General features: G+C 42.4%; 2 protein-coding genes across 2 annotated transcripts; one reads left to right on the top strand and one right to left on the bottom strand.

Moving 5' to 3' along the window:
- The first annotated feature begins 10997 nt into the window (after positions 1-10997).
- Positions 10998-13463, top strand: LOC134458255 (uncharacterized). Its single transcript, XM_063210466.1, has one exon. It carries the CDS (start codon positions 10998-11000, stop codon positions 13461-13463), a length of 2466 nt encoding a protein of 821 aa, XP_063066536.1.
- Positions 13464-37357: 23894 nt separating this feature from the next.
- LOC134458249 (GTPase IMAP family member 8-like) lies at positions 37358-63916 on the bottom strand. Its single transcript, XM_063210453.1, has 6 exons — positions 63622-63916; positions 62151-62822; positions 56699-57403; positions 53997-54698; positions 38811-39152; positions 37358-38094 (listed from the first exon to the last, which is right to left on the bottom strand). The coding sequence occupies exons 1-6, from the start codon at positions 63653-63655 to the stop codon at positions 37358-37360; spliced, it is 3192 nt and encodes a 1063-aa protein (XP_063066523.1). The 5' UTR covers positions 63656-63916.
- Positions 63917-72089: the final 8173 nt, after the last annotated feature.

The raw sequence follows: 72089 nt of genomic DNA, 5'->3' as shown, positions 1-72089 counted from the left end.
AGCTTTCATATGAGTGACTTCTGAAGCCAAGTGATTAATTGAAAGTCAGGTTATTAGCTGTTATTCCAAACAGATGGATAGGCGACAACTCTTTTGGAGGCGAGTGTACAAATCCTTGGTGTTAGTGAGTGTAGGTGGACAGAATCTGGAGAAATGTAAGCTATAGCGTTAAGTTCTGCCAGAAAGGCGAGACGGTATATCTCTCGTCATTGATTAATTATCCAATCTTTACTCTCGGCGTGGGGTTTCCCCGCTACGTCACGCATTTGCCTCTTCCTGTAGCCAATAGGATGTCTGTGCGTTTCTTTAAATATCCTCTGTCTGCTTCCGCTCTTCCCAGAGTACGCCGATGCAGACGTCTGTTCTAGCTCGCTACCCTCTTAAAAGCAAACTTCCAACTCCATCCGCTGCTTGCCCTCATGTCAGGTGGCGCAGACTCACCCCGAGACGACAAGTCATCGTCTCAGCACGAAGACGGCTTCGTGCCTCCATCCCAGCCGGCCCTTCGGAAGAGTGCCCGCCTGGTGCGTCCTGAAACTGGCTGGTCCTCTCTGCCATCCGAAAACATCTCGGCGGCCCACACCGTCTGCCTGGTCCATGTTCACTACGTTTTGTAGCGCCTATCTCCTCTCCCCCCTCCCGGCGCAGGTCTCCACTATTTGCGCCTTTATAGTCTTTTGCTTCGACACTCGCCATCTCCAACCCGCCTATATCCACAAATTAATAGCCGGTGTCCAATTCTACGCTAGGATTAACAAACCTGACACTCTGAGTTTTTTCTCTAACCCGTCCATCAAGCTTTTACTGAAGGGTATCGCTAAATACTGTCCCACCTCCCCCGACTCTCGTCTCCCCATCACCCTTCCTATTCTTCACCAGTTGGTATCTGGGTAGATGACGTGACGTGTACATTTTGATGTCGCAGGCTCTTAAAATTAAGTAAATTCATGCTTTCAAAATTGTCAATGCTCTAAATGATTAAACTAATGTCGTTGTTGTGAAAAAGTAATGTGTAATAAATCCAGAGCTTAAAAAACTAGAAATGCACCCAGAGTGTGCAGACCTCCGCCAAGGACGTTCAGTTTGTCTTTAGACACATAGGCAGGGCTGTAGTGGTCAAATTAGAGGTGGGTAAACTATGAATTTTTTGATCAGACAGACCGCAACGCGACGCAACACGACGCGACACAACACAGCAGAAAGCAACACAGGGTGTCGCGAATCTGTATGGCTGCCCTGGCCATATTCCATGACGTTATCAGTTAAAGTCATATTAAATCAATGACAGTCAACAAATGTGTTTGTAGTTTGTAGTGTGTTTCAACAGTAAAGAAAAGTATGTGTAGAGTAAGAACTATCTACAGTAGATATGGTGTGTGTGTCTGTGTGTCTGTGTGTGTGTGTGTGTGTGTGTGTGTGTGTGTGTGTGTGTGTGTGTGTGTGTGTGTGTGTGTGTGTGTGTGTGTCTCCTCTCGCACTACCTGTTTCTTCATCTCCTATTTCAGGGGTGCCCAACCTTTTTTTAACCGATATACTTTTGAAGTTGATGGTTGGCCGTGATCTACCAAGTCAAATCTAAGGATGTCAGTATGAAAATTTAAGATCACCATTTATTAATCAGCATTATTATGAACAAAATGTTTTTAGTAGGCTACTATGGCCTTATCTTTTCAGTGTGTTTTTAAAGTGTGTTGAATAGCCTATGTTTGCAGCACTGATAGTATGCAGACATAATTTCAGTCCTACACAAGTCCTAAACAACTGAAACCATTTCAAAAAATGATCAAGATTTGGTATATAAAAGGAATATGATATGTAGGCACATAGGCCCTATTTCTAAAATATGATGAAGCATTATCAAATGCCTTCAGTGGTACAAATTAAAAAGGGCTCAGAAATTCACCATTTGTTATGGGTAAATAGTAGGCTAGTTAAGTTCAATGTACTGAGAGAGAGAGAGAGAGAGAGAGAGAGAGAGAGAGAGAGAGAGAGAGAGAGAGAGAGAGAGAGAGAGAGAGAGAGAGAGAGAGAGAGAGAGAGACTTGACTTTCAAACTTCATTTATTGCACATTCTTTCTTAAGATTCTTTACAATAGACAAGTAGTTAAAACATGATTAAAAAAGCAGCCAAAAATAAATAAATAAATAAATAAATATACATGAGTCTGTGTGTCACAATTAATCAGGCTGCAGGTTCTCTAACAGGCTGTTGAAAGTGAGTATGCCATGCTCAAGATAGCAAACAGCACTTTTGTAACACCATATCTTCTCAAAAGACCCAAGATCATTCATTTCACTATAAAAATGAAAATCAACAAGAATTCTTGATTTCACCAATGTGTTAAACACTGTTACAATATTGTACCCTGAGTCAAACTCTACTTTGTTTCGCCTACTTACATAAATGGCCATTTTGGATTGTCCAAGTAAAAAGTTCAACAAAAGACATTTAGACTTGCGTTTTTGACAATATTTGAACCCAAAAATAAAGCTTTCCATTGAAAGGTTTTCATTGAAACCAGTAAACAACAAACAGAGGTTCTAGCCTCTCACATTGCATGAAAGCATGAAAAATGGTCTCCCTCAATGTACAAAAGGGGCACTGCTCACTTACACTTGGATTTAAAACTGAAATGAAAGCATTAACAGCCACTGCCCCATGCAACACCCTCCATTGTAGGTCCCCATATTTCTTTGGTAATGGTGACTTGTGAAAGACCCTCCATTGCGGTTTAACCTCCTCAGTCATTTGAAAAACAGCACGCCAAGGTGTGTCTATTCTCTTGTCAAGGTGTTTTTTGTTCAGAACCACAACACACAGTTTATACAACGCCTTACCAGACGCAAGGTTGCACCCAAGGAAAGACAAAGGTTCAGACTTAAGTAAAACACCAGAACACTCATCCAGATTTACATTGAGAGTAAAATTAGGAAAAACATCAGAGTCATTTGGAGACATCACACCCATAGAAAAATCATTAAGCAACCTTTTTTCTTCTTCTGTAAACAACCCCTCCCACTTCCCAAGGAGATGTTCTATAACTCTGGTTGACCTTACTCCTAGTTGGTTGGCCAATGGATCAGCATTCTGAAGTAAGGGACCTGCTAGGTTGAGCAAGCCATTCAGAGTGAGAACTTTAGCCTCACAGAGAATTCTTGTAAGGGCAGGAAAAGACTGTTCGCGTGAAAGGTCCAAGATGGAGCCATAGATCAAAGGCTCCTGTAGAAACCAAAAAAGAGAGGTAGAACTCACAGCCCTCCCGATCTTGAAAAGAGTCCATACTTTAAAAAGGTTCCGATAAAAAATGGGAAATCTGTTCAGGTTTAGGCACTTGGGGTCCATCCAGAAAAGAGTCTTGTCTAGACCCAGTCCTTCAAAGGTGCGAAGAATGGCGCAAGTTACAGCTTCCCAGCTGCTACTTACAGTCCCACAAAGCAGTCTCTGTATGAATTGTAGACGGAAGGCAGCCGTCCTGCTCTGTAGATGAATCAACCCATGTCCCCCCTCTTCTCTAGGTAAAAACAAAACACTCTGGGGCACCCAATGTAGGCTGTCCCAAAAAAAATCAACCAGAACAGACTGAATTTTTGAAAGTACATTAACAGGAGGGTCTATGCAGGCCAGCCGGTGCCAGAGGGATGAAGCTACTAGGTTGTTGATTATAAGCACTCTGCCTCTATAGGACAGTTTACTCTTTAAAAAGTTCCATCTACTAAGACGGCCCTTCACTTTCTCAAGAACGCCTTCAAAGTTTTTCTGCATAAATTCATCATTCCCAATAAAAACCCCCAGGTACTTAAGACCATCTCTGCACCAGTGTAGGTCATCAGGCAATCTTGGTGAACCATTCTTCCAATCCCCCATCAATAAAGCAACACTCTTACCCCAATTGACATTATTAGAGGACAGCATTTTAAAATCTTTAAACAATTGTAACATGACATTCACATCTCTCTGACTTTTAATAAGAATTGCCACATCATCAGCATAAGCTGATAATTTAAACTTGAAAGTACAGTTTGGAAGCATTACACCTTCAATTTCATGTCTTAATCTAATCAGAAGTGGCTCAATTGCCAAGGAATATAACATACCAGACAAGGGACATCCTTGTCTAATACCTCTGAACACTTTAAACGGGGCACACAAGTCACCATTAACCTTTAGTAAGCTTTCAATGTCACGATACAGGACTTTCACGTAATTAATAAAATCAGAATTAAAACCAAATGCAGCCAGGACATTCCATAAGTAATTATGTTCAATTCTGTCAAAGGCCTTCTGATTATCTATTGAGACAAGGCCAAAATCTAAGTTTAGACGCCTTCCAACATCCACAATATCTCTGATGAAGCAAATGTTGTCATAAATCAACCTACCAGGCACACAGTAGCTCTGATCAGGATGGATGACTTCTCCCACAACTTTACTAAGTCTATTGGCCAGAACCTTTGAGAGTATTTTATATTCCACACATAGAACAGAGACAGGTCTCCATGACTTTATGTCATTCAGGTCCCCTTTTTTAGGCAACAGCGTTACCACAGCTCTACGGCAGCTGTGAGGCAACCAACCATTGGTTAGGCTGTCACTCCAGCAACTCTGCGCCTACCTCAGGCCAGAAAACTTTGTAGAATGCAACCGGTAGACCATCAATCCCCGGAGCCCTTCCACTCTCCATGCTTTGGAGGGCTATGAACACTTCCTCCAGGGTTAGCACCCCTCCGAGGATTGTATTTGCCGAGCTGGATATCTGGGGTAAATTGTTCAAGAAAACATTCTCAGGAGCCTGCTCATAAGAGATCTCACTCGTATAGAGATTCTCAAAAAACAATCGCGCTCTTCTACGAATGTCAGTTTGAGAATACAGAAGAGTGCCATCTTCTGACCGCAAAGACTGCATCAGTTTTTTTTGGCCATTTTTCTTCTCTAAATTAAAAAAGAATTTGGTGGGTGCATCCATAAGTTCAATAGATTGAAAACGTGACCTGACCAGAGCTCCTTGAGCTTTAACTCCTAATAACTCAGCCAACAAGTTTTTTTTAGTTTTCAGCTTCTCCATAACATTGCCATTTGTATCACCTTGAAGATTCAGAATCTCATTCTCTAAGGCGGCCATACGTTTTGAGATGTCCCTCGTGACATTGAAGCTATACTGCTGAGACAATATTTTTATTTGCACCTTAGCAAAATCCCACCACTGCTGTATTGACTTAAAAGCAGGTTTTTGAGTTTTAAACTGATCCCAAAAAAATCTAAAGACATCTCTAAAATGATTGTCTTGCAATAAACTGGTATTAAAATGCCAGTACGCACTCTTAGGTTTAGAAGTACTTATAAATATTTTACACGTTATCATACAATGATCAGAAAACCCTACTGGTACAATATTACAACTCCTAAAGAAATTAAATTGGTGTTTGAACCCATAAAATCTATCCAACCTCGCCAAGGACAGCATATTATTGTATGCATGTACCCAAGTATACTGTTTTTGATTTAAATGGAAATTCCTCCAAACATCTACAATGTTGTGCACCTTTAACACTTCAATTAACTTTCTACGAGAAGGCATATGTGGCTCTATGTGATTGCGATCCAAAGCAGTCTCTGTGCAATTAAAATCCCCTCCAGTCACCAACACGTCTTCAACATTGCAGGTTTTAAGGACATCATCCAGAGTTTGGAGAAATAGCATGCGTTCTATTGCATTGGTTGGGGCATACACACACACAAACACAAATGTTTTGCTATCATAATTGGCTCTTACTTTTAAAAGTCTGCCTTTAATTATTTCATCATAGTCATAAGAGCAGGGTATAAAGTTAGGGCTAAACAGGATGCCAACACCCCCACTATTTGAGGTATTGTGACTTAAAACTGTCACACCAGGAAATTCGCTCGCCCAGTCATCACTATTCCTCGTATCTGTGTGAGTTTCTTGGACAAAAGCCACATCCACTCTTTTTTGTTTAAAAGTTTCAAACACAATTGCTCTCTTATTCCGTTCCCTTGCTCCATTTAAATTTATAGAAGCAATTAGAACTTCACACATAAGGAAGTATAAAATAAAGAGCTTAAGATACATAATGATCATGACAGAGGAAAGATTAAGGTTGACTAAAGGTTTCCGTTTCACGCAATTTGCCAAGTATCTTTTTTAAGCGCCAAATCTCCCTATCTTCAAATCCACCTTCTGACATAAACTGTGTCGTTTTATCAATGAATTGTTCCACATCCGGGAAAAAATGATCAATCATAACATTCCTGGCATGCTTAGTTTTACTCAAAAATGCCTTTATGTCTTCAAGATTGTAACTCTGTTGAGAGTAGCCGCTCTTAGGTAAACTGCAGGTAACACTACAGTCCGACGCATAATCGCTCTCACTCTCAGCGTCATATTCAGCTGGAGGGCTGGTATTCTTTTTCTTCGGTTTTTCTTTAGAGCCTGGGTGAGCCCTTGGGCCTCATTTATAAAACTTTGCGGAAGGAATGCGCCAAAAGATGGCGCACGCACGAAACTCAGGATGTGCGTGCGCAAGAAAATATTCAGATTTATAAAGCATGGCGCACGCACGTTCCACGTCGATTTCCCTTTATAAATCCCAACTGACTCTGAAGTTGCGGCAAATGTGCGCACCTGTGGACACACCCATAATTATCTATGAATATTCAGTGAAACGCCCAAAATGAATATTTATATCTGTGGACGGCGTGCGGAAAGCAGACGAGATAGCCTATTTACCACATGTGGAGCAAACCGTTTTATTAGATAGGCCTAGAGAACGTTGGGCAAAGTGGAGCGGTTAAGTTTGGGAAGTCGTAGGCTACAAAAATAAAACCTTGAATTGCAGCATGTGGATGGTTATGTTGACAAAAATCACGCTATACCAGAAGTAAAAAATAAATAAAATAAGGATGGCATGGACATGAACCTGCCACAACAAAGGGAAAAATAGCTGCGTCAAGGAAACATCTCACATGGCATGTCCCCATGTGAAATTCACCGGTAGAAAATCTATTCGCTGTCTCATCGCACCTCATATGCACCGGGTTTAAACTTTTTTCAACAATTGCCGTTGGTCACTGCGCGCAGCTGTCTGCTTTCAGTTCAAAGCGACGCCCCAACTGTCGATCGAAATATCCACAGACAGCATGACATATGGGCATTTTCTAGTCTGTATTTATTAAATGTGTGTATTATAAACGTACATTATCAGTGTATAAGACCAGCTGTCAAATGCACACCTCTGCTTTGATGACGAATAACCGCATGGAAAAGAAATGACATGCAACAAGAGAAACGAAGCTGTCCATTATGGCACTTGCGCTTTCCTGTATGGCTGAGAAAATCAACCATTACAGATGCACTTGGGACTCGAGCAGATGATTCTGCAACTGGCTTAAATGTTGACGTAATTCCTTGCAGACTCGGAACACTTTATAGCCTACCGATACGATTATAGCCCGATACTGGAAAGGTCCGTGGTTATTGTTAATATAATGTAGGGTATTTCCAAATATAACGTAGGCCTATCCTAAACGTACAATTTGAAGCGTCTATTACATGCATGTGGCTATGGATAGGCCAGGTAAGCCTACTTATTATTTCCCACCATTAGGCCTACCAAACAACAAACAACCGCGTTTCCGTTGCGAACTGGATTAACTAATGTTAAAGTGGCTATCGTGACACGTGACCTTTGATTTTTTTCTTCAACCAATTTCGGGTCGTTCTTCCAGCTACCTCCCGAGGTCGCGCTTTCCGCGTTTGGTCTTTTGTTTAGGGCGTACGCATGGGTAAAACTTTGCGTGGAGCTGCGCATGTTTACCGCCAAGTTCTTTTTCTATAAATACCAAACCTTGCGGTGAACTTGGCGTGCGCAGTCTTTTGTGCGTACGCACCCGTTATAAATGAGGCCCCTTTTCTTTGTCGGAATTTTAAAGACAGTTTCAGTTTCCATGGGAGTGGTAGGATCCCCAATAACGTCGTTAATGATTTGATCCATCAGATCAATATTACCCTGCGCAGCAGCTGCGGGCATTTCCAAATCAGGACTATGAGCCACTGAGCCACCATCTTCTGGTGTCTCAGTCGGAGGGGGCATCCCTGCCTCTCCGTTCACATCACCCGCACCTTCTCCCTCCCCACTCCCTCCCTCCCCAGGTGCTTCATCATTGCCAGTGTTAGGTGTTTCATGAGATTGTTCACGGGGGGCGCCCTCTTTGGAATTCGCATTATCCGTTTTTGCCTTGTCCGGACAATTACACGCCAGGTGTCCCAGCTGTCCACAACCAAAGCACTTCATGTTATTAGTAGTGGCATAAATCATGTAATTGAAGTCATCAACCTTAACATTCAGGGAAAGTTCAAGTTCGCCCTTGTCCTTCAAAATTATATAAGCGAACCTTCGGAATGAAACGACATGCTTCAATAGCGGAGATTTGGTTGCCAACGGTATCATTTTCGGGGGGGATACAACTTTTCCGTAACGTGATAGAGCCTCGGTGAGCACATCATTGCTGATAAAGGGGGGCACATTAGAAAGCATTACTTTTTTCGACGGGCTTGACAAAGGTAGAACGGGGGAAAAAACCTCCTCAACCACTACACCCGACTCCACCATTTCATTGACTAACTCAACAGATGCAAGGAACAACACCGCTGCACTGTTCATGCGTGACGCGGACAAAACATTATCATGGCCAATTTTGCGACCCACGGCCAGACTGATCTCCTCCACTGAAGAAGGAGAATCAATCTTAATGCCATGCTTCCTTGTAAGAAAACCCAAACGCTCCCCAGGTGTATTTCGCGCAGCCATACTTCCAAAAGGAAGCAGACACCTAGCGCGTCCACTTCAATACACTCCTAGTTGCAGTAGATTAACAAACTACATACACAATTTAAAGATAGAAAAGATTGAAAAGGGACAGAAGTCTTGGTATGGCGACCAAACTTTCGACACTCACTCACACACGCTCCAGCTCCTCCCACTCGCACAGCACACGCGCAGAGAGAGAGAGAGAGAGAGAGAGAGAGAGAGAGAGAGAGAGAGAGAACTCATTGGATTGGTTAACACCCCTGTTAAGAGTGAGGTTTTTTTCAGCTCTCTGGGACAGTAGCACAGCAAAGGCTTTTGTTTGAGTTTGTTTGGCCAATCGTTTTTTCCACAACTGGAGCAAGAAACCGCACAAATTGAAGTGAATTATAGGCCTATGTCAACTACTAACATTTCCCTTACACGCGGCACGCGATGTAAACGCAGTTCTCTTTCTAATATTTCGTTCGGTCTCTCACATATGGGGAATAGCACTGTTATTACCCAACTACGAAGCACCAATGACACCACGTCTGTCGCAGACAGACCAATCACAGCTGTGATACGGAGGGCCCCCCCTCCCAATAAATACGCATGTATCACGCTGGATAGTCATTCTACGCACTCTTCCCCGTGAAGACTACTTACCACCGAACGATGGCTACTTCTAGCAAGTCAACGATTCCTCGGGCATGCGAGGGCTTAACCCCTCGCCTCTGCCCCACCAGGTGCGGATCAATGATTTCGGCCAGGGATCCGCACTCCATGTGCATCACGTGCATGGGACCAAAGCACGCCCAGCGTGCTCTAGCTGACCCCGACTGCTGCCCCCACTGCTCCGGCATGCAGACGAAGGTCCTCGAACGTCGCCTGCGGGTGGCGTCGACGTCCCAGGACGATCCTAGCCTAGCTAACGCTGGAGCTAGCAACGAGGCGAGCCGAAACGGCTCTGAGGCGAGCGCGAGCGCAGCGCCTCCCTCATCGGAGGACAAGTCAGCAACGGCGTTGGCTCCGAAAATGTCCTGGGGCGACGTAATGGATGTGGAGACTCCTTTACCCCCACTCTTTGAGGACCAGCTCCTCCGAGAGGCGGTGGAGGACTTCGAGGAGGAGGACGAAGAGAGCCTTTCCCCTCTTCTCCAGGACATCGAGGAAGACGACGAGGATGCTATCCTCCCGTCGGCTCAGGTTAGCAGACCACCAAGCGCAGCCAGCGTGGCGGGACTGCCCAACGACTTTGGATTGATTGAGCTCTGTCGCAGAGCGGCAACCAAGCTCGTGATCGACTGGCCGGCTCCCGAAGACGAAGCGGGCGCATCCCGCGATCTCTTCGACGGGAAGAGGCTACCCCCACGGGTCACCCCAGCTAAACAACTGCTCCCTGCGGTACCAGCCTGCATGGCGGAGATGAAAAGATACTGGGATAAACCCTTTTCCCACCGTGTTCCCGTCAAGGGTTTCACACAAGTGGACGTGCACGGAATGGATGGTTTGGGGCTCTCACTCCCCCCAACAGTGGAGCCTTCCGTGGCGAATCATTTAAACCCGAGTCGGAGGACTCCATCCACCGCCAACCTTTCCCTCCCCGGGAAAGCAGAACGTTTTTCTGCCTCCATTCTGCAGAAAATTTACAAGTCATCGGGCCTCGGGGTCAGAGCCCTCAATGCTACCTCGCTCCTAACCGCCTACCAGGCTGAGCTGATGGACGAGATGGGAAAGCAACTCGATGCAGGAACCCCAAACCCAGTGGTGTGGGAGGAGATATGCTACATTACGGACCTGAACCTCCGTACATTCCGTGGTGCTATTCAAAGTTGTGGCCGAGCCATGGGCCTCGCAGTTGTGGGAGAAAGGGCACTGCGGTTAAATCTTTCTAGCCTAACCGACAAGGAGAAAGCCGACCTCCTCGATGCCCCCATCGATCCGAAGGCATTATTCGGTCCAGCGATCGCAGCCATGCGTGACAAATGCGACGCACGTAAGAAGGAGGGTGAAGCTTTCGACGTGTGCCTTCCTCGCAGACCCGCGCCACAAGCAGCACCGGGGACCCGCACTCCTGCCCCACCACCCCAACCACCTCAACCGAGGACCTTCCAGCAAGCGGCCAGGGCCCCAAGGCAGCAGCAGGGCGAGCAACCAGCGAACCCTCAGCCAAGGGCACAGGGCCCTAGGTCATGGTCGAGAAACGCCTTCTCCTCGGCAAGTTCCAGGCCCCGGCAAAACAACCCCCATGGGCCCAAGAAGAGGCGCGACACTTAGGCTGTAGCCTACACACAGCGGGGAAAACATCCAGCTCCAAGGGCTCCCTGGCATACACCCCCCGCAACGACGAGTCACCCCCTCCTGTCAAACGGAGGAGGCTACAGTCGTCAAACATCTGTGTTCCTTGTGCATCGGACAGTTACACACCGTTGCACCAAGCACACACACACACAAATTACACCGCACCTCAGCCTCTCAAGAGAGACAGCTGCAGGGCTCATGTTTCAAAAATAAAATGTTTTGTCACGGCCAAATACCCCCCGTCTCACAAACATTGTGTCCCAAAAATAAAATGTCATTGTGCCTCGGCCAAATTCCCCCCGTCGCACAATCATTTAGACCAAACACTCATTTGTCTTCCCCAGCCCCTCACGGAGTCCCGCTGGGTAAGGCCAGTTTTTCACAAAACAATAAAACCCAAGAAAAACCCTCTGTCGGCCCCTCTGGTGCACTCCCAGAGTCCTCCACCAGAGGGCCACACAACACAACAAATAAATTGCATAGGCCCGCTGTCTCTGCACGCGGAGGCATGGCGGGCGTGCGGTACCCATCCATGGGTTATGTCAACCATCACACGGGGTTACAGAATTCAGTTCGGGACAAAACCACCGCGTTTCAACGGGGTTTTGGTTTCTACGGCACAGGGAGAGGCAGCACAGGTTTTAGAAGCCGAAATAGCTACCCTCCTAAGCAAAGGGGCAATTCAGAGGGTACCAGAGGGAGAAATCGAGACAGGTTTTTATTCCCGGTACTTCATAATTCCCAAACGGGATGGAGGCTTACGCCCCATCCTCGACCTACGTGTCCTGAACAATCACTTACGCAAGTTCACATTCAGAATGCTCACATACAAAACACTGTTCCAGTCAATCCGAAGAGGCGACTGGTTCACGACCGTGGATCTCATGGATGCCTATTTTCACATAGGGGTGCTACCGGCCCACAGAAAATATCTGAGATTCGCTTTTCAAGGCATTGCATACGAGTACACCAGAATACCGTTTGGGTACGCCCTGGCACCTCGTCTATTCACAAAATGTGTCGAAGCAGCCCTGGCCCCGCTCAGACACACGGGAGTCAGGCTCTCTGCTTTCCTGGACGATTATCTCATCTGCTGCCCGACGAGGGCACAGTCAGAGCGAGACACTCGCAAACTGGTCTCCCACCTAGTGAACTTGGGTTTCAGTATAAACTTTACCAAGAGCTGTCTGAATCCGTGTCAGGACATAGAATACCTGGGGGTCAGGATAAATTCTATCACCTATCACGCTACACTTTCACAGAGACGGGTCGAGTCGTTTCGACAATGTCTAACTCAATTTCAAGAAGGGAAATGTGTGCCATTCAGAACGTGCCTCCGCCTTGCAGGTCTGATGGCATCGGCCCTGTCAGTCGTCCCGATGGGTCTATTGAGAATGAGGGAATTTCAACTCTGGTTGTCAGGGCTACGCCTATGTCCCCGTCGCCACCTGCGCCGCAGAGTAACGATATCGGCTCAGTGTCTCGCAGCGCTTCGCTGGTGGCGAGAGCCAGCGATATTCCACACGGGCTCCAGCCTAGGAGTGGTGTCTGTGAGAGCAGTGATATCAACGGATGCCTCACTGACGGGGTGGGGTGCAGTGTACGACGGCAGAACAGCAAGCGGAGTCTGGCCAGTACACCTCCGAGATTATCACATAAATGCCCTGGAAATGCTGGCAGTGAGCCTAGCTCTCAAACATTTTCTCCCTCTTATTCGCGGTTGTCATGTGCTGATCAGAACGGACAACACGACCGTGGTGGCTTACATAAACAGGCAAGGAGGAACGCGCTCGCTCCGGTTACACAGATTGGCGCGCGAGCTTGTGTTATGGGCGGGAGCGCACCTGGCCTCGATACGAGCCACGCACGTTCCGGGCGCGCTAAACAGCGGAGCAGATCTCCTGTCTCGGGGGACCCCTCTCTACGGAGAATGGACAATACACCCTCAGGTTGTTGCGACAATTTGGGAAAGATTCGGCAGGGCTGCCGTAGATCTCTTCGCCTCGCACGAAAACGCCCAATGTCCGCTATACTTCTCTCTAAGGGACACAGATGCGCCTTTGGGTGTGGACGCGCTTGCTCACCCGTGGCCAAACGCGCTGCTTTACGCATTCCCTCCCCTGAGCCTCATCTCCCCAACGCTGACGAGGGTGAGAGAGCACGGTCTGTCTCTCCTCCTCGTAGCCCCACTATGGCCAGGGAGAGCATGGGTAGCAGAGATTACTCAACTCCTCTCGGGGAAACCATGGCAGCTTCCCCTTCGCAGGGATCTCCTTCGCCAAGCGAGAGGGCAGATGTTCCACCCCCACCCAGACAGACTGGCCCTCTGGGTCTGGCCCGTGAAAGGTTTAATTTGAATGCGGTTGGCATCCCGGATAACGTGATTGCCACAATTCAAAGCGCACGAGCCCCTTCCACTCGTTCTCTCTACGATAACAAATTGAGGGTCTTCGAGAAGTGGTGTGACGAGAATCAGACCAGGACGTTTCAGTGCTCTGTGTCTGAGGTGCTTTGTTTCTTGCAGTCTTTATTGGACAAGGGCAAGGCTTTTTCTACAATTAAGGTCTACTTGGCTGCCATATCCGCATGTCATGTGGGATTTGATGGCGCGTCAGTGGGAAAGCATCCTCTGGTGAGCCGCTTTATGAAAGGTGTGCGGCGCTTACGCCCCCCAACAAAGCAGACATTTCCCTCCTGGGATCTGTCAGTCGTTCTGGATGCGCTTTCAGAGCCCCCATTTGAGCCCATGGAAAACATTGGTTTTAAACAACTCTCGCTAAAAACAGTGCTGTTACTCGCGCTCGTTTCGGCTAAGAGGGTAGGGGAATTACGCGCTCTCTCTGTACACCCGTCGTGCCTACAGGTTAGCGAGGAAGGAAAAAGAGCGTTACTCAGGCCAAACCCGTCCTTCGTACCAAAAGTGATTGAGTCTTCTTACAGATGCTCATCTTTGGATCTGAATGCTTTCCACCCTCCGCCATTCTCTTCGAGGGAGGAGGAAAGATGGCACTGGCTCTGCCCGGTGCGCGCGTTGCGCATTTATGTGGATAGAACGAAGGCTTTTCGAAAGACGGATCAGCTATTCGTGTCATGGAGCGCAGCTCATCGGGGGCTTCCTATCTCATCCCAGCGCCTCTCTCACTGGATGGTGGAAGCTATCGGTTCAGCTTATGAGGCCAGACGTATGCAGCCTCCAGCGCGCCTAAAAGCGCACTCCACGAGAGGGATGGCCACCTCCTGGGCGCTGTTCAGGGGGATATCAGTCAGTGATATTTGCTCTGCAGCAAGCTGGGAAAGTGCTCACACGTTTACCAGATTTTACAGTTTGGACGTTACTAAACCCTCTCTAGCTCACGCAGTCCTTGGGATGGGCACCCAATAGATATGTGGGCTTGTCTGTCGTGGACAACAGCATGCAATCCGGGAGTGGGCCATATCTCCCCATATGTGAGAGACCGAACGAAATATTAGAAAGAGAACGACCGGTTTCTTAACGAAACTCCGGTTCTCTGAATAATATGAGTGAGGTCTCTCACCGCACTTCCCTTCTTGCATTACGCACGGGGAAGAGTGCATGCTAAGAATGACTATCCAGCGTGATACATGCGTATTTATTGGGAGGGGGGCCCTCCGTATCACAGCTGTGATTGGTCTGTCTGCGACAGACGTGGTGTCATTGGTGCTTCGTAGTTGGGTAATAACAGTGCTATTCCCCATATGTGAGAGACCTCACTCATATTATTCAGAGAACCAGAGTTTCGTTAAGAAACCGGTCGTTAGCGATGATGCATGTGGTTAGCGATTTGGACGAAGATCCTCGCGTCTCGCCGCGTCATAACGCATCGTTGCGCACATGTTCTCACCCGATGTTACATGTTTGCACACATGAACCAACGGCAATACCCCCACAGTCACTGCCTAATGCTTTCCACTCATTCTGTGTTACCCTGGGACTACTTAGGCCTATCTAACCAATACATATAGTAACCAGCAGTCATTGCCATAATTCGTCAAGTCAAACTTATTTATAAAGCACATTTAACGACTCATGTAAATTGATCTCTGTCAGTCTTACTTTGTACTTGAGGCCTTTTGCTGGCATCTGCGGAAGTGGAAGCACTGGATGGTCTCTTCAAATATCTCCTAATATCCATGATGATTAACTTTGAACAGGTAGGCAGGCAGGCAACTACATAACGTGTATGTGTTTACATATTCCCTGGATCCTGATTGGTGTTGCCGCCGCAGCCGAAAGGCACTGATTGGAAGGTCACATACCCGAATACAGAGCAGATGAAAATGATTCCTACTAAAGCGTTAAGTATGTTCAACAATATTTTTTAAATGACACCAAATTTATTTTGGATTATTCCAACGGCAGATCACAAGGCGCAGGGAACTTTCACGTGCGTAATTGCCATTAAGACCTGCGTAAACGCTATTTAGAGGTGGGTAAACGCTATTAGAGGTGGGTAAACGCTATTTCCTAAATTCCAGAGGTGCGTAAACGGCGTTTACGTGCGTTTACCCTCCACTACAGCCCTGCACATAGGATAGCCTATTTGTGTGATGATGTGGTGTCATTTATGCAGGTTTATACACCATTAGTGTGTCAGAGAATTAAACAGTGAAGTTGTAACAAAATTATATCTGTCTTTTTTTTATAGGGCCTAATTACCATGTCCTTGATTAACTGTGGTCTGTTAACATGATTAACCTTAAATGTAATGAACTGGATAGGTCTAATTTCCCTCGTTGGCGCTGCTACCTACGATTAAACTGTTCGTCGTTATTAATTTCTCCACTCGTTCATTATTCATTCATTATTTGTAAAGTAGGCTAGAAGAACCAGTCTGTGTTTTGCATGCTGTTAAGCAAAAGGCTTGCTTTAACTGACAAACTTCAACTGGACAGACGAGACAATTTGTTGACAGGGAAAAACTCGGAGAACAATAAACTCCGAGAAAGCTGCGACGATATGCCTACGAAGGGTGGATTTAAAAAAATAAAAAAAAATAGGGCGGTGAACAGTTAGGCTGATGAACAGCGCCAGGATCCAGTTCACTACATTTAGCCTACATTTGTAGGCTACAAACTTCAACTGGACAGACGAGAGAAAGCTGATTTGGTTGACAGGGAAAACACTCCGCGAAAGCTGCGACGATATGCATCACCCCTGATTGATTACATTGATTACGTTATGTTTTGGTGCTAGTGGCTACCCACGCACCTGGCTTCAGCCATGCAGGCACAGCAAATCCGCGCGTTCTGCGTGCATTCTGTCTGGCTTTGTGGTGACTGTCGCAGCACAACTTTGATTAACCTTTCATGTAGCCTGTAGTGAACCGGGTACCTTTCCCTCCTTGGCGCTGTCTGTTATCTGTTATAGCCTACCACTATTCGCCGTTATTAATATTATCTCCAGCCTTCGTGAACTTCAACTGAGCAGGGAAACACTCGGAGAACAATTAACTCCGCGAAAGCTGATTTGGTTGACAGGGCAAACACTCTGCGACGATATGTGTGCCATATTGTATATTATTATTATATATCATTTGGTGTGCTATTGGCTACGAAATCCGTGCGTTCTGTGTGCATTCTGTCTGGCTTTGTGGTGACTGTCGCAGCACAACTTTGATTAACCTTTCATGTAGCCTGTAGTGAACCGGGTACCTTTCCCTCCTTGGCGCTGTCTGTTATCTGTTATACCACTATTCGCCGTTATTAATATTATCTCCACCCTTCGTGAACTTCAACTGAGCAGGGAAACACTCGGAGAACAATTAACTCCGCGAAAGCTGATTTGGTTGACAGGGCAAACACTCTGCAACGATATGTGTGCCATATTGTATATTATTATTATATATCATTTGGTGTGCTATAGGCTACGCAGCCATGTAGGCACAGCAAATTCGCTCGTGATAGCCTACATTTTGGCTGTGGTCACTGTCCATCAATCCACCTCGCAGGCACGCCTTGTCATAGCTCAATTCACCTCGGCCACCTTGTGGCAGGCCGCGAAACAGCAGCGAACATACACTAACGAACACACAATCCCAGGCGTAACGAACACACACACAAATCCAGGCGATCACATAACCTCCACCCTTGGCGGAGGTAATTATACTTAATTTTGAGTCAAATGTCACATTTGTCCTATGGTGTGACTGAGGCAAGCCTGGTTCTCCATATTAAAACATTTTTAAATAAATAATCAAAGCTCAGTCATTTGTCTAAACAACCCTGGCATGTTTTTCAAGGTGTCTATTTTAGCAAGTGGCAATGTTTTGCAATATTTTTTTTCCTGTTTTTCTGAGACCGTATGGACTTATGAAACTTTGTCGCAGAAAATAATGTCCTGTGGTGTGACATCATTTTTTGGTTAATTCTGTGGATAATTATCTATTGTTGAAGCTCCAGCGGTACATAAATTGTGACTTTAGACCCTTAAGAAGCCAATGGCAAGGGTGGATTTTAGATTTTTCTCTCAGAGTTCTTCAGTCAATCAATTATGTTTTGCTACCACAAGATGTATTAGTTTTGTAGTCCTTTGGTGTGACAGCCATAAAATACATTTTGACAATAGTGTATATTTTTCATATTTTTTTCTTATGTAGATGTATGAAAATGCATCTTACTAAAGGTGAAATTGTATTTCAGTTGGCAACGACATGGCTTTAAATTAACTCAAAAGCTCAAAAGTCCTATGGTGTGATGGTAAAAGTCCTATGGTGTGATGGTAAAAGTCCTATGGTGTGACATTTTGGAGTATCACACGAAAGGACAAACAGGTCACACCAATGGACTAGATATTTGAGAAATAGCTTTTAAAACAACTGGTAGTACATATTTTTTGTTTTGTTGTTTGACTAGATAAATATTGTGTATTCAAATTACTTCTTCCTTTATTGGCCTTTGGAATTTATACTTTGATGCATTGTTGATGAATATTTGCTGTTGATTTTAGATACTGTCAAATGATATAAAATGTCATTAATGGTGCTTTGAAACCATAAAATATAACGGTAACAGTGAAGGAAAGATCAGTGAGAGAGTATATAGAGGAGTATAGATGAATAAAGTATGCTGTGGAGAGCTCAAAATACAGCATAAATGTGCTGTCCAGCTTGAGATACCAAACAGGCACTGGCCACTACACACTACAGGTTCAATGGTGTGACAGTCATTGCATACCTACAAAAGTGTGATGGTCATGCCAAGGTCACCCTTCAGTATGAGTCTTATGAGCTCTGCAGGTTACATTCAATGACCGCATGGCTGTCATTAAGAGTTACGATAGGCTGATAATCGACGATTCTAAGACTTATAAGTGTAAAGTGTAGGTCCATATTGACTACAACATTATATTATGATAAAAAGACAAAATAATCATGTTGATATATTTGTTTCTGGCTCAGTTTTGCATTTCTGTCCTTTAGCGTGACATGGATGTCCTACAGTGTGACATGTTTTAAACGCTCAAATATTTGTTTGAGCTAAACAATATGTTTAATAAACACTGAATATTGCATTAGGGAAGAACAAATGGTCGTCCCTGAAAAGTTAGTATAAATTTGGACAATTTTGAAAATTTAAAAGAAAGATATCCCTGTTTTTCCTCGAAGGTTTCTAATAATCTCACATCTAATGGGAAAAAAATACTTAAATGCTAATTTCTCATTAAATTAAGACTTCAAAAAATTGCAATAAATATGAAGAGTGTAACAATGTTCATAAAACTCCATCAAGCCATTTCTACATTACTTAATATATTAATTTCTTAACGTCACACCAAAGGACATATTTTCAGCAAATTGCTTTATCAACGTAAATAAATAATCAATGAATCGACCAACATTTTTTGAAAGATTATTTGAGTCCATGAGACGAAGAACCATACAAGTCCAATTTTTTTTTTGTAAATGTCCAGAATTGTAAATACCTGGTAACATTTGATCTTTAACATTGACATTAAAAAATCTTATATTATTGTAATTAAGAAGCTTTTGCTTTCTGACTTCAAGAAAAATCTAAATAAAAAAATTAATGTTCCAACTGCAAATTAAAAAAACATAGGCCTATGTTCAAAATGTGAAAATGTGGGCATGTATGGTTCTTCGTCTCAGGGCTTCAATTGCTGCACTACGTAGACATATACTTTTTTCCCTCTGTGATGATGCGACCCGTGAGCGCGCGTCATCATCACGGCGTCTGCTGTAGCAGGCGCCATTGAAAGCATGAACCAGTCTCCCCATTCAAACTTTTGCCCGAGTTATTATTTTTGTTTATGAACTTCAGCTTCAGATTTTCATATTCTGCATTTATGGTCTTGTTAGTCATCATGGGTCGACACATGCTTAGCTGACAACCATTTAAACCCGGAGTATTCATACATTACACTCGCATACATTGCATCCAAACGCGCATACATTTTCAATCACAAACCACACGAAATCCAAGTTTTGTCAATATGTTTTGTTTCTTTATTTTGTTATGCCTAATTCCATTATTCATCCTTATGAGTTCAAACGAGTGGTTTTTCATTGTTTTAAGAGCACCTAACAATGTTTCTGGAGCAATTGAAAGTTTCTCATCTTACCGGTCTCGCAGCACTTCCGTGTTTGACAAAGGGTTGCGTGCTGGCGAGAGTGACGTTTTTATCATTGGGCACGTTCTCGTGTGCGCGTCCTCTCGCCATCTCATTGACAGTTAATATCCAAAAACTTCATGGTTATTGGCATTTGCATGTTGCCATGCACTTGTATTTGTTTGTTATTTTTCTTGTTAAGGCCTGATAATATTTATTTTGTTGTAGCGCGCTTTTAAAAGATTGAAATTAATTAAGATGTACTGCCTGTGTAAAATTCCCTGTTTTTTCTTCAGGCAATTGTTTTAGCCGCCTATAGGGAGGAGGCAGGCATCCTTCATAATGGGGATGTTCTCATTCTCTGGGAGAGCCAGGTAGACACAAGACCTGTATTTGTTTGCTCTGCCATAATATAGGCCTACTCAGGTGTGTGGGTATTTTGATGGCAACTTTGCATTCGAGCCTAAGGCTAGTTAGTTTATTTCTTTTGTGCAAATGTATTTTGGTTCCTCGTAACCTGTTTATTTTTTGTATATTTTTGTAAATAGTGTATAGTTATATTTTTCAACTTTTTGGTTTATTTTTGGTTTTGTTTATGGTCTATGGCTCACTGTGGTTTGCAAAATAAAACGCAAAAACTCCATCTCCTGCGTCCTGCCGTATCTGTGTGCCTATCCGTAAGACCCTCGACACTCTACTTTTAACACCCTCATAAACAATGTTTTGTGAAAAAAATGTTTTTTGCTGCCTATCCGTCATCTACCCATCTACAGTGAGGCGCGGCTATATTTCACCTTATCTGGATAAATTATTGGAGACAGTCTTCCTCACCGCTTTCTACGGTTTCATGCGCTGTGGCAAATTCACTTCACCCTCTCCCCTGTTTAATCCTTCCGTCGACCTCACTCTATCTGATCTGACTTTCTCCCCCTCTCATTTCTCTATATTTCTGAAACACTCAAAATCCGACTCTCTCCGTCACGGCACGTCCGTCTTTATTTCCAAGCTGCACGGGGTTTTTTGTCCATTTTCCTCGATGGTGGAGTTTATTAAACTTCGCCACGACAGGTCCCCTTCTTCCCCCCTATTCCTCCTGCCCGACGGCTTGCCAATGTGCCGTCAATGGTGCACTGCGTTATCCGCGCGGGTTTACTCTAATCCGCGAACAGAAGTTCACGCTGCCGTCCCCATTGTTGTCATTGTCGTCACTTCTTCTTTCTTTCTCATTCTTCCCGTAGATCTTGACATTCTCAGCCCGGGTAAGTAATTGCACATATTCCTCTCTTCACTTGTTTATTCCCTCATTTTGGGGGTGGGCTTTCGCCCCTGCCTTTCCCATGGCAGGTAATGCGCTCGTATACTTATACTTATATCCTTTAGGATCAGACCGTTCTCCTACCTGGTGAGTAACCAACTTTACATTATACAACCTATCTTTGGGGGTAGGCTTCGCCCCTGCCTTATACATCGGCAGGATATGCGCCCCCTCTACAGAAAAATAATCCAAGGCAGGCTGGGGGCCCACGCCAAAGAGAATTATTGTCTTCCATGTCATCAATAAATAACCTTTATTGCATTTTGTCTATCGAGTCTTTTGTGGTAGAACTCATCCTGCACTCTGGAAGAAAGTATGGCAAGCATCAGGAAGGCGTAGCCATTATTCTCAGTAAAAAAGCAGCCAAAGCCCTAATAAATAGAGCTGATATAAAACCAGGAGGATCCGGTTGGAGAGCCGGCTCAAGACCTCATCCAAACAGACCGGATGGCTGTCGTGCATTGATCCGCCAAAGGCGGGTCAGATGGCATTTCATTAATATGTCAACAAAATGGCAGTTACAGCGCGAGAAATTGTGAAACCGGAATATATCCTCTTTAGTTGACTACAACAGCCATTCTCTAATCTCCCTAGTATGCTGCTCAGTCACGAACACTCACTGAGTAAAACTGAACCAACTCCCGCCTCGTCATTCATCGAGCCTGTTTGATCCGTCCAGCCTGTTGTGGCCAATTGAGTCGCGGATCCCCGCTCCCTATGTGTGTGCTTCTGACTCTGTTGAGCTCTACATTTCTAAATGTTAACGGTGCTCTGCCAACGCTTTAACATCTCAGTCTGTAGGCTACTCTTAGGGAAATTATAGTCTACAGACGTGACTCTACTATCACTCACTGCATTACAGCGTACAGTCTTTAAAGCCACTGCTGTCACTCCCCTCGTCCGAGTCACTCAGCAGCGGTGCCCTCGGCGACTCAGTGAGACGAATCCTGACTGAGTTGTTGGTAGCAGCGAATCGGATCAACGCTTAAGTTTCGTTTTTGCCACGAGTGTGCGAGTCGCAAGGCAACTCGGCAGCGGAAGCGAATGGTCATCTGTTGCTCGCCTCCTGACTGTCCCTGCTCAACTAGACTTCTGCTCCCAAATATTTGACTTTTAGTCTTCTTAAATACAAACACACACTTTATTTATTGCAAAATCAGGAATATGCCGTTTCACTGCTGCCAAAGGCTGTTCGAGTTGTGGTTGCATGTTTAGTGAGGAGACCCAGGTGTTTGGAACTGTTACATTCATAAAGTGAGTATTGTTGATCAAACTGTCTTACTCTTTGATTTATCAACGTGAATTGATAAATGGAACAACAAAGGCGAGGCGCATAGCTACTTAACGGCAGAAACGTTTTAAAAAATACATTATTAATATTTAAATAAGTGATTCGAGTGATCCATCTAATCCGGATACCCTCCTTGGAATGATCCAATCAATTCGGACGCCTCAAAGATTCGAGTTAAGCACCTCTACTCATAGAGTACCAACCAGTTAATGAAAGAATGATAAGGGTATGCCTCAACACCAAACCGATTAAGACCACCATAATTCAATGCTACTCCCCAATCAATGATGCCACCACGGAGTCCAAACAAGAATTCTATGAAATGCTGCAAGCGCAAATGGAAAGAATACCAAAACAAGACTTGACAATTGTAATGGGAGATCTAAATGCAAAAGTAGGGGGAGAAAATCTTGGAAATGAGAGAATAATGGGGAAACATGGATGCTGAACTATAAATGAGAATGGGGAACTCTTGGTGGAATTTTGTGGACTAATCAACCTGGTAATAGGGGGAACACTTCCCACACAAAAATATCCACAAATTGACTTGGGGGAAGGGACAAGAACCAGATTGACCACGTAATGATCATAGGCAAATGGAGAAGATCCCTACAGGATGTGAGAGTGAAGCGAGGAGCTGATGTAGGTAGCGACCACTACCTTGTCACAGCTCGCCTGAAGCTGAAATTAAAGAGAGTGTTTAAGTCAATGAACAGCAAGAGATTTGACACTGGGAAACTGGAAGACCCCAAGACAAAACAAGACTTCAAACTCGAATTAAGGAATAGATTTGCCTGCCTTGCATCATTGGACGAAGAAGAAAATAGGATGGACACAATAAACCTCCAATGGTGGAGGTGCAGGAGATGTATCACAAGACATGTGAAAAGGTCCTAGGACACAGGCGGCGAGTACACAAGGAATGGATAACAACTGAAACATGGAAACTGATTGACAATAGGAAAGCCCTGAAAAAATGTTGTGCCAGACGCATTCAGAAAGAATTAAAGACAAACTCTGGGAACAATACAGTAGAGAAATCAAGCAGAAGGCACTGAGAAAGGACAAGAGAGAATTCACAGAGAACCTAGCGAGAGAGGCAGAAAGGGCGGCCAAAGAACAGAAGTTCAAATAACGAGGACATTGTGTGGAAAGAAGAACAACATGGGTATGCCAATCAAGAGCAAAAATGGCCAATTGTTAACATCACAACAGGATCAGCAAGAGAGGTGGACAGAACACTTCAAAGAGGTGCTGAATCGTGCAGAACCAGACACAATGCTAGATACCATACCTGAAGCAGAGAATGATTTAAACATTAGCACAGAGGTACCATCCATTGCAGAAATTGAATTAGCCATCCAGAGCTTGAAGAGCAAAAAGGCCCTAGGAAAGGATGGACTAGGAGCAGAGCTACTCAAAGCTGACCCAAACTTTGCGGCTAAAGTCCTTTATCCACTCTTCAAGACAATATGGCAAAGAGAGATTATACCAACCGCTTGGCAAGAAGGCATCATTATCAAGCTTCCCAAGAAAGGCGATCTGACAAATTGCAACAACTGAAGGGGGATAACACTACTCTCAATACCATCAAAAGTGTTCTGTAAAGTACTCATAAGCCGGATGAAAACCACAGTTGATGAATCCTTTATAAGGAAGGAACAGGCAGGATTCAGGAAGGGAAGAAGTTGCACCGATCACATCTTCACAATAAGAAATATCATTGAACAATGCACAGAATGGCAAAGACAACTCCTCATCAACTTTGTAGATTTCGAAAAGGCGTTTGACAGTCTCCACCGCGATGGCCTCTGGAAAATTCTGAGACACTATGGTATTCCAACAAAAATAGTCTCCCTAATAAAGTCATTCTATTAAGAGTTCAAGTGCAGCGTAGGGTCTGAAAGCAACTACAGCTTCTGTGTAAAATCTGGAGTGAGACAAGGGTGTGTCATGTCATCCATACTGTTATAATGAAAGTCAATGTATCCATGTAGCATGCTACAATGCTACACGGATCCATTGACTTTCACTAGCTTAGCGACATATTTCCTCTTTTAACGTGTCTTACAGCAAGACAACGCTTAACATGAAAAATAAGTGACTTTACCACCTTTATAAACCCCAGCCAACGATTTTAACTGTATTAAGCCCCAAAATAGTGGCATACCCCTTTAAGCTTCTGCTCACACTGCACGATGGAATTTCACTGTTTAAAAGTTCACAACTCACGACTCACGTCCTCACACTACACGAGCCGACAGTCGGATGCGAGCGAAATGCTTCCACCGTACGACGCGACAGGCATGTTTCCCCGGTCTGCAGAGGAGGGAACATGCGCACCTGAGGTGGAGATGAGGTCGCGCTCAAGAGCGAATCGCACGGCCCTATTCATTTGTGCATGTGAAGTGTCAAATCGGGTCGTAGCACTGCTTTAATCCTGCGATTGACGCACGAGCCAGAAATCGGAAGAAATCGGCCCGACTCTCAAAAAGTCGTGCGAGTGCCAAATTGGGGCAAAATCGGGGCAAAAGTCGCACAGTGTAAGTCCAGTTTAAGTAAGCCGTACATGCTACACGGATACATTGACTTTCACTAGCTTAGCGACATATTCCCTCTTTTAACTTGTCTTAAAGCAAGACAACGGCTTACATACCCCTTTAATATTGATGATTTTGGCATACAGCTCATGAAAACCCAATATTCATATCTCACAAAATTAGATTTCCATACCAAGTTTTTCTATTTTTGTTACAAATCTAATTCTAATTGCCAGACAGAACATTCCATTGACTTTCAATGGGGTTTCATTTTGGGAAATTAGAATTAGATTTGTAACAAAAATAGAAAAACTTGGTATGGAAATCTATGGAGTATAATGAAGAGGGAAGTGTGGGTCACCAGATCAAAGAACAAAAAACAGCTGGCAGCTAAGCATCAATGATATCTGGGCTTTCATGCAATGCCACTGCCATTGACTTCAATGTTAAACACAGTCAAGTCAGCAGTCTAACCCATGACTGCCGTTTTGAGTAATGAACAAGGATGAGACTTTTTAAAGCCTCAGGAAGCTTTTACCCAAAGGTGTAGGTTTGGCTCGAAAAGTGGTGGGGACATTTCAATGGCAAGTTGTCCGGATATGCTGTTTTTGCATTATATTTGTGAAAGAGAGGTGGGGACAAGCTAGGCTTAGGCCTATCTGAAAAGTGGTATGGACATGTCCCCACCATCCCCCCCTAAAATTACGCCCATGCTTTTACCAGTGTTTAAAGTTAATTGGTTAATTCAGATAATTAGGTTAATAGCTTGTTTAGACAACCTTTTCATGATATGCTAATTTTGTGAGATATGAATATTGGGTTTTCATGAGTTGTATGCCAAAATCATCAATATTAAAACAAAACAAGACCTGAAATATTTCAGTTGGTGTGCAATGCATGTAAAACATATGAACGTTTATTTTTTATCATTACATTATGGGGGAAAAAATTAACTTTAACACAATATGCTAATTATTTGAGAAGGACCTGTACATGTCATCATCATCATCATTCAAAAACACACACAAACACATGAAACATCATACGTAATACAGAGAAGTTGTATCTTTACATAGTTCCCTGTGTATTATTAAAGTTAGGTAAATGTCATCATCGTTGTCATCATGCTCATCATCATCCTCATCATCATTTAAAAAAACACATGAAGCATCATCACAATCAGCATATGTGCACATTTACAGTATAGGCCTATCATAAAGCTAACAGACAATGGGACCCATCTAACATCATAGACATGTCATTGTATACATTTATATGTTTTACACTTTGAAGCAGAATTGCCTGTTAATATCAGATAAACATCATCATACACAAGCGAAACATCATACATCATACAAAGAGACTGTGGCTGTACATGGTTCACTGTAAATGTCATCATAATCATCATTAAAAACACAACTGACACATCATACGTCATACAGAGAGTTTGTGGCTGTACATAGTTCTCTGTAAATATCAGTAAATATCATCAAAATCATCATGAATAAGAACTTCTGGATATCATCATCATCATCATCATCATCATCATTAAAAAACACACACATGAAACATCAAACATCATTCAGAGGGTTTGTAGCTGTACCTAGCTCATTGTACATCGCTCTGAATAATAACTTTGGGGTAAATCATAATCATCACTTGGAGGTCATTCAGAGGACTTCTCAGTAGGCCTACAGCTCTTGATACTCCCCAGGAGAATGGACTTGAAGGTCATCTGGCGACTGGACTTGAAGGTCAATCAGACAACTTCTCACAGTTCTTGGTATTCTCTGGATGAGATCGATTCAGGAAAAAAATACACTTTCAATATTTAAAAAACTAACGCAAACCAGGAAAAGATCTTTTGTTTCTGAATACTTGACTATGGAAAATATTTCCCAACAGGATTAACAGCATATGGCTATTCCGCAATGTTAGAAAGCATACTATTATCAATAATGGTTTATTGGCATTTCATTGTTTGAACCAAGAAAAATTGTTTAGGGAATGTGCATGTGTCAAAGTGTTACTAGGCACATACAAGTATTAGTATTTAAATGGTTGGGATTAATGTCAGTACGTAGAGAATTATTCCATTAAAAAACACCATAGTGAATAACAGTTTTCTTCGTCGACCATAGTTTGCAAAATTACGACCGTAACCTACAGCATGTTTCAGTGAACATGATTCTGGCTAAGGAGGACCATCTCAACAAAATACATGGTATTTCGCAACAAACTCTGACTCTGTGTGTGTGTGTGTGTGTGTGTGTGTATGGGTGTGCAATATATGAATTTCATTTGTCACACAAATAAGTGCCATTACCCTGTGAGCTGGATCCGTAGAAAATGTTAACAGAGCCGCCGATGGTGACGTCACTCAACACAGGGGCGTTGGCCACACCTCCAGAGCCAGCTGTGGCACTCACACCCACCCCTGCAGCCATGGAAACAAGTAACCATGGGAAGGAATGGAATTTTATGAAAATATTAACAGTTTATAAATGCAAATAAACAAATGAAGGGTGGGAAACAAAGGAAACAAAAAAAGTTTTAGCTTTTAGCTCAAAAATACTAAAGGTTTTTACACACGTTTTGTAAGAAACTGTTCATGGAAGTGCGTACCTTTGCTTGACTGAGTGCCCATTTTCCTCTCCTGTTCATTTTTCCCTGTAGCACTGTTTGTGTTCTTTACCTCTTCACCATCTCTTGAATGTCCTGATGCTGCTGCACACATTGTAGTGTTCTCTGGCTCTTCTTCCATCTCATATCTATCTAATGTTGCCTTCCATATGGACTGCCCTGCACTGACAAGCTCCAAATCAAAAGAGCTTTTCACCTTGTCAATGTCAATAACCACTTTAAAGAAGTATGGGCGGGTAGTGTATTCCAGTGGAAGAGCTGCAGGAGTTATTCTTGCATCACCAGTGGAAGCCTTGAGGCTACATTTGGTGTAAAACCAAACGGAAATGTATGGCGGAGGATTTATGACCTCTCTTGCATGTGGAAAGTATTTCTTAATCTCCTCTTCGACAGCTTGAATCATTGACGCATCTCGTGGCACTACGTATGTAAAAAGCACCAGGGGTGTCACTCTGGTTCTGTAGGTTAACACCTCAAGGTGGGTTTTCATGGGGATGCCAATTTTCACTAAGGCCCCTATCAGTGAGAAGGAGGGATTCATGAGCTTTGCATGGAATCGCGTCAGCTCACAGGTTTCAAGATGCACTCCACCATCAACCGAATGCAGAACCCTCACAGCTTCATTGAGAGCAGAATCTGAACCATCCAGGCAGGCGAAATGGGGAAAGTGAGCTTCCAACAGTTCACCTGACAGCACTTTAATGTTCATCAAAGGACCAATTGGTGAGTACTGTAACATGGCAAGCTCTTCCCTGAAGATGTCAGGGTCATTGAAGTGATACTGCAGAGTCACATCCCTCACACATACCCAGCGCAGGCCAGACACGGTGCACTCAAAGCTTCCTGGGGGAGAGCTGTGTGCATACACAAGCACTCCTGTAGCCATAGAAACAGCAGGCGTCATTGGGGTCCAGTCTGAGGTGTCCACTATGTCTTCACATGATTTGCAGCAGTTAGTTGGTCTGTCATACTGACTGGGAGATGCTCCGGTTGAACCGTCCAAACTTAAATAGATTTTTTCACAAAGACAAGTACCAATGAGGTGGGCAAACTGTTAAAAATCTTGAATTGAAACCAAAACAAAAATTAACATCTTATACATACAATACAATTATACAGATTATGCATATGGCCATACTTCATGCATGCATATATATATTTTTTTAAAAATATAAAGATAAGGTTATTTATCAAATATGATGTATCAACAGATGTATCAACATGACATATGGGTACATACCCAAGCATAAAGAAATATGGCAGATTTAAATATTTCCATTTATAATCCCCGAAGATAGGACCCCAGGAAGACTAGCGAACTGCTATGGTACAAGCTAATGGGGATCCTTTAATATAGGCTAATGATAAAAAATAGATATAGGCCTAGGCCCTACAGTAACCTATATGTACACATCCTCATGCCTAAGACAAAACACAGTAGTGAGGTCGTTTAGATGTGGTTTACCTGTCTGTTTCCTCTTGGATGGACATGGGTGGTAGTGCTGCTCCCCACAGATCAGGGTCTTCATCTTCCTCCTCATCTTCAAAACACACAATGTACAAAAACATACATCACCTAACATATCCAGTTCTTGGAAGTATTGTTTTCTGGAAATATAGAACAATAGCTATTTATAGTAAGGTCGCCAAATTCCACCCACTTCACTGATCTCTTCACTGAAAACGTGATATCACTATTTCAAATACTATTTAATTATGCTATCGTATATTTTTGGATAGCAGCAACTGTACATTAGGTAATGAGCAGTATTAGCTAACATTGGTAACCCTTTCTATCGTAATTTGGCGATAACGTCCAGCATGTCCAAAATCTAGTTTCAGCACAATTCACAGGGAAAGCAGAGATTCTTTAAGTATAGAGATATGCCAACATAATAGGTTTCTATGGGCACCTAACATGACCAGGTTCCGGTCTGCCTAAAGGGGTGTGTCATAATGCTCCTAGCATTGAATAGAACAGTCCTCAGGTCTGCCTAAAGGGGGATTTCCCCCACAATAATAGAACCAGGAAACAATGCGCCAATGGAACTTCTCTCTCTCTACTTTCTCTGGTGAAAGGCTCCCAATTCCGCCCGCTTGATTTCAGGTCATGTCGGTATTTCCGTTACTGTTTATTATTCCTTCATGCTGTTGTGCTGATTTCGTTCACACTTGTAGTCCTGGCTTTACCGTGAACTGTGATTAGTTTGGTTGTTACTGTGGAAACGGTTGAATAATTTTGGTCCTAAAGCGAAACAGGGAAGCGGCCAGGGCGAGTTTTTAGCCAGAATGTCGTCGTGAAATTGAAGTTCCATCTCTCTCATGCTGCCATTACGACACCTTCATTACAATGCTGTTTATGGCCGTTTGACTCGGTTTTAAATGTCATCACCGTTTCAAATTGTAAGCATACAAACTCTGTATCATGTCGATATCCATTCCTGACTTAAACAGTGGATATATAATTAATTATCATCACTTATAAGTAGGCCTAGGCCTAGGTGGTCGGAATTGGGGGACGGGCGGAATAGGCGACTTGGCTATAAATGTTTACAATTTCTGCAGTTGAGTATTGGTTACAATTCTCTGAGGGGGCTTCAGACATCATGTCTATGTCTCGGCTGTAGAATGAGAAAACTTCAGAGAAGTCATCTCCACCCACTGAAAATTAACACATTTTTATTTAGGCATTTCATTGTTGATAACAAAAAAAGGCTGGATTAGATTAAATCATGTCATATTCATTTCTTCACAACTAACCAGATAAAGCTGGCGTCTCACCTGCGCCAAACTCACTCTCTGGGGGTTCCATGGTGCTCCTAGCTGGCAGCCCAGACCTCACTGACTTTCCTCTAGATGAGACATACCCAGAGTCACTTTTCATGCATGACCCAATTCCAGAATTGTGCTCTGAGGCTTTGTCTGATATGTGTGTTCCATGAATTCCGGAGGTGTAGTCATCTTCTTCCACTAAAAAAGATTATTTTCATGGATGAATATAAAATTACCCTTTAAGACTCATTTTAGTATTTTTGAGATTGAATGTGAATAAATATCAAAATCTACATCAAAATGCTACATTTTACTCACACTTCAGGGAGGTCTTCATTCCCTGAGCCAGCTCATCCTCCTCCTTCAGTTCCACCATCGGCTGCACCTCCATCTTCCAGTCTGCTGCAGCTACTGCTGTAGTCTGATTGGCTCTGCCTTCCTCATACTGGAAATATCTTCCTCCATTTAGAAGCATCATCTCACCAATCATCCTCAATTCATCTGACATGCCCTCATCTTTTTGCCAGATATATCTGCTCCCACATTTCTCCACTAGCCACTGTAGGGGCTCCCCTTCCATTTCAATGTACTCTTCCACCCGTTGGTATGATAACTGATTCTCATCTGACTCAAACACAACTATGACATGATCCCAAACTCTGTCTCCAAGCAGATCCAAGTGTTTCTGTCGCCGCCTTCTGCTTTCCTCTGAGAAGTGAAGCTCGATGTCAACTACCATAAAGATGGCATGTGGCCCAGGATCACAGAGAGACAGGGTGGACACAAAAGCATCTTTGGTCTCCTGTAGAGTGTTCGTGCTTTGGGACATTTTGGTATGGACAGTAGTGATGTCTTGATCTTTGATGGAACACTTTTTTATTTCAGACTGAAATGTCACGCCTTCTGAAAGCATTCCAATATCCGTGTCTGAAAATAAGAACTCCTTGATATACTTCAGACACAGAATTCTTACTTGTGATAAAGGAACCCAGTCACCTGTGAAATTGACAATGCCTTGTTATAACACCAGTTTCATTTGCTGACAGACCATCTAAAAACAAGTGTGTGGGTCAATAAAGGCAACAGAATGACTTAAAACAATAATAATAATAATAATAATAATAATAATAATAATAATAATAATAATAATAATAATAAAACACATTCTAAAACTAATAGCCTACCTAACAATTTCTTCCCATATCAATGAAATATCAACTGGAAATATAAATCTAGACTGGAAACATTAGTGAAATGACTGTGATGATAATGACGAAGATTATGATGATGAGGAGGAGGAGGAAATGACTAACCATGGGATCTCACCACCGGCGTTGAATGCGTGGAAAGTGCTGGAAGTAATTGTATGGGAGAGCAGGCGGCAGAAGGGCTAAAAGCTGCAAAAGCGTTTCTAGAGCCGAGGGCGTCAACTTAATCTAAAAAATTTTAATGAGCTCGGCGCCGGTTGGTCGAGACCCCTGGTCAAATGCTTCATTTGCCGCGATTAACGCTCCTGAACAGTGCTTTCCAGACAGGAGTCAGCAGCGTTGTAACTCTTTCAATGCCGGCGGTGTGATCGCACCGTAGATGTTTAAAATAAGAGATTCATATAGAATATTTTCCATGAAACACACTACTCACTTTAAAAAATAAATGAAAATAACATACCCATAACAAACTGAACTGTATTCCTGTGTTTGTGAAATGCTGTCTCTCTGTCCTCAGCTCTTTTGGTAAGCCGTCTTCTCTTCCTCCTCATTTCCAGAACGATGTTGTTATCAACTTCAAAGTGTTGGCCTCTGTTTCCAGCCACCACTTCTTCAATCTTCTCCAGCAGCTCTAGCACCTGCCAATCATCTCTTTTCTTGTTATTGAGGACATGGTACCTGCTGCCACATTTATCTACTAGACACTGCAGGGGCTCTTCACTCTCTATGTACTGCTCAATGGATGTGTCTCCCAACCAGTCTACACAGGTAAACAGCACCATGGTGTGACTCCACACTCCCTCACCTAGAAGACTAACATGTTCCATCATGTTTGCTATGTATTCTGGTTTGACAGCATCAAATATTTGGACATAAAGTAGGAAGATGTGGGGTCCCGGAGGACACAGAGACACACTGAGCACAATCTCCTCTTTAGTGAGTTCAGGAGTGTCTTTGAGGTTTATATTACTCCACCATCCAGGAGCTTCAACTACAGTGAGCTGTCTACCGGCTACTTCTCCCTGTCTCTTCACACACTGAGCTGTTCTCCTCAGGTCGAACTCCTCTCTGCCCAGGATGGTGTTTCCTGATGAACTTTTTCCAGAGTTTCTGTATCCCAAGTGCACAATTCTGAACTCTACTCGAGGCTGTAGTTGTCCTGTTAAATAGGATTATGAAAAAAAGAAACAAAAATGTAAATGTTTTTCATTTAAGAAATAATAATGCTATAATCATAATGGTTATGTGATGGTATCTTAAACATGTAGCTGATATCTACAGTAAAGCAGTGGTTCCCAAACTAGGAGTTGGGACCCCCAAAGGGGTTGCTGAGGTACTGAAGAGGGGTCACGGACAAAAGCCACTTTGCATAAAAACAGGAAATCCACAGGTTAGCAGCTAACATAATTCCATAATTTGGTTGGTAACAGTATTCACTTTCATGGTTAACAGATGTATTTGCTGTCCTGTAGTTTTCTTTCAGTATTAGCAGACAAATTATTCATGGAAAATCTAGCAATATTAATGGATAAAAAAATTGCTTAGGCATTAATATTGCTAGATTTTTCATTGGGGGGGGGGGGGGGGGGGGTGGAGAAAATATTCACAAGTCCAGAAGGGGGTCCCAGCTGAAAAGGTTTGGGGACCACTACAGTAAAGTGTCATATTATACAGATTAGTATTTACATTAAAGATATTCAGAGCATCAAATAATATTTTAAAATAATCAATACTGTTTTTCTCAAATTAAAATTGAAAATGGAATTGGAAGAACTCACCCTTCAGTGACTGTAAATGCTCCCTTTGCTCCTCCACCTTCTTCTGTCTTGCAGTGGCTCGCTCCTCATCTTCCTCTCTCCTCTTCATCACTTCCTCCAGTCTCTTCCTGTCCATCTCATAGTGACGGCCCCCATTTCCACAGATAATCTCCTCCATCTTTTCTAGCAGCTCTGTGATCTGTTTTCTGTAACCTTTGTCCATGTTGTTGAGGACATGATATCTGTTCCCACATTTCTCTACTAGAGACTGCAGGGCCCCATCACTCTCTATGTACAGCTCAATGGGTGTGTCTCCAAGCCAGCCTCCATTGGTAAACAGCACCATGGTGTGATTCCACACTCCCTCACCTAGATGGTCAACATGTTCTATCATGTTGTCTATGTCGTCTGGTGTAACATCATCAGCTACATCTACATGCAGTAGGAACATGTGGGGTCCCGGAGGACACACAGACACACTTAGCACGATCTCCTGTTTAGTGAGCTCAGGAGTGTCTTGGAGGTTTTCATCCATCTTCCATGCAGGTGCCTCCACTACAGTGAGCTGTCTGCCTGCTACTTCTCCCTGTCTCTTCACACACTGAGCTGTTCTCTTCAGGTCAAACTCCTCTCTGCCCAGGATGGTGTTTCCTGATGAACTTTTTCCAGACTGCCTGTATCCCAGCAGCACAATTCTGATCTCTTCTTGAGGCAACAGTTGCCCTGTTAAACAGGATTATAAAAAAGAAACAAAAACGTGAATGTTTTTCATTTAAGAAAAAAATAATCATTAAAATCATAATGGTCATGTGATGGTATCTTAAACAGGTAGCTGATCTGTACAGTAAAGCAGTGGTTCCCAAACTAGGAGTCGGGACCCCCAAAAGGGTTGCTGAGGTACTGAAGAGGGGTCATGGACAAAAGCCACTTTGCATAAAAACAGAAAATCCACAGGTTAGCAGCTAACATAATTCCATAATTTGGTCAGTATTCACTGTCATGGTTAATAGATGTATTTGCTGTCCTGTAGTTTTCTTTCAGTATTAGCAGACAAATTATTCATGGAAAATCTAGCAATATTAATGGATAAAAAATTGCTTAGGTATTAATATTGCTAGATTTGTCATTGATAATTTGTCTGATAATATTGCTAGAAATCCTCATCTAGGTTAAGAGGGGGGGGGGGGGGGTGGCTGGGGGGTAGAGAAATTATTCTGAAGTCCAGAAGGGAGTCCCTGCTGAAATAGTTTGGGGACCACTGCAGTAAAGCATCATATTATACAGATTAGTATTCACATTAAAGACACTCACAGCATCTCATAACATTTTAAAGTAATCAATACTGTTTTTCTAAATTTAAAATTGAAAATGGAAATGGAAGAACTCACCCTTCAGTGACTGTAAATGCTGTCTTTGCTCCTCCACCTTCATCCGTCTTGCAGTGGCTCGCTCTTCATCTTCCTCTCTCCTCCTCATCACTTCCTCCAGTCTCTTCCTGTCCATCTCATAGTGCCGGCCCCCATTTCCACAGATAATCTCCTCCATCTTCTCCAGCAGCTCTGTGATCTGTTTTCTGTTACCTTTGTCCATGTTGTTGAGGACATGATATCTGTTCCCACATTTCTCTACTAGAGACTGCAGGGCCCCTTCACTCTCTATGTACAGCTCAATGGGTGTGTCTCCCAGCAGGTCTCCACGGGTAAACAGCACCATGGTGTGACTCCACACTCCCTCACCTAGATGATCAACATGTTCCATTATGTTGTCTATGTGTTTTGGTGTTAAAGCATCAGATAGTTGTAGATGCAGTAGGAAGATGTGGGGTCCTGGAGGACACAGAGACACACTGAGGACATTCTCCTGTTTTGTGAGCTCCGTTGTGGCTTTGAGGTTTTTATTCTTCCACCATCCAGGAGCTTCAACTACAGTGAGCTGTCTGCCGGCTACCTCTCCCTGTCTGTTCACACACTGAGCTGTTCTCTTCAAGTCAAACTCCTCTCTGCCCAGGATGGTGTTTCCTGATGAACTTTTCCCAGACTTTTTGTATCCCAGCAGCACAATTCTGAACTGTAGTTGAGGCGGTAGTTGTCCTGTTAAACAGGATTATGACGAAAATAAAAAGAAACAAAAATATATGTTTTTCATTTCAGAAAAAATATATCATATTATAATCCTAATGGTCATGTGATGGTATCTTAAACAGGTAGCTGATCTGTACAGTAAAGCAGTGGTTCCCAAACTAGGAGTCGGGACCCCCAAAGGGGTTGCTGAGGTACTGAAGGGGGGTCACGGACAAAAGGAACTTTGCATAAAAACAGGAAATCCACAGGTTAGCAGCTAACATAATTCCATAATTTGGTTGGTAACAGTATTCACTTTTATGGTTAATAGATGTATTTGCTGTCCTGTAGTTTTCTTTCAGTATTAGCAGACAAATTATTCATGGAAAATCTAGTAACATTAATGGACAAAAAATTGCTTGGGCATTAATATTGCTGGATCTCTCATTGATAATTTGTCTGCTAATATTGTTCGAAATTCATTGCTAGGTTAAGAGGGGGGGGGGGGGGGGGGGGGGGGGGGGGGGGGTGGTTGGGGGGTAGAGAAAATATTCACAAGTTCAAAAGGGGGTCCCAGCTGAAAAGGTTTGGGAACCACTGCAGTAAAGCATCATATTATACAGATTAGTATTTACATTAAAGATGTTCACAGCATCTCATAACATTTTTAAATAATCAATACTGTTTTTCTCAAATTAAAATTGAAAATGGAAATGGAGGAACTCACCCTTCAGTGGCCGTAAATGCTGCCTTTGCTCCTCCACCTTCATCCGTCTTGCAGTGGCTCGCTCTTCATCTTCCTCTCTCCTCTTCATCACTTCCTCCAGTCTCTTCCTGTCCATCTCAAAGTGATGGCCCCTGTTTCCACAGATAATCTCCTCCATCTTCTCCAGCAGCTCTGTGATCTGTTTTCTGTCACCTTTGTCTATGTTGTTGAGGACATGATATCTGTTCCCACATTTCTCTACTAGAGACTGCAGGGCCTCTTCACTCTCTATGTGCAGCTCAATGGGTGTGTCTGCCAGCCAGACTCCAAAGGTAAACAGCACCATGGTGTGACTCCACACTCCCTCACCTAGATGGTCAACATGTTCTATCATGTTGTCTATGTCGTCTGGTGTAACATCATCAGCTACATCTACATGCAGTAGGAACATGTGGGGTCCCGGAGGACACACAGACACACTTAGCACGATCTCCTGTTTAGTGAGCTCAGGAGTGTCTTGGAGGTTTTCATCCATCTTCCATGCAGGTGCCTCCACTACAGTGAGCTGTCTGCCTGCTACTTCTCCCTGTCTCTTCACACACTGAGCTGTTCTCTTCAGGTCAAACTCCTCTCTGCCCAGGATGGTGTTTCCTGATGAACTTTTTCCAGACAGCCTGTATCCCAGCAGCACAATTCTGATCTCTTCTTGAGGCAACAGTTGCCCTGTTAAACAGGATTATAAAAAAGAAACAAAAACGTGAATGTTTTTCATTTTAGAAAAAAAGAATCATTAAAATCCTAATGGTCATGTGATGGTATCTTAAACATGTAGCTGATATCTACAGTAAAGCAGTGGTTCCCAAACTAGGAGTTGGGACCCCCAAAGGGGTTGCTGAGGTACTGAAGAGGGGTCACGGACAAAAGCCACTTTGCATAAAAACAGGAAATCCACAGGTTAGCAGCTAACATAATTCCATAATTTGGTTGGTAACAGTATTCACTGTCATGGTTAATAGATGTATTTGCTGTCCTGTAGTTTTCTTTCAGTATTAGCAGACAAATTATTCATGGAAAATCTAGCAATATTAATGGATAAAAAATTGCTTAGGTATTAATATTGCTAGATTTGTCATTGATAATTTGTCTGATAATATTGCTAGAAATCCTCATCTAGGTTAAGACTATAGTGGGGGGGGGGGGGGGGGGTGGCTGGGGGGTAGAGAAATTATTCTGAAGTCCAAAAGGGGGTCCCTGCTGAAATAGTTTGGGGACCACTGCAGTAAAGCATCATATTATACAGATTAGTATTCACATTAAAGACACTCACAGCATCTCATAACATTTTAAAGTAATCAATACTGTTTTTCTAAATTTAAAATTGAAAATGGAAATGGAAGAACTCACCCTTCAGTGACTGTAAATGCTCCCTTTGCTCCTCCACCTTCTTCTGTCTTGCAGTGGCTCGCTCCTCATCTTCCTCTCTCCTCTTCATCACTTCCTCCAGTCTCTTCCTGTCCATCTCATAGTGACGGCCCCCGTTTCCACAGATATTCTCCTCCATCTTCTCCAGCAGCTCTGTGATCTGTGTTTTGTCACCTTTGTCCATGTTGTTGAGGACATGATATCTGTTCCCACATTTCTCCACTAGAGACTGCAGGGCCCCTTCACTCTCTATGTGCAGCTCAATGGATGTGTCTCCCAGCCAGCCTCCATTGGTAAACAGCACCATGGTGTAACTCCACACTCCCTCACTTAAATGATTAACTTGTTCTATCATGTTCTCTATGTATTCTGGTGTAACATCAACAGTTACATCTACATGCAGTAGGAAGATGTGGGGTCCTGGTGGACACAGAGACGCGCTGAGCACAATCTCCTGTTTAGTGAGCTCAGTTGTGCCTTTGAGGTTATAATTCTTCCACCATCCAGGTGCCTCCACTACAGTGAGCTGTCTGCCTGCTACCTCTCCCTGTCTCTTCACACACTGAGCTGTTCTTCTGTTCAGGTCAAACTCTTCTCTGCCCAGGATGGTGTTTCCTGATGAACTTTTTCCAGACTGTCGGTTTCCCAGCAGCACAATTCTGAACTGTAGTTGAGGCGGTAGTTGTCCTGTTAAACAGGAATATGAAACAAATAAAAAGAAACAAAAATGTAAATGTTTTTTCATTTAAGAAAAATAATCATGCTATAATCATAATGGTCATGTGATGGTATCTTAAACAGGTAGCTGATCTGTACAGTAAAGCAGTGGTTCCCAAACTAGGAGTCGGGACCCCCAAAGGGGTTGCTGAGGTACTGAAGAGGGGTCACGGACAAAAGCCACTTTGCATAAAAACAGGAAATCCACAGGTTAGCAGCTAACATAATTCCATAATTTGGTTGGTAACAGTATTCACTTTCATGGTTAACAGATGTATTTGCTGTCCTGTAGTTTTCTTTCAGTATTAGCAGACAAATTATTCATGGAAAATCTAGCAATATTAATGGATAAAAAAATTGCTAAGGCATTAATATTGCTAGATTTTTCATTAATAATTTGTCTGATAATATTGCTAGAAATCCTCAGCTAGGTTAAGAGGGGGGAGGGGGGGGGGGTGGTTGGGGGGTAGAAAAAATATTCTGAAGCCCAAAAGGGAGTCCCTGCTGAAAAGGCTTGGGGACCACTGCAGTAGAGCATTATATTATACAGATTATTATTTACATTAAAGATGTTCACAGCATTTCATAACATTTAAAATAATCAATACTGTTTTTCTAAAATTAAAATTGAAAATGTGGAAGAACTCACCCTTCAGTGACTGTAAATGCTGCCTTTGTTCCTCCACCTTCTTCAGTCTTGCAGTGGCCATCTTCCTCTCTCCTCTTCATCACTTCCTCCAGTCTCTTCCTGTCCATCTCAAAGTGACACCCCCTGTTTCCACTGACCATCTCCTCCATCTTCTCCAGAAGCTTTGGGACTTGTTGACTGTCACCTTTGCCCATATTGTTGAGGGCATGATATCTGTTTCCACATATCTCTACTAGAAGTTGCAGGGCCCCTTCACTCTCTATGTACAGNTCAATGGGTGTGTCTCCCAGCAGGTCTCCATTTGTAAACAGCACCATGGTGTGACTCAACGCTCCCCCATTTAGGTGATCAACATGTTCCATAATGTTCTCTATGTATTCTTGTGTTACAGCAAGAGGTACAGGAACATTAAGTAGGAATATATGTGGTCCTGGAGGACATAGACATACACTGAACAAAGTCTCCTGTTTAGTGAGCTCAGTTGTGAGGTTTTCATACGCCCACCATCCAGGAGCTTCAACTACAGTGATATGTCTGCCTGCTACTTCTCCCTGTCTCTTCACAGAACGAGCTGTTGTCTTCAGCTCAAACTCCTTTCTGCCCAGGATGGTGTTTCCTGATGAACTTTTTCCAGACTGCCTGTATCCCAGCAGCACAATTCTGAGCTGAGCTCACACTGTGAAGGTAATTGACCTGTGAAATACAAATATGCAAATAGGTTTTGTTACATGTTGAATATATAATATGACAATTAATTATTAATATGCAGCAGTATCTAAGTACACAACTAGACTGCATTCTCACAGAAAATGCTGGAAGAGGGCTTGTCTTATCGGGCAGAGATGAGCAGTTTTATTTTTGATATCTCTATCCCTTAATTAAAAACAAACTACTATTGAGAAAACAAAGCTACAAGAAATGTTGGAAAAATCCATCCACCCAGTCAGAAGTTATGGGCCAAACAATTCAGCTATCTTGGATTCAGAGATTTTGAAAGTATTTTAGCTCCGCGTTTTGGGGATTTACATTTACAATTTACATACATGGTATTTTAAGTTGGCTAAGGAACACTGTATGATATAATTTTGAAAATCAACATGGGTCCGAGTGGGATTCGAACTCACAACCTCCATATCTCTAATCCAGCACCTTTGCCATTGATACTAAATGATATACATGGTATTTTAAGTTGACTAACACTGCATATGAAATCATTTTAGAAAATCAACATGGGTCCGAGTGGGATTCGAACTCCCAACCTCCATATCTGTAATCCAGCACCTTTGCCATTGATACTAAATGACATACATGGTATTTGAAGTTGGCTAAGGAACACTGCATATGATATAATTTTGAAAATCAACATGGGTCCAAGTGGGATTTGAACTCCCAACCTCCATATCTCTAATCTAGCACCTTCACCATTGGGCCAAGCAGCTGCCTGCCAAAAGTATTCCAGCAAGACAATATCAGATTGCATTGAAGAGCTGAACAATAGACTGCTTGCCTGGTTAACACCAGACCTAATCACAAGTGAGATTAGGTCTGGGGAGTTGCCTATTGTAAATTCTGTATGGGGCCGGAATACTTGGCTATTATGACACACTGCCCTGCTCTCTGATTGGGCAGAGAAACTGTTAAGGTCGGAATGCTTGGCCATTATGACACAGATCCCATGATCTTGTACGTTATGAGTCATCCTCGCCATACTGTCTTTCAGATCGAAACGATTGTGTAGAACTAAAGGCAGTATGGGAGTCCCCAGGCTACTAGAACTGGTAGTGCAGCTACTCTTAAGGAATAGAATGTTGAGAGAAAGTGACAGTTGAGATCAGGCTTTTAGGCACACAGTAAAAAATTACTGTGATTTCAGAGTAATTTACTGTGAAATCTCACAGTTAATTACTCTGATGTTCTGGTACACTATGCTACAGTGATGTTCACACGGCACACAGCAAATTACTCTGAAATCATTGTATCACTTGCCATTTCTCACTTAACTTGCACATCACAGTATTTTACTGTGATCTTCAAGGATAACCAGCATGCCAAAGTGATAAACTAGGAAACATCACAGTAAACTACTGTGTGGGTGGAGTATCTATTGAATTATTAGTGCATTGGGGCACAACTTCAGTCATAGACAGGTTGGGCTCTTCACTACAATCACACCTTTCATTGACATTTTCAGCAAATTATTTCATTCTTAATGTTTTGTGGTTTACATGTATATACCCATCATCAGTTGACTACTTTATCCCCACTCTCTGTCAAGTAACAGAAGAATGAGCTTACCGTATATTACCAAATAGTAGCCCGGGCGTTTATTTCACAAAATCGATTTGGAGACCGGGCGTTTAAAAGAAGCAGGCGGTTATTTGCACAAGGCTCTTATTTATTTTTGCACCAGCCTGCACCAGGCCATTATTTGGTTACAATGGTTACTGTCCAGTATTTTTTGTACAAAAAAAATTAAATGTAAAAGCTATTGTACTCCGCGTGTGTGCTGTTACCGTAATTACCAGAATTACTGCACCTTTGCTTTTCCTAGTAGCTTATAAATTGGGCTTAATGAAATCAATATTATGTTAATCTAAATTATCCAAATAACAGCCGGTGGGCGGCTATTTGGACATAGGCGGTTATTCGGAAGAGGCGGTTAATTCACAAAATGGGGTCAGACCCTGGGCGGCTATTAGGACATGGGCGGTTATTTGCCCAAGGGCGTTTATTTGGTAATATACGGTATATATATTGGGAGATATACATGACCATCTTCATGACAGTGGGAATATGGTCATTTTTCTTGTGTACCACTTTAAATAGTACAACCCCTACAATAAACACAGAATATAACAAGGAGTAATATTTTGAAGCACACTTAAGATATTCCTTCTAGATAAATGGCTCTCCATATGTGCATTGCATGATGGGACACGATCTGAAGCCCGTATGTCCTAAGCCCCTCCCCCTCAGGTTGTACATATTGACATGAGGAAGTGAGAAAAAAGGAGATGACCAAGCATGGGAAGACATGTAGCAAACAAGAAGTTGATGACTAAGTAGTTTGCTGTAAATGTCAATGAAGTGTCTGAAGGCCCAGATTGTGCTATATGGCAGCCTTGGCCTAATGGTTAGGGAGGTGGACTTAAGTTCAGTGAGTTGCAGGTTCAAATCCCTCTAAACCCTACATTGCCCTGGGGACAGCAACCATTATTGTATATTTGTATATCACCAACTGACATGCCTTCCCATTGAACTTTCGCCCACTTCAAGTGTGTAACAATATCTTACTGTGAACTCACAGGGAGTTACTGGCTACTAATTGCATTCATTTCACAGTAACATACTGTGATAGTCTGCCATAATTTGTTACTGTGAAATCCAGAGAGACTTTTCGTCATATCACAGTTAACTACTGTGCTGTTATAACAGGTGTTTACTGGCTCTAGGCCATTATTGGGTGCACTATGTGGCTACCTTGGCCTAATGGTTAGGGAGGTGGACTTAAGATCAGAGAGTTGCAGGTTCTAATCCCTCCTAACGCGACATTACCCGAGGGACAGTAACCAATGTTGCATATCTGTATGTCACTTTGGGTTGCTCCTGGCCATGATTGATTGTAATTACTAATTGCCAGGCCTAATTAGAAGAAGGTCTATGATTGGAAATGTTGCTGGTTCTGCTTCCAATAAATTAAGTTGCAACCAATGTGCTACACAAACACGTTCTTAAGTTGGCACCTGCTAATGCCTTTGTCTTGGATGTGCACGCCAAAACTCCAGCATCCAATTTTAAATCAGAATATTGCCACCTAGTAAACAAAATTAGTCTATCTTGTGAAGTGCCATTGCACAATTGAAAGTCAAATGCTGCATGACATGATTGACATTGCCTACCATCAACCAGGAACAATGGTAGTGCCCAATCAATCTGTCAATTAGTACCTGACCTCACTTGAGTACATAGGACTGTTACAAGTTCATTGAATTACTACCTGCAGCTGCAACATGCCTGATTACTCTGGTCACATGGTTAACTTTCACCTCTATATAAACTCAGACTGTCACAATGCTTGAGTTGCTTGCCTAAATGACTGGTTCGCTGGCTCTCTGTCCGGCTTGTTGGTTAGTGAGCTAACTGACCGACCAACTGACTGTTTGTTGGCCAGCTGGTTGGCTGACTAACTGACTCTTTTGGTTGACTGGATGGCTGGTTTGTTAGCTGGCTAGCCATACAGCTGACTTGTTTGTTGGTTAGTTGGCTGACTAAATGAGTGTTAGTTGGTTAGCCGGCTCTTTGGCTGGCTAGCTGACAACTGACTCTTTTGGTTGGCCGGTGGACTGGTTTGTTGGCTGGCTAGCTATTTAGTTGGTAGTGAGTATTATGGTAGCAGGTATCCTTTTTGGAGTGTTGCTTACTTGATCAAGAAATTTCAGGTTTGTCTAATTATGCTCAACCAGAGTATTCTATGCACACTGGTTAATGTACTATCATCCAGGAGACTATAACTATCAAATGATGATATTGCACATATTGCAGATACTTATTGCAGAGTTTCTCTGTGGTTATGGATAATTCGGTCTATCAATTCAGTAGAGCAGTGTGATGGACTGGTTCCATGCCACAGTTGTCTCAGTCATGGTGGGGAATGGGAGGTGCCACAATAACATGGTAGCTACCTCTTTTGTGGTGATGAATGGAGGGGCGGGATCATGGTAGTGTGGGTAGGGTGACAGTAACTTACTGTGGTGTGGCCACAGTAAACTACTGTGAGAAGATCACAGTAAACTGTGAGGATGGCCACAGTAAACTACTGTGAAATGAATGCAATTAGTAGCCAGTAATTCCCTGTGACATCACGGGAATATTTTTTACTGTGCAGGATTTTTTTTTAGGGTGTCTAACTTTTTTTAACCTGTCATTGTGCGTGGCGCCGCGCGCCGTCGCGGGTGCCCCGCGGCGCCTCGACCCGCAGCAGGCACAAGTAGGGCCCTATGAAATCCGTTTTAATTTTTCTCAAATTCTGTTTTATTTTTTCTCAAATTCCGTTTTTTAGGATTTATTTTTTGCCAAATCGGATTTTTTACATTTTTGAACTTTTTGAACATTTTTGAACCAAAAAACGTATTTCTTAGTTATTTAGTTCAAACTGGTGGGTGGACAGAGCCAATCACTCATGGTTGAATGGTAGGTAGAGAAAAGAAGATTCAATTACCTACTAGTTTTTTTCTGTTATATCAGCCCTCCAAGATATTTCAGGTAATACGGTAGCTGAAATGTACATGCGCATATATTCTATTATATACACGTGACGCACCCAACAAGAAGGCGAATTCACTTCTGATGCATTCAATTTGGACTCGGGCTGCATCAGGTTTTCTCGAATAAGTGTGGCTATATTGCAAGTGCAGCTACATTAGAGACATTTTTGTTCACGTAATATGTAGGCATTAAATAGCGTTGCAAAGTCCCTACCTACCTTTTCACACAAGCACATGTTTTACAAGACGGCCGTTTTCTTCTGATGATGACTTGACCATTTTTCAAAGTTGCTGCTAAGTTTTGGTCACTATGCTTCGTGGCCAACAAAGTTAACAAGACATGATCAAAGCATTGCCTGTTAAGATTTTATTTTACAGCGGTCACGTCTGTTGTAACAAACTCCAAACTCGTGCCTTGCATCGGATGATTCCATTGTTTATTAAAGTGCAGTGGAGAGCCGGCCGTCCTTTGTGTGTCACACTTTTAATGAAGAATCATTGCGACGTTAAGCGACTCGAGGGACAGACTCGCAGAAGCGCGAGGGGAGTGGGAAGGGGGGGACAAGCAGAACGCGCAGCGTAGGACAGACCTGGAGGATGGAGCCGGTTAGGTGTATTTTATATTTTATCTTCTAAAACTTCCAAAATGGCGGTGTAAATAAAAATCGTCCATCGTGGGAAAGCTCGGACTCTGTGAATTTTGAACATCAGCATGGTTCCCTATCGCAGTGGACTGCGATCTAACACATGGGACGTGACGTATGCACGGATCCAATCGAAGCACTTTCTACTCACGCCGAATGGCTGAGAGGCTGTCAGTCATCCCCTGGGCCCGCCCTTAGGGCATAAATAGCTGGGTATGACGCAGCCTCTGCCTCTTTCAATACTTCGATAGAAGTGATCCGTCAAGCAAACTAACGACTTTATCTCAGATTCGATTTCAACCGTGTGCTTCAACTCTTTCAAGCCGGTGAGTTGATTTTCTCTGGTCACAGGCTTTGGGTGCCACGAGTTGATTTTTGTTTCTTTGTATTTGGCTACTTAGCTTCTAGCTTGCAAGTTTGCTACCTCTGTTAGCTCTGCTTGCTAGTTGTTGCTACGTTAGCTAACTGGAGCATTCACTCGGTAGTTTTCTTTAGAATTCGGACCGATTGTGATTGTTAACTGTTTCTCTGGTGTGTCTAGGATGTCGAGGCTGCTGTACCCGGAGTGGCCGCACAGCAGGGACAAAGGGGACCGGCACCGATGCTGCATTGTCTGTCTCGGCAGAGAGCACGGCGAGGCAGCGCTGTCGGGCGGTCCTACCTGCGAATTCTGTGCTGAAATGACGCTCGCTAAAATCACTAAGCGCTCGGCTTACTGGACTCGCATAGACAGGTCATCAGCTGGGAAAATTAGGCCTTTCGTCCTACCGCACTTTTCTCTGTGGATTACTGACCAGAAGCCCTATTGGAAGAAATTAAAACATGGGGCCACGTCAATTTTTGCTCAGAATTCAATATGGCCGCTATTTTCCAAAATGACTTGTTTTCATGCATTATTACATTGTACTATAAGGTGATATTCATGAACGATTAACTACTTTCAGCACTATTCTGTCCTATTTCCTTACATACATGTTTACAAAGGTTGACTAAACTAAAAGAAATGAAAATAAAGTTGGCCACCTTGCAATATCCAAAGGAAAGTGCTGAAAATAATGATTGAAATGCACATACAGAGTCTATGGCTGCGAAAATTAGGCCTATTTCAGGGTTTTCACAGTGGATTACAGACCAGAAGGCCTATTGAAAAAGATTCAACAGCTGGTTGCCATCTCAAATGTGCTCCAAAATTCAAAATGTTCTCTGTTTTTCAGAAGGGCACACTTTCAACATTTTTCTCAATACTGTAAGACCATAATTATCAATAAAGATAACCTATTTTCAGTGAAATTCTGTCCTATCTCCTATCTACAGACGTGAGTACAAAGGTTGGCAACAGAAAGATGTAAATTTCCTATAGACAATATCCTAAGGATTGTTGTCAGAAAATGATTGAATTACACATACACAGTTGACTGCTGAAAAAAGACTATTGATCTGCCAAACTTTTCACATTAGATTTCTGACAAAAAGTTTTTCAGGCCTACGGGTCATTCCAGCTGGAATCAGCAAATGGTCCCCACTCGACCCCCTCCGATTTGCTTGAAAAAAATATATGTGATGGCTTCAACATCCAATAGAACATATCCACCATTGCAGATTTCAGCTGTGCATACTTTTTCCACAAAAAATCTGTAAATAAGGACACCCCCTCCCCCTGATTTGGCGTCACTGCCTGAGTGACCATATTCAGACTTAATTATCTCCAAAACTATTTGTGGTAGGTCCATTATTTTTTCAGGGCTAAGAGTCATAGACCTGATGAGCATACATTACAATTTGCAGCACTGTATGTCAAATTACACCTTAATACTGACCCTCTACTTTTCTTTGAAATTAAAATTGCAAGGGTTTTCAGATGTCCATAAAAACCTCAAATTTCAACATTCAAGGTTCATCCTTGGTACATGGTCAGATATGTGCCATGACTTTCACATCACATCATATTTGATATAAGGGTCCAATGGTTGTTGAGATGCAGAGGTCCAAAAATGGGCAAAAACTAATTTATACCATTATTTGGAGCAATATTCCCAATCTATGACACCAGTTGTGAACTTGCTGTTTGGTGTCTCTGAAAGATAATATTATTATTCATAACATATCTAAAATTTGGGATGGTGTTTTGCCCCATTATTTTTATAATGAATTTTAAAAACTCATTCCTGTGTGACATGCAGGTGTACCTTAGGAGCCCTGTTACCTTTGAAAAAAAATTGTGTTTACTACACCTAAAATGAATAGCCAAGTCAGTGTACACTAAAACCTAAAATCTCTGATACCAAATAGGTGATTTTATACTTGTTCAGCTCAGTATTTCAGTATATCGTCGGCTTGCTACCAAAACCGCCTAAGTCCGAATTTGGTCGAAATGAGATTTTTGCATAAACTTACTCCCCTACCACAGCTGCATCACCCGGCCTTTCTGCCAGGGTCATTGATCAATCACAACAGTCACCAGAGTCAAAAATCTGTATGTATAAAGTCACACACTGCCTATGAGAAAATGAATGACCGGTGACGTAGCTATAGGGAGGACAAGGAGGGCATTTGCCTGTAGGCCTAGGGCCCTCCTGCAGGTGGCAGGGGTAGGGGCCCTATTATGATCTTGGCAGGTGGTATGGGGGGCCCTATCTATTCATCCTGGGGCCCTCTGCGAATGTGAATGACTTGGGTAACTTGACTTAGCCATTTTTGATGCAAGAAGCTGTTTATTTACATCTGTTGAGTTCTCTCTCTCTCTCTCTCTCTCTCTCTTCAAAGGCAATGGCCATGTTTTAAAACTTCATCCTCAGACATTTGTCTGAGATAATCTTATCACACAATGGTTGTAGCCCTAGATTAATTAATAATTGTAGCCTTGAAATGAATTTGGCAATTATTAATCATGTACTTTATTTGATGTTTTCACAGATTTATAGAAGTCTGTCATAAACTGTATCATCTCAGAACAATCTGTTACATTGTGTTCTTGAGTAATTTAACATTAATGTAGATTTTGAATTGCATTGGGTTGATGTTACTGATGCGATGTATATTGCATACGCGGTGGAATGACCAATTCCATTTTGTAAAGCATCCAGTAGTGGTTCTATATAATATTCTGAATGCCACGATCATGGTGTTGAAGTGGGCGGGGCACAGTTCTATGACCAGGTTACCTCGGTCATGGGCAAGGTTGGGAGGGTGGGGCAGTTCTATGAGCATGGAGAAGAGCAGAAGTTAAGCAAAGATGATATACAAGGAGGAGACAGTGCTTTAGAAGGTACAAGGACCAAAGAAGTGCCCCACCCCTTCATCCTCCTCCATGACTGATGGGACCTCAACATGGAGATTGGGTGTCACTGCATGGCTCACTCTGTGTGGCACTGCAGTTGGGATCTGTCCTGGTATGTGTGCATTACCATTGTGGTAATTGCTCTAGCACAATGACAAAGAGAATTATACTTTGGATGAGAATGCAAATAATATGTCATTGAAAGCTAATATGACTAAAAGCGCTAGAAAGTAAAAGAAATCTGTGAAAATCTGTTGGTAGACATGAGATTCACCAGCATGCTAGATTTACATGTCTCAAGGCAAAATAAACTCCTAAGTGTTTAAGTTAAACAGTTAGACATAATGAGCTTAATACATAGCATGCTAGATTGTTGCAAGGTCTACAAAAATATTTCAATCATTCACCATATCCAGGATTAAAGTTTGGAATAAAAATAAAAAAGAATAGTATAACTATCAAAATAATGTGCAGTGCATTGTTCTTGTTTTGCTGCTTCAAATAATTTAGTTTTTTTTTCCCCTTAGGAGCCATTTCATGTTTGACTTGCAGCTTCACTCAAAATAAATAAAGAAAATAAATTAACATCTTGGTACTGTTTGTAGGGGACCAATGACACATACATGATGACAGGATGATGCAGATGTGGTAGGGGAGTAAAAAAGGGGAGTTCTGCAAAAATCTCCTTTGACCAGAATTATGAGGGGGGACTCACAATTTCTCTTGGCCCAGAGTCTCAGATCTCCTAGAACCGCCACTGATGTTTGGCGCCCCCTTTGGTGCCTAGTTTTTCCCTGTTTTCCGAAAACCCCAAAATCGGACTTAGGCGGTTTTGGTAGCAAGCCGACGATATCTGACTTAACCCTCAATTCCATCCTAAGAAGGTGGCCAATCCCCTTGATTTTTGTGTTCCATTTTCACACAAAGATGGCGGCTCATGGAGCCAATGGCATAGTTCCAAAATAGTTCCAGGAAGTCAGCATCAAGGGAAGGAAACAAAACACCATTGTTTGGAGCAATATTTCCAATATATGACAGCGGTTGTGAACTTGCTGTTTGTTGTTTCTCGAAGAGGATATTCATATTAACAACATATCTAAAAATTGGGATGGTGTTTTGCCCCTTTATTTGTATAATGCCTTTTCAAATCTCAATGCAGTGTGGCATGCATCCCTCAAATCCATCCAAAATGGCGTCATGAAAAAAAACCCCACCAATTTTTAGAGCAATACCTCCAAAGTATGACACCAGCTGTGAACTTGTTTTTTGTTGTGTCTGTAAGAGGATATTTTTATTAACAACATAGCAAAAAAAATAGAATGGTGTTTTGCCTCATTCCTTTTAATGATTGTAAAGCATTGCGGTGTGACATAAGCCTGTGATCAAATAGTGCAGAGGGAAGCGGAAGTGGTGAATTGTTCAGGGCCAAGGACATGGGGGAATCAAGATTGGGTACTCATTACATTGCATGTATTGGGAAGGGGTCTCTTCAGACGACTTTATCCTGGGCCCAGGCAAAGCTGTTTGTTCAGCTCAGTATTTCTGATTTTTTTTCAGGGATTCTGGTCTCATCTTTTTAAGTATGCTATCGGCCAGATGATCAAGTGACTACGCAACATGTTCTCACTGGCGCTACGTTAGCAATAAATTCAAGATGGCTGAGAGAAGTACCATTTTGAGAGAAGTCATAAAAAAAACAACCTCTGGAAATAAAACAAGGTGTTGATATAATTTCCTTGATGCAACCTTGACTTCCTTGATGGTGATTTAATATTTCGTCGGCTTGCTACCAAAACCGCCTAAGTCCGAATTTGGTCGAAATGAGATTTTTGCATAAACTTACTCCCCTACCACAGCTGCATCACCCTGCCTTTCTGCCAGGTTCATTGATCAATCACAACAGTCACCAGAGTCAAAAAATCTGTATGTATAAAGTCACACACTGCCTATGAGAAAATGAATGACCAGGGACGTAGCTATAGGGAGGACAAGGAGGGCATTCACCTGTAGGCCTAGGGCCCTCCTGCAGGTGGCAGGGGTAGGGTCCCTATTTTGATCTTGGCAGGTGGTATGGGGGCCCTATCTATTCATCCTGGGGCCCTGTGCACAATTGTTCTGCCAATGTGAATTACTTGGGTAACTTGACTTAGCCATTTTTGATGCAAGAAGCCGTTTATTTACATCTGTTGAGAGTATTTTTTCTGTCTCTCTCTCTCTTCAAAGACAAGGGCCATGTTTTAAAACAATGGTTGTAGCCCTACATAAATTAATAGTTGTAACCTTCACACAACTTCAGCAATCGTTAGCCATGTAGGCCTACTTTATTTGATGTTATAACAGATTTGTAGAAGGCTGCCATAGACTGCATTGTCTTATAACAATCTTTTATACCATATCCTATTGTATTTATTACAATGTAGATTTTGAATAGCAATGGGCTGATGTCATGTGTGCAATGCGTTATTGCATTCTTAGTAGGATGACCAATTCCAATGTGTGAGATATCCAGTAGTGGTTCCATATCATATTCTGAATGGCACGGTCATGGTGTTGAAGTGGGCGGGGCACAGTTCTATGACCAGGTTACCTCGTTCATGGGCAAGGTTGGGAGGGTGGGGCAGTTCTATGAGTATGGAGAAGAGCAGAAGTTAAGCAAAGATGATAAACAAGGAGGAGACAGTTCGTGAGGAGGTACAAGGACCAAAGAAGTGCCCCACCCCTTCATCCTCCTCCATGACTGATGGGACCTCAACATGGATATTGGGCGTCACTGCATGGCTTACTCTGTGTGACAATACAGTCGGTGTCTGGCCTGATATGGGCAATGTATGCATTACCATTGTGGCACTTGCTCTGGCACAATGACAAACAGAGTTATATTTTGGATGAAAATGCAAATTATGTTTCATTGAAAGCTAATGTGACTGAAGGTGCTAGAAAGTAAAAGAAGTCTGCTGGTAGACATGATATATACCAGCATGCTAGATTTACATGTCTTAAGGCAAAAGAAACCCCTAAGTGTTTAAGTTAAACAGTTAGACATAATGAACTTATTACATAGCATGCTAGATTGTTACAAGGTCTACAAAAATATTTCAATCATTCACCATAACCAGGATTAAAGTTTGGAATAAAAATAGAAAAGAATAGTATAACTATCAAAATAATGTGCAGTGCATTGTTCTTGTTTTGCTGCTTCAAATAATTTATTTTAAAGTGTTTTGTTTTCCTTAGGAGCCATTTCATGTTTGACTTTCAGCTTCACTCAAAATAAATAAAGAAAATAAATTAACATCTTGGTACTGTTTGTAGTGGACCAATGACACACACATGATGACAGGATGATGCAGATGTGGTAGGGGAGTAAAAAAGGGGAGTTCTGCAAAAATCTCCTTTGACCAAAATGATTAGGGGGGACTCACAATTGCTCTTTGCCCAGGGTCTCAGATTTCCTAGAACCGCCACTGATGTTTGGCGCCCCCTTTGGTGCCTAGTTTTTCCCTGTTTTCCGAAAACCCCAAAATCGGACTTAGGCGGTTTTGGTAGCAAGCCGACGATTTGAAAAAAAAAAAATGAAATGTATTAAACAAGTCAGGAACTTTCAATGCTCTGGCCTGTGACAAATGATTTTATACACACTTAACTTTCAATCACTTGCTGCATCTTATGAGTTGACTTTATAAGGTAGCTTGCCATTGTCAATGATGGTGCATTAGGTATCTGCATTCATATTGTTGTGTGCAACCATCCGTCATTGGTAATTCAATGAGGACCACCTGAATGAAACTTTGAATGAAACTTTATTGTCCTTGTACAGGTACAACGAAATTGGTACCCTGAAGGACAATGATAACATGGGTATGGATTTCAGTAAGGATACCACCACCATGCTCAGGGCACTTCGGTCAGGGGAGGATGATGGGGGGCGGGAAGTTCTACAATCAGGATACCTCTTTACAAACTGTCTCCTCCTATGTGTCATCTCTAATCAAATTTTACTTTCCTATGCGACCATAAAACAGTCCCACCCCCGCCAACAGTCACCGCGACAGAGGTACCCTGACTGTAGAACTGTGCCCCGCCCCCAATCCATCACCATATCTGAACGCTTTTGGATGCTGCAAAGCTTCCTTTCGGCTTCCATCATCTCACCTGGATCAATGTGATGATGAACTTTACAAGTAATGAACGTTGTCTACAAGTATCCAAACCATGTTTGTTGTAATCACTTGCTGATAACCTGCAATCCACTTGTCAGCATTGCAGTGGTATAATATTATAATGATGCAAGCAGCTGAATTAGATTGCAACAATGTGACAAGAACCACATGGTTGTCTGGTGCCAATATGAACTTTTGTGCCTTCAATATTCACCTGGTATTGATTACTGCATGCAAGCAAACTCTTCTAACTAAAACTCCAGGACCATGCTGTCAAAATAGTCTGAGGGAATCTCTAGCCAGTATGAATTAAGTTATTTTGCAATACAGCTGATAAATTAATGAGTAAGACACACGCTTCATAGCAAATATAAAGTTACAGGTGCACTGAAAGACTATTTAGGATGGGAGTCCTTGTTGCAAACAAGAGTGCTACAATTCTTTAATCCTCTCCTATTTCATCACTTTATTCCAAGACTACTACTACCGCTACCACTACCACTACTACTACTACTACTACTACTACTACTACTACTACTAAAATGATGATGATGATGATGATGATTATGATTTTACAATTAAAATAATTAATGTCTATCATAGCCATGTGCAATGTGCTATTCTTGCTGTGTGTCAATCAATTCAATTGCTGTTTGTCAATCAATTCCTTTACAAGTGTTATTGTTTCCCTAGAATTTGCTTTGTCATTCACAGGGTAGCCATCTTGTTTTCATTATTAAGGTGACATCAGAGCCATGGATTTGAGAGTTGTGACAAGTCGGTTGGTGACATGGTCCTCATAGCTTCAAGTAATTGTAGCCAATTGAGATTTTGAAGTCCGTTATAAAAAGAATGAGGCAAAACACCATCCCAATTTTTTTATATGTTGTTAAAAAAAACATTCTCTTTCAGAAACACCAAACAGAAAGTTCCTAACTAGTGTCATAGATTGGAAATAATGCTCCAAACATTGGTGCAAATTAATTTTTTCCCATCTTTGGACCTCTGTATCTCAACAACCATTGGAGACTTTTGTTAGATATACTATGATGTGAAAGTCATGGTACATATCAGACCATTTACCAAGGATGAACCTTACATGTAGAACTTTGAGGTTTTTACAGACATTTGGAAACCCTAGAACATATGATATCTACAAAAAGTAGAGGCACATTATTACGGTGTGATTTGACTTACAGTGCTACAAATTGTAATATATGATATTCAGGTCTGGGACTCTTAGCCCTGAAAATATAATGAATCTGACACAAATAGTTCTGGAGATAATTGAGTCTGAACATGGTCACTCATGCAATGTCGCTAAAACAAGCGTAGGGGGTGTACTTATTTACAGATTTTTTGTGCCAAAAGTATCCAGAGCTGAGTTCTGATATTGTGGATATGATCTATTGGATGTTTAAGCCATCACATACATTTTTTTCAGGCAATTCCGAGGGGGTCGAGTGGGAGATTTTTCAGAAATTTGCTGATTCCAGCTGGAATGACCCACGGTGTCTCTATCTCAAAAGGCCTATTTTTACTGCCCTGCACAAGAGAAGCAAGCATAATAATAATAATAATAATAATAATAATAATAATAATAATAATAATAATAAACTGTACTTAGGGATTACTAGAATCGGGCCTTGCTCTGCAAACCCGCTTAATAAACAGTACTTAGAGATTACTATAAGCGTGGCAAGCCCGCTTAATAATAAACGTACTTAGAGATTACTAGAATCAGGCCTTGCTCTGCAAGCCCGCTTAATAAATTAAGTGTATTTGATTCTGCAGCCATCGTATTTGATAAATGCAGCCATCACATAATATATATGCATATTAATGATGCTAGCTTATGAAAAATACCATGAAACTCACTGATCAGAGGCTGCAAGTGCTGCCTTTGCTCCTCCACCTTCTTCAGTCTTGCAGTGGCTCTCTCTTCATCTTCCTCTCTCTTCTTCATCACTTCCTCCAGTCTCTTCCTGTCCATCTCATAGTGACTGCCCCCATTCTCTGCCACCATCTCTTCTATCTTCTCTATCAGCTCTGTTACCTGCGTGCCCCCCATCTCGTTTTCATTGTTGAAGACATGATATCTGCCTCCACCTTTCTCAATGAGCCATTTCAGATCATCTCCCTCACTTTCAATGTATTTCTCAATGGTTGTGTCTCCCAGCCAATCCCCACAAGTGAAGAGAATTATGGTGTGACTCCAGACATCCTCACTAAAGAGTGTCAGATAATTCTGTACATTTTGACTGTGCTGATGTTGGAACTCATCATCTACAGATATGAGCAGTAAGACTGCATGTGGTCCTGGATCACTCAAAGAAACACTCAGTATTGTTTCCTGTTTGAAGAATGTAGGAACATAGGCCATGTTCTGTTTTGACCACCAGCTTGGAGTGGTAACCACGGTAACCTGCCTCCCTGCTACCTCTCCCTGTCTCATCTCACACTTTGACATGGAGCACAACTCAAACACATCCTTTCCCAGGATGGTGTTTCCTGTTGAAGACTTCCCAGTGTTCTTGAAGCCCAGAAGAAGTATCCTAAGTGATGACTGATGTACTTGCCCTGCAAAAGAACAAAAATGTACAGGGGACTTGTTCACCATTCGTTAACTTTTCTTTAAATTTGGTCGGTAACACTTTATTTTAGGGATACATCTATTAGCATTAATACATGCAATATTAATGCCTGTGTAAGTAACTTGTAAGGCATGTACTTGGCAAAATAAGACAGTTGTTAAGCATGTATTCACAAATGTCTTGTTCATGCCCAATTAGGGATTTATTACTAATATAACCTTAGTAAGGACCAGTAAGCCTATATTTCTATTTATTAATAAGTACTAAGTGGCAGAATACAATGTGTATAAGCTCCGACACACTGTGTGAACAAACCCTGAACATTGTGAAAACAGATGCGAAATAAGGGTCCCTATTCTAAAGTGATGCATTGCTCAGCCCAGATGGCTTAGGGCCCCCGCACTGCAAAAGTCCATTATTACCTAGAGCCCCCACACCACCCAGGCCAGCACTACCTAGCCCCCCTAATTAGCTAAGTGTAAGGTTATATTAAATAAGTAGTCACTTTTTTTGCTGAGTCATCTAGTTTTCTCTTGTATTCATCAATAATTATGTAACAGGAGCCTGTATATAGCAAGGATTGAACGTACACTTGTCAATGGCGGTGGGTTGGTGAGATGTAATTTTTTTCATGTACCACTGAGTTTTAATTGTAAAAACCCAAAATAAATGCAGAACATTAGAATAATAGTTTTGAAGCGAAACTAAACTATTCTTTTGTGATAATTAAGTGAATGTTTGAGAACATTATCTTCAAGAAGTGCAGTGCATGATGGGTACGCAATCTAGGCCAACAGACAACCTACCCAGCTCTGAGCCTATCTACGTCCTTAGCTCCTCCCCTCACTCATGCAGTTTAGTTGCTATCCAAACAATGTGTGGGCCCTTGGTAATGCAGGGGCCCTAAGCCATCTGGGCTGAGCTGAGCAATGCATCACTTTAGGATAGGGACCCTTATTCCACATCTGTTTTCACACTGTTCAGGGTTTGTTCACTCAGTGAACCAGGAGCTTATGCACATTGTATTCTGGCCCTTACTGCTTACTCATAAATAGAAATCTAGGTCTACTAGGTCCTTACTAAGGTTATATTGGTAATACATCCCTTATTGTGCATGAACAAGACATTTGCGAATAAATGTCTAACAACTGTCTGATTTTGCTTAGTACATGCTTTACAAGTTACTTACACAGGCATTAATATTGTATGTATAAGTGCTAATAGTTGTACAGTATCCCTAAAATAAAGTGTTACCATTTGGTCTAATCTTTTCATGAACATTTTGATATACTATGAAATTCATTCTGTTCACTAAAGATGTAACTCTACATCAATATATTATGTTATTGTAGTGGTTCAATCTCAACCCTTTTTGACTTGTGCCCCCAAATACCCAGCTTCATCTGGTTATTTTATTATATTTTATTTCTATTTGAAACATTTGTTTGAATAATTTGACCGCCTGTAATGTCCTATAGATATATAGTAACTAAAAGGGCCACTAATTCGCTATAGGTATAATGCTCAAAATTCCCACTGTTGTGCTGGAGTCTGCCATCGTGCTATGCTATAAACCAGTGGTCACCAACCTTTTTTTGCCCGAGATCCCCAACCTCGGCCTAGATAGCAAGCAAGATCTACCTCTTGAAGCGTTGACAGAAATGAAAGTCCAGTCAAGACTGAGTCAAGCCGAGTCTTTCAATTTAGCCTTATCTTAGCTGAATTAGATTATTATCAATAGTGCTATGGGAGTCAATGTGATGGCTATGATAACTGAACATGGTCATGTATGCTATGTAGAGTGAGAGAATGGCTAAGAGAATAGATGAAAGGTAAAACTCAATTATTTAACCGAAGGATAGATGTAAAACGATCTCTATTCCAGAAAGGCTGTACCATTACCATGTTGCTGTAAAAAGTTTTTGAACAAACTCAAATTCTGTCAATTTCCACATTTTCAATGCACCTTCTCTGAAAGATACTCACCTTGAGGCGGCCTTAAGTCATGTTGTTTCTTCATCTTGGTCATCCTCTCCTCTGCTCTGATTTCATCGATCCTCATTTTCTGTTCTAAGTTCAACAGCTCTTGTCTGTTTACTTTAAAATGGTGACTCCCATTTTTCGCCACCATGTCTTCAATCTTCTCCAACAGCTCTGTCACCTGCCTGCCATCAGTGATGTTGTGGTTTTTGAAGAGATGGTATCTGTTCCCACAGCCCTCTATGAGCCATTTCAGGGCTACTCCTTCACTCTCGATGTATTCCTCAATGGGTGTGTCTCCCAGCCAGTCTCCATGGGTAAACAGCACCATGGTGTGACTCCAAACGTCTGCACCAAGAAGCTCCAGGTGTTGCTGAGCTGATGATCTCTGATCTTCAGTAAAGGACATATCTATTCTTATTACCAATAAGAACACATGAGGGCTTTGGCCACATAGTCCTGGACTGAGCTGAATGGCTCTTTTGGTCATTTCAGGACTAGATTTCACACAATAATGGCTCCACCATCCAGGAGTGTCTACTACAGTTACATGTCTGCCTGCCACTTCTCCCTGTCTCTTTACACAGACAGCAGATCTCCGTCCTGGCTGGAACTCCTCTCTGCCCAGGATGGTGTTTCCTGATGAGCTCTTGCCAGCAGTATCAAACCCCAGTAAAACAATTCTGATGTCTGATAGGTGTGATGATGTGTCTAATGAAGTGGAGAAGGTGCAGGTTTTAGCATAATACCATATCACACATTTTAAGATTCAGAATGATGTTTCATATAGCCACTTTCATAACTTATAAATTAATGACAAAAATGCTTTAAAATAGTATATGTACAGTATGTGTGACCAAAGAAAAGGGTTTTTTTTGGCTATTTAAAGGGGCTCCAGGTAGGATTAAGCTACAAGTTTAATTAATCACGGTCCGGAGTCAGCAGATGCTTGTGCGAGTGTTTAGAAAGAGAACGATAGCTCTCGTGATCACTTCCACAGTTCGCTGTCAGAAAACCCTACACAGTCTCATCCCAAGTACACAGTAAATTTGCCAGTGTTAATTTTGCAGTGTTGAGGCTTATTAACACTATTGGAGTAATTCCAACACCAAATGGAGTGAGATGCTCTCCAGTGTCAGTGACCAGTGGTGGACGAAGTACACCAGTTATGTACTTGAGTAAAAGTACAGTTACCTTGCATTGAAAACTACTCAAGTAAAAGTGAAAGTATTCACCTCACTTTTTTACTTGAGTAGAAGTACAAAAGTATCTGCCGTCAAAAATACTTAAGTACTAAAAGTAAAAAGTAAAAACTTAAAAATGAAGCATTTGGTGCAATTTTAATATTTAAGTGTTGTAGGCCTAGTTTGGTCATATCTAATTAAATATCCTCTGATTTGCATAGGCTATACCAACTGAACATGTTAGAACTAGGAATAACAGGCCCTGGAAACACTGTGGAGTAAGTCCATGGATGTTATAGCATCTGAAGTTCATTTTCACCTCTCTAAACATTTAATACTGACCCTAACATGCCCAAAAGAACACATGAAAGGCCATTAATATTAAGAAAGATTAGGCTGAAATTGATTATATGCCTATTAGAACAACTACTACAATACCCCCCAGCCGTAGGCCTAGTCCAGTGTAGGCCTACTTATTTGTGACAGCAAGGAGTTAGAGTAGTAGCCAATAAAGTACTTTAAGTTTAATTTTTGTTATAATTATGGTTTTGGTAGACCTCTTCTTCTTATTATTATTATTATTATTATTGTTATTATTATTATTATTATTATTATTATTATTATTATTATGTAGTGTTTGGTTATGTTAAGGTTGGCTTAGGCCTATGTATGGACAAACAGACTTCTTGAGATTCTAAGCTACCTTAAAGATAGGAACATCTTCATATACTCGTAATGGTCTCTATTTGCTAGATGCCAATGATTTGCAATAGCCTACTTGATACAACTTAATTGGAACACTCATCTGTCTGATCATGAAAAAGCCTTTTTTGGCTGTGCACATCACTGGGCCAATATTTAGCCAAAGTCCACTTTTCTCTCTCTCTCTCTCTCTTTTTTTTTTTACTTTGTTACTGTTGTTTTTTATAACCTCACTTTGGTGGTATTGCCAGTGCTTTTCATATCCTAGCCTACTGACCTGACTTAAGGGAAAGGATACATGTTGCAAGGATACATGTTGAATGTAGCCTCACTTTGCAACATATGGTGGGCATGGCAATCCTCATGTAAAGATACAAACCCTTTACACAAGCCTCTTTTCCATAAAGTTGAAGCAAATCATTTTTTTGGTGACAGGGGAGTCTATTAGACAAGTAATTGTAACCCCCAACTACTTCAGAAAATACTGCAATGTATTGAGGGGAAAGAATGCTATCACGGAGTTGTGCGCCTGGATGGTTTGGAATAAACAGCATGTTTAGGCATCCTGTGTAGGCCTACTTGACTCAAGAAACCAACACGCTACAAAAGCGGCAATTATGTGACTCTCTTGTAAGTCATAACACAGATATAGCACAGTAAGTCAAATAAGCAGTAGGGCCTACATTAAGTATCAATTCGCTGATTATTCAGTTCAAACGCGAAGCCTATCAGACAAATTTCGTCTTGTCAGGCGAGTGCAGCCTGCAGTGCGAGCTAAACCTCTCCCCCCTCACACAACGAATACGACGTGCAGATTAATACACTCTAACAACGTTATTGTCGCCTGCTTTATTGTTTTGCTGTGCTTTCCGCATGTTACTAGAAAGTAGGTACCGTTTCTTCTTATTTCAATTCGTCTCGCAAGTCGCTACAGTGGACACATCAGTGGTCTTGCTCTGCTCGCTTTCCATCTAAAACTAAATCTGTACAGTAGAGCTTGTTGTCACGTGACACATTACAACCAATCACAATGGCGAATCTCTGAGTCTGCCAATCGGATTCAGTTTCACTTTCTTCACACAAGCGTGAATCTCAGATTTCATTTGACCAGGGCATTAAAAATGAATTAATTCACCTGCCGTGTATCGCCTTATATTAAAAAAAGGAACGAGTAAGGAACGAGTGTAGCTGTAAATGTAACGAAGTGAAAGTACTAAATTTCACTTTGAAATGTAGTGGAGTAAAAGTATAAAGTCTTACCAAATAAAAATACTTGAGTAAAGTATGAAAGTATGAAAATGTTACTTAAGTACAGTAACGAATTACATTTACTTCGTTACTGTCCACCACTGTCAGTGACAAATGAAGTTGTTAAATTGTGTGGAGTTAGAAGTACTCCAGAGAGCCCCCGCCTCCTCGAGGTGATGGAGTTTGTCTGCCCAACTTTGTTTATACTGTGTTGTTCAGAGCATAAGCAATGATGACTGTCCACCCGATTAAATCATATACGTCTACATATTAGTAACAGTATTTCCTCCAGATTTAATCATGTACACAACCTTTTTTTTATTTATTCCATTTCATTCATTTAACTCAACTTGGTTGGGTTGATCTAAGGTTTGGCTGTGCACACAACATCACACAAAAGATGTGTTGAGTGAAAGAAATAACTTGAGATCATGTTACACCTTTGCCGGTAACAAGCAGGCCCCTCACAACCAATCTGTCCATCAGCGCCTGGCCAAACCTAATTACTTAGGGCTGGTATATCATGACTCAATTGCTTGCACCTGAAAAACTCCTAATCAATCTGGTCACATGGTACTCTTGAGCCTGTATATAAACCTGGACTGTCACAGTGCTTTAAATATTTGCCTGCCTGCCTGCTGGCTGGTCAGCATGGCACAGCATAGCGCTTGTTTACCTGCTTTGCAAGCAAGCTAAAGGTGCTTTTGGCTTATGGAATTTGTGAGCTACATCTTGTGTCTTGCTTTGTGAGCTAGTCAGTAACAGCACATGTTACATTGTTTGCTCCATTGTGCACTTGATGTTTGCAAGCAAGCTAAAGGCGCTTTTGGCTTATGGCATTTGTTAGCTACATCTTGTGCCTTGCTTTGTGAGCTAGTCAGAAACAGCACATGTTACTTTACTTGCTCCACTGTGCACTTGATGTAGATGGTATGGTTATGTTTTAAACTTCATTAAGGGAAACATTTGGTATTAATCCCCACTAGATTGTGTTCATACATGCTCAGTTGATATTTCTTTCACATTGTGGTGCAGTGCAGCAAAGACTAATCTATGAAACATAAACATTTTACAGTTTTTCAACAACTTAAACATTATCTTAAGAGAGCAGTGTGGCAAAGTGATGCCAGGCGCAGGGTGTTTCAGTCATGGTGGAGGATGGGAGGTGCTTAATTACCATGATCAGGGTACCTCAACTATGGTGAGAGATAGTGGGGCAGGACCAAAACACATTCACAATAATAAACAAGGTTGGGGGAACATCAGGAGCATGTCTAAGGAACCAAATATGCAACCAACAAGATTAAGGGAACCATATGGGAATGGCAAGGGAACAAACATGACATGAACAGGAATAACGTGACAGTGAGAGAACAATAAGGGAACGGAATGGGAACTACACATATAACATTCTAGGAACGAAAATTAAACTTTCCTGCCAACCAAGTGAGAACGGAAAAATAACCAAACATGACTCTGGGGACGTACCCAGAACTAAACTGGAACCAAGGGCTTGTGTTCCAGGAACCTTCTTAGAACTAAAAATTGTTAGTAGGGTGCTCCCCGAAACTGCTTTACTCTTTATAGTGTTAGCTTAACACTATAAATCTAACACCAGTGTTTAACACTGATCTGGAGCAGGACCAAATAGACACTAGAACAGTGTTAATTTTAACTCTTTAAGTGTTATTTTAACACTACACAATTTACTGTGTAGTCAATTTTTGACTACTCAATTTTTGACACCCCAAGACTGCAATTTCTGACGTCTTGGGTATTCCTTCCACGTCACATTTTGACTATGTCCTCAAAGGCGCCCCCTTGTGGCAGCATAACGTCATTGAGGTTAGGTTTAGGAATAGGTTTAGGGTTAGGCCACATAGTCAAAATGTGACGTGGAAGGAATACCCAAGACGTCAAAAATTGCCGTCTGGTCCAAGGTAGTCAGAAATTGACTACTTGGGGTGAGACTGCGTTGGAAAACCCCACATGCCACTTCTGACAGCGTGGTCCGAGGGAGGGTCGTGGGAAATACTTTTCATTTGAAAACATCACGTCACATACCGTATTCAGATCAGTATCAACTGCTGGCATTCCGTGATGAAAAACAGTCTCACAGAGTTCATTTGAACAGCATTTTTTCATTGCGGTGTAGATTTTGAGACAGGCATCGCACAAATTATATCATCCTACATTTTGCCCCTTTAATGCCATTTGCTATTTTGTTATTTTTTGCTACTAATTAAATGCTAGTACCATAAGTTTATAGGCTCTTAAAGCCCCCACCACCCCAACACAACCATGGCAGAAGTTTTGCATATTACCTGTTGCTGGTTGATAAGAGGTTGCTTGCATTGCTTTCTCTGTAATCTCTTTTCTCTTCCTTTCTACTGTGTCCGTTATTTCTCTTTTGATTTCGTAATGACAATTGCTGTTTGTATCCATCAAATTCTCAATCTTCTCCAGTAGCTCACTGACTTGAAGGTCATCCTTGTTCTTGATGTTGAGGACATGATACCTGTTACTGCAGTGTTCTACCAGCTTCTGGATCATTCTCCCTTTAATCTCAAAGGCTTTCTCTCCTGTGGGAGTCTCCTGAATGAAAAGAACTAGAGAGTGTTCCCAGGCTCTATGTCCCAGAAGACTCAGGTGATTTGACATGGTATCTTTCTCTGCCTCTGTGAATGTCATGTCCTCATGGATGACCAGCAGAACAGCATGAGGTCCTGGAGGACAAAGAGTTACACTGAGAACAATCTCCTGCTTCAGAAGGTTTGCTGACTTCATAATTGAAGGATGGTAGTTGGTCCATCCTGGAGTGTCCACCACAGTGAACTGTCTTCCTGCTACTTCTCCCTGTCTCTTCACACACTGCAGTGTTGTGACATCAGGGTCAAACTCTTCTCTGCCCAAGATGGCATTTCCTGCTAAACTCTTTCCAGATTCTTTGTTCCCCAGCAACACAATCCTCAAGTCTGGAAGATGAGGTCCATCCTCTGTTTACAAAAAAATAACAGTCACTATTAACATCCAGCTATTTTGGTCAGTAGAATAATCTGAGATTATTGATCATTTTCATAAAGCAGTGTTTTGACCCAGATTAAGTCTCTCTCTCACACACACAAGGCATCACTAAAACACCATTTCTATTTCTATAATGTACAGTTTCAGAGTAACTATTTTGTTTAGTTCAGGATGAATTAATTGTGTTGTTCTCTCAAGATGTTGAATGAGTTATCTCATCGAGGGATAACAAATGAGAAACCAATGATTATGGACTCTCCTGGCTTCCAAACATGTCAGATACGATGGATATCCTGATATTAGAAGGCTTATGACATGCAGTGGCAACTCATTCAATGAGTGTCTGGTCTATTGCACTGCCGCCACCAATAATGTAGCACAATGGAAAAAAACATACAACATGTTCATAAACATTTATTAATGTAATAGTGGGGCACACTATCCAGTTGGTGTGCCGCTGATGGTCTGCCGCTCCTTTTATTTATGTAAAAGCAGATTGCACCACATTTAACCCTTTCATTCCTTGGGAATACATTACATTTAATGAACTCACCCCTGTGGGGGTTGCAGTCGTTCAGCTACCAATATTGCAGTAAAATGTTGATAGTGCTAATGCTCAATTTTCACAATGTCATTGGGGGTGGGGTTTCATCATAGTATCACCTCCACCCAGGTAGATCACAGCTAGGGTTAGACCCAATTAGGGTTGCAGCTTTTTAACTTCTTTAACCTTTTCATTCCCCAGGAATACATTAAGTGTAATGAACTCACCCCCCCTGGAGGATTGCAGTCCTTCAGCTGCCATCTCTGCTTCTCTTCTGATTCACCCAGCCATCTCCTTCCACCACATCACACAGTCTCTGGAAAAGATGTGATGGTAGATTTACAAATACTAACTTAGTTATTTAAACTTGAAAATTGTGGAGATATGATTGCTGAGAACAGTGTTTTCATCATGCCGTGGCTCTGTGTGCTAAGGCTTGGTTTGCTTTTCAAGCTTTTTATGTTTGTTTTGATCAAGTTTTTTTCTGTTTATTTTGGGATGTGGTTACAGTGGTGGTCATATATTTACATACCCCAGAATTGTTTTTTGTTGTTGCAATTTTTCAGAGAATATGAATTATACCAAAAATCTTTGCCTATCACACTGCAAACACAAAGAAACACAAAGAAATATACAGGGTTGAAGTAGGCCTATGGCAGCTCTAGCCTAGACTATTTAAAAACCTTTTTCCCAAAAGTAAACATTCTTGTGGACACCGATGAACAATTAAACAAACCGCTGCATTTTTAGGGTGGCGCGCTCCAGTTTGACAGCTGATAATGCAGGTTGGATTAGATTTCACTTCGAGATTCCGAAGTTGAGCAGCCGCCTCGAAGCTCCCTGTCCAAAGTTAGTAGGCTTGGTCGTGCACATCTCTCTGTGCCTTGCGATGTACTGACACATCACCAAATGTTCAAGTTGACTATGACAGCGAGCGAAACAGCTGGAGGGGCGCCCTGCGTTGGGCACGGTGACCGCGATTTCCTCGGGTTACTGTTGTTCCTGGAACGACATCGCAAAGTTGGTCCTGGATCAACATCTGGTATGTTAGCCTATTCTAGGTCTGATTCCAAAAATTAACGGGCATGCCAAGTGCCGTCACGGTGGTATACGGCTCTGGTTATGGCTAGGTAGGCTATTACAGTGGCTACTATGTGGAACTGTGCCTAAACCAAAACTAATTCCTAAGCATAACCTGTCAGTGAAAATGTGTCCACCAACCTAACAATATGCCAAATTATGCCTTTACCAAAACATATTCCTAAACTTAACCTGTCAGTGAATAATTGTAGGCTATTTTGTAACAGCATGGCACTACTGCATAACTGATCTTAATCCATAGGCAGGCTACAGAAGATGTTAGGGGAGAGGGGGGCACAAAGTAACGTTTTTTGCTTTTGAGCTGATATCTTCACATATAAGGCAGTTACATTATTAATTTTTTTTAACACATGAAACGTACACATCTGTGTTACATATTAGCACTTGTGGTTTGTTATAAAAACCTACCATTGCTTTACATTTTTACTGTTTGTGGAGGATGTAAAATGTTACATTTTACCCCACAGGTAGTGTAAGTTGTAACAGGGGGAGGATTAGTTGTAACACATGCTGAAAATATGTATTTAAAACAATTAATTCAGTATAATTTCACCACAAGTGTGTTTGTTTATAAATCTACGATACTTAAAGATACTTTCTTACCAAAGACACTAATAAAAAATAAATAAATAGGCTTTAGAGGCTTTAATTTTATGAGTCATTAAAAATCACAAAATTCAATCTCACAGTATAGCTTAATAATAACTTTTATAAACACTTATTATGAATAATATTTAAATAAATAGAGCCATACTTCAAATAAAATGTGATCGGTTTGCATTTGTTGGCCAATTTTATTTCACCTTTATTTTACCATTGACAAGAATGAGAATTTCACTGAGATTTACCGTGTTACAACTAGCCCCTTTCGCCTCAGCCATGATTGTTGTCAACCTAGCACTGGCTACGAAGTAGCAACAAACTTCATTATGGTATCATTTTGTAACTGAGAAAACGCAGTATCCGGCAATGTCGGAATCGTTTTGGTAGCTTGCACCCATGCTTCACTAAACAAAAAACAAGCGACATGGAAAAAAATACTTTCAGGGTGCTAAAACACACTTTGTGGAATAACTCAATGAAATCTCAACGAAAATGTTTGAAACTTTTCCGAAGGCTTCTGTTGACTGAAACAATCGTGTTTACAGAAGTAGGCAGAAAATGATTGGTCCGTCTTGATAAAAAGTCCGTGTTACATCTTGCCCCCCGTTAGTTTGTGCCCCGTGCTCCCCTACTGGCGCGAAATCTGACATAGATAACCACTCAAACCAGATGTTGATCCAGGACCAACTTTGCGATGTCGTTCCAGCAACAACAGTAACCCGAGGAAATCACCGTCACCGTTATGGCACAAGGTCTTTTTCACACAAAAGCACCAAAAATAATATTTAGCCTAGGCTAACACACAATTCGGTATGCCTGCACTCTTCACATCAATACTATCTACAATACCACCCCAAAACTTGTCCACATCAACTGTGTTAACTCTGTGCTTATTACAGAGCTATGATTATTTCCAGAGCGAGTAACCACAGATGCGACGCACTCGGCAATCTACTTTTGTGGACTTTTGTGTCAAAAAGTTGGCTTGACCGTAACTGTAGATATTGTCAAGGTACTGGCTTCACAAAACACATTCTGCAGACCTTTCAAGAATACATGAAGGGCTTTGGACACTTCGGTTTATGTGTGGATACCCCCAACATATTACGAGGTAAGTGTAACGTCGTTTTGAGTTGTGCAAGACTTTAAAATGTTGTGTTTTTGAAATGTGTGTAACCGCCGAGATATGATGCCCCCATTCTATCATATTGCATAGCTGATATGGCTAACGAGGCTAACGAGGCAAACTCTCTCAAAACGCATCCTTTTGCCTTGATTTTGCTCTAGAGTGACTGTATTTCATCCCAAACATGCAAAAATGAGGCAAACTTGTTCCAACTCCGGATAAATCCTTTAAGTACAACTACTGTCATCTAATCCTAAACCCAACAACTGTAAACTCCACAAGTTCAATAAAAACTCTGGACCTGTACATCATTGTCTGCATTTTAATCAGATGCCCCACGGTGGCTCCTACAGATAAACTTACTTGGATCAATAATCAAAACACAAAGTAAAAGGTTTTTACACTAACTATTAGTAGCAGAGGCGGCCATCTTGAAAAATGGCTGTCATATTGACTTTTAGTGTGGCCAGATTTTTTTTCTAAAAAGAGACCCTTAGAGAGTATTTCAGCCAAATTTCATATTTTTGTACCAAAGTAAAATGGTTTTTAGACTAACCGTTTAGTAGCAATGGCGGCCATCTTGAAAAACGGCCGCCATAATGAATTTTTGCGTGGCCAGCAATTTTTTTCTAAAAAGTGACCCTCAAAGAGTATTTCAGCCAAATTTCATGTTTGTATAAGGAAGTGGCTTTTACACTAACCAATAGTAGAAAAGGCGGTCATCTTGAAAAATGGCCGCCATATTGATTTTTTTTGCGTGTCCAGTGCTTTTTACTAAATAGTGACCCTTAGAGAGTATTTCAGCCAAATTTCATGTTTTTAAACCAAAGTTACTGGGTTTTACACTAACCATTCAGTAGCAGTGGCGGCCATCTTGGAAAATGGCCGACATATTGAATTTTGTGAACGATTATGTTACTAATCTTCTCTACTATACTGCCTGTCGCACCTCCTCCGGTGCCCATGGGTCAGCTGCAGGGTCATCAGTCGGAAACCACCAGTCACTAACGTTTCGCCCCTTTAATCCCAAACGTTTCCTGGTGGCGGGGCAGTGACTGTGGGTCTTTCTCAAAGCCTAGGCCAGTGTCCTTTCAAGTGTATCAGCCTAATTAGTCACGCCCAGTGATTGGATACTTTTTGGTGAACTCTACAGAATATCCAATCACTGGGTGTGACTAATAAAGGGTATCCAATCACTGGGCGTGACTAATTAGGCTGATACACTTGGAAGGACACTGGCCTAGGCTTTGAGAAAGACCCAGGGACGTCTGCCTGTCACCCCTGCAGCTGATGGGTGTTTTCCTCTGCGGCTGTTGTCTGGGGTTAGGTGTTCTTCCCCCACGTTTTGTCCTTCCTCCTGAGCCAGAGCCAAAAGCTCGCCTTTTCAGCCTCCTCTTCCAGGGCCTTTGTTACCTTCCTGAGCCTTCCTCCGGTGAGTCCCGCGTCCCTTAGGAGGCGTGTGGTTGACACACCTACATATGAAGCCTTGACAGCCGACCTCTACTGGATAGATGGTGGTCATCCAGCCAGCCTCCCGGCATTCAGCAGCCAGCTCTGAGTACTTGGCCCTCTCACGTTCAAAGGCGGCCTCAATTCCCTCCTCCATAGGCACTGTGAGCTCGATGAGGAACGCTGTTCTTGCCTTAGCTGACCACATAAGAATGTCTGGTCGGAGGGTTGTGCTGGTGATCTCCATAGGGACCTGAAGCTACCTGTCAAGATCGACTCTCATGCTCCATTCCTGGTCAGGGGTGAATGGCCTTGCTGGTTTCCTTGGCCTGATGCTTCTGCTGACCCCTCCCTCTGTAATAAAAGTGGTGAAATCCTCTGGAGGTGGTAGTGTTTTACTTCCTTGTCGGCACTCCTCCAGCACTTTGGCTAGCTTCCTCAGGACTTGGTCATGGCGCCACCCGGCCCTGTGAAAGCGCGATCTTACAGCCTGACAAGATGTGCTGGAGGCTTGAGTTGGGGGCATTGCAGAGTGCACAACATTCTTCGCTTCCGAACCACTGGTAGAGGTTTCGAGGGCAGGGAAGCGTGTCGTAGGTTGCACTGATGAGGAAGCTTAGTCTTGCCTGTTGGATCTTCCACACATCTGCCCAGCTGATGTTCCTATTTGTAATTCCCTCCCAGGTTGTCCAGCTTCCTTGCCGTCCCTGTGACACAGCTTTTATTTTGTAGCGGTCCATCCTCGTCACCTCCGCCATCACCATCTCCTCCTTTCCTTTCGGTTGGCCTTGGACCAGAAACGTGGTGCATCACCCCATCCTAGGCCTGCCCTCCCTCTTGATGTTGGATCTCTTGATGTTGGAGCCGACTGATGGCTTGGTTGACCTCGGACTGGGCCTTCCACTTGCGGCCTGTCGACACCTTGGCGTTGGCATTCCTTACAGACTTCTCTTTGGACTCCCTAAGTTCGAGGACTAACCTAGCTTTCTACTGCATGTAGCCTAGCTGTAATGACTTTAGAGGTAGCTGCAGCGTGTTTTTTTCCAAAGAGGCTGGCTTCAGATAGGCACCGTGGCAGCCCCAACCACTTTCGGATGAATGAGTTGGCTTCCCCATCCATCTTACTCACAGTCGATAAGGGGAGCGTAAATTGGTAGCACCAGACCTTGTACTTCCCAAGGAGTTGGCTTTGGTCAGTCCTTGCCAGCCCATCGCAGAGCTGTTTCATGACGGTTTTCCCCATCTGCCTATCCAACAGCTCTGCAGTGTACTGCCTCCCCAGGCTTTTGATGGACTGCTCTGTGAGGAGTGGTACCCCCCCACCCCCGACGACAAAGGTGGTGCTGTCGTTCCTAACACCTCTCCTGAGTGACAGGCTACGAGACTTGTAGGGCTTGATTTTCATTCTTGCCCATAACATCAACTCATCCACCCTCTTCAGCTGTCTTGATGTACATGCTGCTGTTTGAAGGAGGGTGGTGACGTCGTCCATGTAGCTCCTTAGTGGGGGAAGCCTCTGACCAGTTGGTAGCTTGATCCCTCCTGCCATTTGACTGGCACTGATGAGAATGATCTCAAATGCTGTGACAAACAGAATTGGAGAAATGGCACATCCCATTGCTATTCCGACTTCCAGCCGCTGCCACTCAGCGGTGAAGTCTTGCAGGGAGAAGCACATCTGCAGGTTGTTAAAGTAATGTGCTACCGAGTTCTTGACACAGGTTGGCATGTGGAAGAAGTCCATGGCGTAGGTGATCAGCTGGTGTGGGACTGATCCATACGCATTCGCAAGGTCGAGCCAGATTACGTGCAGGTCTGTCTTTTCCCTCTTGGCCCTCTGGATCTGGTCCCAGATAATTGTGGAGTGCTCTACGCATCCCGGGAACCCTGGCACTCCTGCTTTCTGTCAGTTGGTGTCGATGTAGCCATTTTCAAGCAGGTAGTTGGTCATCCTCCTGACTAATACTGAGAAGAAGATTTTTCCTTCTACATTCAGTTGGGTGATGTTACGAAATTGGCCGATGTCTTTGGAGTTGACTTCCTTAGGGATGAAGACTGCTACCGCTCTTTGCCATTCAGATGGGATGAGCTGCTTCTTCCATGCAGTTCTCATCAGGTACCATAGCAGCTGTAGTACCTTGGGGCAGTTCTTGTAGAGCTTGTAGGGCACTCCGTTGGGGCCTGGCGCAGAAGAGGACCTGGCCTTCTCCACAACGTGTCTGATTTCACTGAGCTTGGGAGGCATGGTGTTAAACTCTGATGTTGGTTGTGCGGGCTGAGGTACATATCCTCGTGTTACTAGAGTCACGCTCCTATGCGGATCACTGAATTGTTCTCGGATATGTTGTTCCAACAGCTCCCTGGTGGTTTCAAGCTTGCCAGTCTTCTTTTCCTCCAGCAGCTGTCTGGCATGCTTAACCCTATCCAGACCGGGCTTTTTTGGCATTCCTGGGACCGGGGGGGGGGGCTCTTTTGACCCCCCCCTCATAACTTAGGAACCGAATGGCGTATGACCACCAAACATGGAGGGGATGATCTTCAGCCAAAGATCTATGAATGACATAATTTTGGTGTCATTATTGGATATTATGACATCATTATGATGTCATTTCCTGTTTTTATTGCCCAAAATGTCACCTTCATGTATTTTCCATCTAACTTGGGAAATGCACATCAATTTTGGTTATTATTTGCTTCAGACCACTTCAAATGTTCACAAGGGTGTCTGATGCTAATGAAATGTAAAAAAATATGAAAAGTGATGATGATGAGACTTAGATCAGTGATTTTTGGTCAGGCGTACCTGTCAGAAAACCGTTGCCATGGCAACAACAAAAATTATAAACCTAATCTTTTGGTATCACACTGTAGCCAACTTCATTTTAGGAAAAGTCACAAAGTTTCGTAGTCATAGCTTTAGTCATTCAGGAGTTAAACGACATCAAAGTTGGTGCGGGCACTTTTAGCCCCCCCCCCCCCCCCCCGGTCTGGATAGGGTTAATGTCTTGTAACAACATGTAACAGCAAACATCTCCTATGCTTCAGGAACAGCCACTTCCCTCTCAGAATAGCATAACAAGTGTACTGTTCGGAATCTCTATTTTTTTATAAACGTATACGCTTCTGAACGGCAGTTTTTCTCTCTTTAGTGTCTGCACTGTCACCCAGTATTACATACAGACTCACCACCAGGCTTGTACGAAATTCCGAATGGAAAGAATTTCAATTCAAAATAATGCCATAATATGAACACTAGGTGGTGCCATTACCTTGAATTTCTTTGAATTTAATCTACACCACCCATTGAAAGTACATAGAACACCACCACCTAGTGTTCATATTATGGCATTACTTTGAATTGAAATTCTTTCCATTCGGAATTTCGTACAAGCCTGCTCACCACTCCCTATTTTACCCATGCCTGCAGTTCTCCTAGTGGCCGCTGTCGAGAGAGCGCAGCAGCCCGTTCTTTCTGAATGGAGTCTGCACTCCCCCTTGAGTGCAGTACCACCCAGAAGAGTGGAGTCTCTCTTAATGTCCTTACAATATCTCTGGTGTGTTTGAGTCAACAATGCGCACGCTTTCATGGACGTAGGACGTAGACTCTGAACGGGTCAATAGCAGCCTGCATCCGTCAGCGTTTGTCGGGTTCCTGAATGCACTGGAGGTGGCAGCACTGCAAGGCTTTGCCGTTACCAGAGGCGAGTAAGGGTGGAAATGCCACAGAAAGTGTCTATTTCAGTCGAAATCATGTGACTCACAGTCCACAGGTTTATACACTTAATTTTGAAGTTTGCCATGTGCATAGGGAAAAAAAACAGTTTTTCCTATTTTGTAATGTGCTCTGTAATGTGCAGCTATCTCTATGTTAAAATATTTGTCATTTATTTTGATACAATGGGGCATGTAACACAAGCCCATCAATGTAATGCGGAGGTATAACACCTTCAAAACACTGCTTCCTCTAAATTTAAACCTGCTGACATTGTTCTGATGCAATGTACTTAATATAGGCTAGTGTGATATATGTCACAGGGGTGACAAGACTGTGTGGGGGAATCGATTCAAGTTGCGGTTGGTTCTCAGGGGACTGATTTGACGGACGGACCATGAGAGGTAAACAAACGAATGTAGGGTAATTGGGGAATGGATTGCAGCTGGGAGAAAGCAGGGTGATTGGTGCATATGGGCCATTCTACGAAATGGGTGCCATTTGCATGTCAAAAGTTTTCAAAATTCAAGTTACCTTTTTTCAATTTTTAAACACTAAATGTACTTGTACATACATTAACTTACTTAAAAATGTTAGTGGGCCATCTTATAGCCTTTTAAATGTTTTTTTTACAAGACTTAAAGAATTAATCTGAATATGTAATTCTCAGTCCTGTTACCAAAATACATATGATATTTTAAAAA

Source organism: Engraulis encrasicolus, chromosome 1 (genome assembly GCF_034702125.1).
Source record: "Engraulis encrasicolus isolate BLACKSEA-1 chromosome 1, IST_EnEncr_1.0, whole genome shotgun sequence".
NCBI lineage: Eukaryota > Metazoa > Chordata > Actinopteri > Clupeiformes > Engraulidae > Engraulis > Engraulis encrasicolus.
Note: the sequence above shows the minus strand (reverse complement) of the source record. Positions and strands in the feature narration are given on the sequence as shown.

Coding starts and splice junctions, on each gene's coding strand:
- LOC134458255 (XM_063210466.1), top strand. CDS start 10,998: ATGGTCGAGAAACGCCTTCTCCTCGGCAAGTTCCAGGCCCCGGCAAAA.